Source organism: Gopherus evgoodei, chromosome 10 (genome assembly GCF_007399415.2).
Source record: "Gopherus evgoodei ecotype Sinaloan lineage chromosome 10, rGopEvg1_v1.p, whole genome shotgun sequence".
Classification (NCBI taxonomy): Eukaryota; Metazoa; Chordata; order Testudines; family Testudinidae; genus Gopherus; species Gopherus evgoodei.
In genome coordinates this window covers 59,498,639-59,570,727 of record NC_044331.1, presented here as the reverse complement: position 1 = coordinate 59,570,727, position 72,089 = coordinate 59,498,639, and the positions used below count along the sequence as shown (strand labels likewise).

Here is a 72,089-nt window from a genome sequence, read left to right as displayed (position 1 = left end):
TGTACTAGTACACCATTATAAGATCTAAGGAACATTTTCAGTGTGCTTTCTATGCCACTCTTCTCAATTTAGTTTGCTATCGAATAGTGATGACATTATTGTCATCAAGATTGAAGTTCCTCACAAATGCGTTTCCAAACAATATTTTTTCATAGCAGCTGTGAAAGTGAGAAAAGAGTTGAACCAAAATATATGAGGAGAATGGGCTGTTTCAAATATGTCCTGTACTTCTAAGCAGGACTGGCGCTAGGTGTTTGAGTGCCCTAGGCAGATGGCAATTTCGCCGCCCCGCGCACTGGTCCCGCGGCTCCGCTGGAGCTGCCACATTGGTGCCTGCGGAGGGTCCAGTGCTCCATGGCTCCGGTAGAGCTGCCGCAGTGATGCCTGCAGGGTGGTCCACCGGAGCCGCGCGAGCAGCTGAATGTCCGCAGGCACGACTGCGGCAGCTCCACCGGAGCCGCGGAGCACCGGACCGTCCGCAGGCACCACTGCGGCAGCTCCACCGGAGCCACCTGCCGCCCCCTCCGGCAAAAAGGCGCCCCCATTTATTCTGGCGCCCTAGGCGATGCCTAGGCTGCCTAAATGGTAGCACCAGCCCTGCTTCTAAGGGCTGATAAGCTCACATTCATGAAAGTCTATTTAAAATGAGATGACTATTCGTTTCATCCTTTTGTCCTTGATATTTCACTCCATTCCATATCAGTTCTGACAATGTGAACAGAACTTTATCCTGACATTTTGTTTTTTAAATTAATGATTCTTATATTATCATATCATCTGACACTCTTTTTCATTCTTCTTTGAATGTGTTTTCAACATCTGGTGGAGCTGGTTGTAGCTGCCAGAACTTTTTAAATTCAGTAATAAAATCAGGTGCCAAGGAAGTAAAATCAGCAACTGTTAATTTTCATTTCCTTCTCTTGATTTCTGCTTTCCTAAATTATTTTCAAATGAATGTCAACTCTGCTCACATGATTAGAAGGATTCTGGCTGTCTCACCTGCAGAAATTAAAACCTACTTTCCATTAACATCTAAATTGAATACAATTTGATTTGGTTGCTTGTTGGCTGGAGTCAAACAACATCATACTGCTGAAGTGCATTTTTCTAAGGAAAACTGTCTTTTTCCCCAGCACTGACGGGACAAAATAGCATTAACCTGGGCTCTGATTCATCCCTATTTAGCAAAGCACTTAAGCATGCATTTAATTTTAAGTCAAATTGACTGCAATGAGACTTAAGCACATGCTTAACACTAAGTGCTTTGCTGAATAGGGATGGATTTATGCACCTGCTTAATTATTTTGCTGAATTAAGGCCTTGAGGTTCAAAGGCAATTGTACTGGACTTACTCCTTATTACCAGTCATAACTGCTTTCAAAGAATGAGATTCCTTAAACCTTTGTACTTTTTACTTCTCTGTGTGTGTGTGTATATATATTTTAGAGTCAGACTGCAGAAGAATTCATTTCTAAGGACAAGCAGCTATCTAATGCTTTCACCAGAGATAGAGCAGTGACAGAGAAGCCGCTCTGATCCTTTCGGACATGTGCCAGTTCAGTGTGGTCTCGTAGTTAGAGTAAGTATTTTTGAAATCTGGGTTATGTTTCCACTCTGCCACTGACTCACTATATGGCTTTGGATAATATTAGATTCTCTGTTCTTCTGAGGTATAACTAATGTTGGTATAGCACTATGGGAAGCTGGGATGAACTGAATTCTGCGAGTTCCAACCATCACTGTATATTACTAAATATTACTGTGAGAATGTGCTGTTTCCTCCAGAGATAGAAAGGGAACTCAGGGGACAAACAAAACAAGGACTCATCAGCTGGAGAAGAGAACGACTCATTCAGCAGCTGCCAGTTGCAAAATGGCAACTTTACAGCTGTAGCTGTTTGGCTTTAACCAATTTAAAGGGCATCTCTCACAAAGGCATGCTGGAAAAAAATGTTTCTGTTAAAGGGCATCCTGACATTGGGAAGAGTGGTAGGGATCCAAACAATATAGGGAAGAGGATCCCAGGGAAATGGCTGGATTGGGATATATGCCACCAATATATCACAGTAGCTACATCATACTATGGTGCAAACATTACTCTAGTCGTGCTGGGATGCTGTTCTGGCACTATTTTTAGGAGATGGAACAGTGTGCCACTAATTCTGCTGGACCAACGCCAAGCACCTCCTTTCGTGCCCCAGTTTCAGACCATCCCTCTCAGTTGGTAGGTGCTGGAGGGGAACACTGCAATCAAGACTGAGCAAGAGAATCCAAAGGCTGGGGCTGCAAGGACCCCCAGATGGAATCAAGTATAAGGTCACCCTGACATTGGATCCAACTTGTAGGGAGTAGGAGCTGGGCACAGGTAGGGAGATGGGATAGGCTCTGCAGGGACTCATCTCCCTGGGGCTACCAAGGTTCTGGCACTTTTTTTGTTTTTGTTTTTGTTTTAAAAAAGGACTCTAGCACTGGGAGCAAACCGTAGTGGGGATGCATTTTCCTTACTGTCCCAATCAGTTTTTTCTCTCCTTCCTTTCATCTAATTTATCCATTGTGTCCTTGCTGCTGCATCCACATCCCCCAACTTCAGGTTTATTTTAAATCAAACATACAATGCATGACCCTAGTTTAGAACTGCATCTGTTGCAGTTGGACTTGACCTTCCTGTTTGTCACCAGTCTGACTTGCTCAATTGCAGAAATGGATTGGCCTAGATGTACGGGGAGACTTTGGCAAACCAGTAAAGTGCTTGAAACCACTATGGCTTATTGTTAAAGACGGCCTAGTCAGTAAGCTATAAATTGGCCATTCAACAGTCTCAGCTTGACCAAGGCAGGAGGGGAATGGGGAGTTTTGGGTGCCACAGAAAGGGAGCTTGACCCTGTGTCCTTCCTGTTAAGAACTGTGTTGAAGCTGCTGATATATTTTAGAAGAGCGGGATATATCCCAGGAATGTCCATTGGGGTCTCAAGGCTGCAAACTCTGGAAAAACCCACACCTGGTTAATCAATAATCAGAAGGAGCCTCTTGCTTTACCATTGGAACTGCTTGCTTAACAAGTTTCTATAAGGGGCATGTCATTCTATTACTAATGTATGAATACGGGGGAAAAGTTTGAGGTAAGGGGACTCTTCGGGACTGGTCTTTCCCTCTGGATGCATCTTGTGTTCCCCAGCGGCATACGGGTTGCCACTGTACCCCTCGAGAGCCACACTCAGCTTCGGTAATTATCGAGGGGTGGGGATGTGTTACTAACCTGTTGTGGACATGTGTAAGTGCTTGAAACTTAGTAAAGTTTAGCTTTAAGTGAAAGCACTCTTGTGTTGCCCTGTTTGTGCCAACCATCTATCAGTCGGATGGCTGTCTCCCCTGATTTATTTCCTGAAACCACCTCGCACAGAGTAAAAGTTACCAAGAGCTTTGGGTTACAAGAACCTTGGGTAACAGAATTTTGAGGCCCCAGCGAGGAGTGGTAGAGAGGAAGGAGACGGATGGTACAAACAGTTTGTAGTTTGCCCACTGCAATAGGAGGTAAAAGACGGTGGGGTGGGGTTGCTCCCTACAAGTTCCTGTGTTGCAGTTCTCAAGTTACGAATGCATTCCATTACTGGGACTCAGAATTCAGGCTGATTGCCTGCTCGAGTGGAGAAATTACGTCCAGAGACAGGGAACCAACTCCAAGACACAGCCCCAAATATCAGAGCTGCCAGATCTTAATACTTTGCCAATGACACTGTGCAGAAACTGGAGTCCCCTAGATGGACCTGATTCTGACTGGCCATCAGGAAAAGTTCATCTGTCTTATTGGAAGTGGTGAGCACTGTATGTGTAGCATTTGCAGGCTGTTTTTGGTGATTGTTAAGAAATAGAAGTTACATAGAATATTACTGTGTAAGGCTCTGTCACTCGTAAAGGACCCCATAAACCGGCAAAAAAATTAAGCCCTGAGTCCAAAGCAAAAGGAGTGTTTGCTCTGAGTCCATAGGGAAAGGGTACTTGCCCGGAGCCCATGAAGGAATAGAGTCTGGAGCCCATGGAGGGGTAAAGTTAGGTGCTTTTTGCCTGGAGCCCTAGGAACTGGGAAAAGGTGGGTACCCTATTGTGTGGAGGTAACAAATCTGAACTGATAAGAGTCTAACAGGGTAAACAACAGCAAAGAACCTGTGCCTTCTGTCAGAAAGGGTTGCTACCTATCTGGCAGAATGACTACCCCAGAGCAACAAGAGAGAAAGGGAACAAAGAAAAGGGACCAGGAGCGGTGGGGGCTAGTTGAGGAGCCCACCCTCCTTGCTAAATGGTTAGTGGGACAAAGCCTGTGCCCATGGGAAAGGGCAGTTCAACGAGGAAAGCAGGATCAGGCCCAGACAAGCAGGCAGGCAACAGGTAAAGAGATTGGAAAACAGGTTGGGAGCCCTGAGGGGCATAGTGGCAGGAGTAAGGAAAAAAGTAAGTAAGTACAGGCATGGGGAATTCAGATGCTGGAACAATACTTGGAATGGTGAAATCAGAGTTGATGAAGGTGTCATTTTGGGAAATAATAAAGTGAGTTAAGGAAAGAGAGTGAGAAGTTAACTCTTCAGAGGCTGGAGGGACTTAAGCAGTAGAACCTTGTAAAAATGTTAAAGAAAAGTGTCATAGAAAAAGAATTCTTGGTTTCTTTGCAGCCATTCTGAAGGAAAAATTGACCCTTTTCCAAAAGAATGTTTGTACATAAGCCAGGCAGAAAGACAATCTGCTTTTAATCATTTGACTGAACAATTTAGTCAAATTCACTAAAAGAACATAAGGGGTTTGTATTGGAACTTAACTGACCCCAAATGTATAGCAACCATAATCTATGTGTAAAACTAAAAGCAGTGTAAGGGACGTTAAACTGAAGAGTATGTAAGTATCTGTGTGTGTATAGGTATATTGTGTAAGTGTGTGGAGTGCTTGGGACCTAGGACGCCACTCCTGACTTGTAAAACTCTGTTTTGTAGATTTAAGATAAATTGGCTTTTGTTTTGTTTTGGTTTTAAAAACAGTAAAAAGCCATCTGAATCTTTCATTTGAAGGAGCAAAATGGAGAAACACTTTTTGCCAGACACAGGTCACAAGTGTTGCTTGGCTGGAGTATTTAGCATTTAACCCTTAAGGTACCCCGATGCTTTATAAAGTTCAATATCTTTTTGAAGACCAAAGTCCTGGCTGCAGCAGGGCAGTGAAACCCAGGAGAATGGGGAGAAATTCTGGATCATTTTTTTGTGGTAACAAACTAACGGATAAGAGCTGTTGTAAAAGAATAACAGATTAAAAAAGACAGTGCCCATCTGGTGCAACAGCAGGGGTGAGGGACACAAAAGAGAAGCAACATTAGAAACACTGAGCCTTAAGGTGGCTCTGAGTAATCAGACTGTCACTTTGATGAAAACTCTGTGTGAGCACAAAAGAAACAGTTACACCTTATGTACAAATCAATATGGCTAATATAGTGTTATAGAAGTTAAACTATGAAAGGAATGTGAATGTTTCCCAGGACATGTGCAGTGTATATTGTAGAAGAGGTAAAAGAAATGCAAACAAAGCATGCTACTTATCTAAAATCCTATAAGGGCTGTAAAGGGAGCCACAGTACGTTGTGTTTTCTTTTTCAGATAACTGTGTGTTTTGGAAGCAGGAGAAAGCCAAACTCTGATGGTGGAAGTTGATTGTGTCCCTTTTACGACAGGGTCTCTGAGATGCTGATGGCTTTGGATCCAAAAGCAAGCCAGAAAGCCTCTTTGAAAATGCAAATTACCTTACTCATAGAGGAAGGTGGAAAAAGGAGTCAAACCTAAAAATAAGAGAGGGACAGGTTAACCCTAAGTAGGAAAAATATTCTTTTTGTGTGTGTATGCAGTGCTAAAATCTGATGCTTTTAATAGATTTGATGTTAATATTAAACATTGGGATAAATTTAATGTTAATAAGTACCCCTGTAACAATGTATAGTGTGTATGATTTTTGGAAAAAACTTGTAAGGTCATATGGTAATGATCAGTGATGAGCTGCCAAAATATTAACATCCGGTTCCCTCCTTCTTACCCCATGAGGTGATCATGCCCCACTCGGGACTCCTGCCCCATCCATCCAACCCCCCATGTTCCTTGACAGCCACCCCCCGCCCCCGGACCACTGCCCCATCCACCCCCCTTCCCTGTCCGCTGACTGCCCCCTGCTGCCCCATCCAACCCCTGCTCCTTCCTGACTGCCCTTCCAGGACCCTTGCCCCAATTCAATCCCCCTGTTCCCTGCCCTCTGACCGCCTCGACACTAATCCACCCCCTCAACTCCCCTGCCCTCTATCCAACACCCCCTCCATGCTCCCTGACCCCTTACCGTGCTGCCTGGAGATGGAGGCCAGGCCGGGGCTGGGCTGGGCCACTCGGCCAGGGTTGGGACCGGAGCCAGGGCGCCCAGCTGGCCAGGGCTGGGTCGGAGTCGCACTGCCCGGCCAGCCGAGGTCGGGACTGGGCTGGAGCTGCGTCACCCGGCCGGCCACAGTCGGGACCAGGCCGGAGCCATGCTGCCCGGGGATGGTGTCGGGGGCCAGGCCAGAGCCATGTGGTGCCTGGAGCCCTCCTTGCACCCCCACTCCCCTGCCCCAGCTCACCTGCGGGAAGCCACTGCTTCCTTCTAAGCTCTCCCAGGCTTCCCGCGTGAACAGCTGATTCGCAGGAAGCTGGGGAGGGGGAGGAGAAGCCTTGGGAGCATTCAGGGGAAGAAGCAGAGGTGGAGTGAGGTGAGCTGGGGCTAGAGGAAGGGCAGGGAGCTGCTGCGGCTTTTGTTAAATTTAAAAGCCCTTTTCGAACCAGTTGTCCCTCCCGGGACAACCGATTCTAAAAGGGCTTCTAAATTAAACAGCCGTTTCCCACGAACTGGTGGGAACCGGTTCCAGCTCACCACTGGCAATGATGCTTCTCAGCTATTACCTGTGAATAAACTTAAAGCTTAGGACAGCAGGAAAAACATTAGAAACTTGGTCTGCTGTATAAGAAGGAAAACTGAGGTACATCACCTCATAAGTTTCATAACGGAACAGTGGGATAATTTCCCCATAACCCTTAAAAGGTAGGAGCCATTGAAACCTGGCCTGCCTATAGAACAAAAACACAGGAAGGTATGTGGGTAATTCTTTTGTTTTGCCTGTAATCAGCAGGGATATTTGTTTTAAAAAAATGGATATTTTAAGCAATAATCTGCCACCTCAAAAGGGGTAAAAACACGTTCTTTTTGTCTTTCAGAAAATCAGGAAAAGCTGGTACCAGCTGAAGAGCAACCCAGGATACCATGGATCTACTATTATGATGAAGATTGTGTTTTGTGTTTTACGTTTTGTCTTGTGGTGTTTGTCTCATTAGCAATGCTGTGTTACAAAACAAGAAAATAATACATTAGGCAGAAAAGGATGAGCAAGCATTTTAACTGTATTTACAAAAAAACAATGTTGCAGAAGGGCGAAGATCAAGAAAGGCCAGTCGGTTAACAGGGAAACATCCTTAGGTGGTAAAGGCACATTTAAAAGCAAAATATGCATGAGATACAAGGTGTATCTGTTGGTGGGAATAGAAGGATGGATATAAAAAGTTCATAGAATCATAGATCTTAAAGTATAAAGTGAAATTACCAAGGGAAAGACGGGTATGTAAAAACATTGGTTACTAAAAGAATAAGACTTGCCAATTATTACTTCTTAGTCAACTGCCAGCATGCAAGCCCAGCTGAATGCACATGGGTGTTGTATGACATTGGATGTAAGGAAAGAAAGGACCAGTGAAGATATAGCTGCCCTAATACTATCTCAATGTGAACTGCTGAAGGTTATTGTATTCTTCCTGGTAGCCAGGAGGGGTGGGTAGCCTAAAGAAAAGATTCCCAATAAATATATTGAACTGCTTTGGGTGGAACTGGATTAGAAGTTTTAGTGCTGAATGCTACTAACATAGAGGTATTGGCAAACAAATGAAGTTGTGTTATAAATGTTTCTATCATATTATAGCAATTCAGATATGATTATATCAGGGTTGTTTCTGAGGCTGTGGATGGCATTGCGTTCTGCACAACTTAGATATGGCGCAAGTGATGTTGTTTTTCCACGTCGGCAGAAGTATTCTATGTATAGGTCCAGACTGTCATTTCGACCCTCAGGAGAAGTCCATGTGGAGTTCTTCTTCTTGTGCTGTAGGTGGGAGGGTATCTGTGTATCAGTGCACTGTTCAGTGTTATCTTGAAAGTATTGTTTGAGTTGGAGACGGCGAAAGTAGGCTTCCAGATCACTGCAGAACTGTATCATGTTCGTGGGAATGGTGGGGCAAAAAGAGAGTCCCCGAGATAGGACAGACTCTTCTGCCGGGTTGAGTGTGTAGCTGGATAAATTGACAATATTGCTGGGTGAGTTAGGGGTAGCACTGTTGTGGCCCCATGTGGCAGGTAGGATTTTAGACAGCTTACGGTCTTTTTTCCTTTGTAGAGAGGTGAAGAGTGCAATGCAGGTCTCCTGTCTTATTTTAGAAAAGTCAGTTTGTGTGGAGGGTTGGTTATTTATGAAAGTCTCCAGGTTGGAGAGCTCTTTTTTGATGTTTTCCTCTTTGCTGTATAGGATGCTGATCACATGTTTCCCCAGTTTCTTTGATAGTGTATGGCATAATCTCTTACTGTGGTCTGTGCAGTATGTAGATAGCAATGGATTTTTCACCTTCAGTTCATTTGTTATGATGTCCATCTGTTTGCATTTGGAAAGGAAGCTGATATCTGTCTGTACTTGTGGAAGTTTCTTCATGAGGTTGATAGATTTCCATTCCATATGACTAAATGCAGTGCCTTGCATAGTGTCAAGTATCAGACGGGTAGCCGTGTTAGTCTGGATCTGTAAAAAGCAACAAAGAGTCCTGTGGCACCTTATAGACTAACAGATATATTGCAGCATGAGCTTTCATGGGTGCTCTTTAAATCCTGGCAAGTAGTGAGTGAGGCCGCTAATGGTGTCTATCTGGTACAACGAAGTCACACATACTGCTTTCATGAATCTACATTGCTTTACAGTTCTACCTTTTTGATTTTTGGCAATCTATCTTGCCTGAACTGGAAACAGCCTGAATGTAACTCTGAATTTCCAAGTTCCCAAATGTACGCTGGATGTCCAGAATAATACCATGATCTAAACTATGTTATATGAGAGACACATAGGCTTCCACATGCCCACTTTCTCCCAAGGCTCTGCTTTATCAGTCTAACTCAGGGGTAGGCAACCTATGGCATGCGTGCTGAAGGTGGCACGCAAGATGGGCACTCACACTGCCCAGGTCCTGGCCACCAGTCCGGGGGCCTCTGCATTTTAATTTAATTTTAAATGAAGCTTCATAAACATTTTGAAATCTTATTTACTTTACATACAACAATAATTTAGTTATATATTATAGGCTTATAGAAAGAGACCTTCTAAAAACGTTAAAATGTATGACTGGCACATGAAATCTTAAATTACAGTGAATAAATGAAGACTCGACATGCCACTTCTGAAAGGTTGCCAACCCCTGGCTAACTTATTCAATGCCCATAAGGAACTTGTATGTGAGTGCTAAATAAATAAGTTATATTTTCTTAGAATTCAGAGGGTTCATTATCAGGTTCTGATTCAGGTTCCTCTTTACAGAAATACAGTAAGTTATTACTGCAACAGGGTGCATGCTGTGCCCCATAGGATTCGGTCCCTAGGCCCCACTTCTTCAAGACTCAAGGATGCTCCAAGCTGGTGCAACACCCGTGCTCTTTATTTTGTGTCCATTCCCACCACCAGTTTCCCCCTATTTACATGGCTTGGCCTCACACAGGCCTGGCCAGCAACAGACTAGTAGTGCAGGGCTGGGCTCAGCCAGGCCTGGCTTTTCTCTCCTGGTCTCCACTGCCCTTCTTTCACTTCCTCTCAGCCTTTTAGCTCCTGCTAATGAGGCTGACAGGTGCGGGCAGTTCCCAGGCAAGCACTGGCTATTTACCCAGCCCCAATCCATTCCCTCGGATTGGGGGCTGGGGTGGTAGGAGCTGATTAAGGGCTTTCCTAGCCATGCCCTGTCACAATTGCATTTAAAAAAGTGATGGCTTTTATTCAAAAACAACAAAACCAGACATGATTTGAACCTTTTAGCCTGCCAAATACATGTTGATAATTTTCCACTTTCCCAGGCTCACAAAATATTTGAAAATGATGAGTTACCTCAAAAAGGTAAGATTTTGGGTTTAATTCAGATGAGCAACTCCACCTCAACACACCAAAACCTGTTGTTCCTGTTTAAACACCGGGTTCAAAGCTGTACAGTTTACTCTCAGACTCAGTGCTTTAAGCAGTAAGGATCTGCAACAGGTGCACCTGGATCAGTGCTGAACATGATTTCACTGTAAACATAGACAAGGATAAGACTGGAAACAGTTTCAAAGAAACCATGGTTAAAACCTGTTTCTGCATAGTCAAGTAGGATAGAAGCAATGTCAGCACAAACAGTGAAGAACTTGATCTAAGAAAAGCCTTGGTAGATTGAATGCACCCATACATAGCAGAGTTATAACATACTTCACAGTGCTTTATTAGACTCACCCAATTCGGAGACTTATGGACAGAAAGACAAAAGTGTAATACCAACATCTAACACATTTCTTCAGTCAAATACAATTACCACTGGGAAACTGTGACCTCTGAGGTCTGTCCAAACAGAGGAACAAAAGATCCCTAAACAAACTCAAGGACAACAATGGCTCCCAGTTTAATGCTCTATCAGAGTAATGCATGCCTACCCAATCACATGAGGTGGCGCAAACAGTGGTGGTAGATCCAGCTCAACAGCAAATAGGCCTCTGCAGAAGGAACAGGAAGTAGCCAGAAAGCTGTTAAGGTTCAAAGACCATTATTGACACATGACCAATAAGAGGCAGAGTAATTTTTTCACATATTGATGTGTTTAGGTCATGTCCTCTGACCGCCATCCCTATAGATATGTTTAACTGGCTGAAGTAATGTGTAATTATTACTGGTTGATCTCATGTCTGATTTCCATTTGATTTGTATAGTTTAAGAAAAGGAAGATGTAACAGCAGCCACTCGAGTCAATAAAAGCTAACCATTTCCATGCAATCTTTAGAACTGTCATGTAGCTCAGGCAGTTCTCAGTTGTGCTGCATGTTACACCTGTTAAACTCATTTTAACTTCCCACCTTCCCCTTTCAATTTCTTAATGTCCAGATGAAGATTTGCACAGCATGGCAAAATACATCAGCAAATCATTCCAACCTGCCTGGTGCCAAGAGGCTCCCGATGACAAATGATTATTTGCTTTCTATTTAAGATTGCTGCTTACATTCTATTATCCCGCTTCTTGTCTAGTGGCCAAACACATTTCATTACAGCCTGGGCAACAAACCATGCTGTACAAAAATTCAGCCATTTGGTTTCATGCCATCTCATGTCCACATTCTCTTTAGGTTCACCCTTGAGTTTCATACTAAAAGCTCAATGTAAATCTCAGTAGAAAGTGCATTGAATGTACACAAAACAAGAACGTCATGTAATTTCAACAGAAAACCTGAAATGGCTTCAGGTTCACTTGAAAAGTTCACAATGTTTAGACAAACCAGAATGAGTTGGAAGCTTTTAAAAAAAGCTTGAAAACAGGTAAATGGTTCACAGCATTTCTTGAACAGAGACTGTGGAGGGAGGAAAGATGGCTTTCAAGTCTTCTTTTTTGCTGAGTACTTCAAAATATCAATAGAGATGAATAAGCTGTTTGAGACCATGAGTATATCTACACTACGGGATTATTCCGACTTTACAGAAATAGGTATTTGGAAACAGATTGTATAAAATTGAGTGCACGTGGCCACACTAAGCACATTAATTCAGCGGTGTGCGTCCATGTACCAAGGCTAGTGTCGATTTCTGGAGCGTTGCACTGTGGGTAGCTATCCCATAGCTATCCCATAGTTCCCACAGTCTCCCCTGTCCATTGGAATTCTGGGTTGAGATCCCAATGCCTGATGGGGCCAAAAATTTGTCGCGGGTGGTTATGGGTAAATATAGTCAGTCAATCCTCCCTCCTTGAAAGCAATGACAGACAATCATTTTGCGCCCTTTTCCCTGAATTGCCCAGGCAGACACCATAGCATGGCAACCCTGGAGACCATTCTAGGGGGTGCCCCTGCAACAATCCCACCTGATGCTTCCCTCTTTCCCCCACCCCTCCTGGGGTACCATGGCAGTTATCCCCCCATTTGTGTGATGAAGTAATAAAGAATGCAGGAATAAGAAACAACACTGACTTTATGGCCTCTGCAAGCAGAGATCAAAGGCAGGAGGGGAGGGCGGTTGGCTTACAGTGAAGTAGAGTGAATCACTATTCTGCACTTGCTCAGCCTATAGCTGAAAATGGGAATCTATGATAAGAACTAGGATAGAAGCGCAGGCAGGACTGAATCTCCATTTGTGTGTGGGCCTTTGGTTGACACTGGTAAAATACAAAATGTCCCAGGATATGTATGTTAGGGGACAGTTCTAAACGGCAGCTTAACTTTTTTATTTGCAGCAAAATGTAGAGGTCTAAGTATCTGATTGTGAGCCCCAGTAGCAGGGAGTAGGCTGGGATAGGCGCGACTGCGCGGTGCTGCTGACTGGAGACAGTAGCCTGAGACAGAAGCCTCCAGCTGCCATGATATTCCAGGCAGGACTGAATCTCCATTAGACAAAACTTAAAGAAGAGAATGACCTGGAGTAATTCCCATTTTTGCCCAGGCGCCCCTGGCCGACCTCACCGAGACCAGCCAGGAGCACCCACAGGATGACGATGATGGATACCAGTCCTACTGTACCGTCTGCTGTCGGCAAGGCACAGCAAGGCAAGGGGATGCTGCTGTGTAGTGCTGCAGTACTGTGTCTGCCAGCAGCATCCAATAGACATATGGTGACATTGAAAAAAGGCAAGAAACGATTTTTCCCCCTTTGCTTTCGGGGGGTGAGGGTGGGCCTCACAACATATACCCTGAATCACCTGCAACAATGTTTTTGACCCTTCAGGCTTTGGGAGCTCAGCCCAGAATTCAAATGGTTTTTGGAGAGTACAGGAACTGTGGGATAGCTACAGTTGTCAGTCGCCCCTTCCTCCATGAGGGTCCATTTGATTTTTTGGCTTTCTGGTACACTTGTCTCAGTTCCTTAAGTTTCATGCAGCACTGTGTTGAGTCCTTGTTGTGGCCTCTGTCCATCATGGCCTTGGAGATTTTTTCAAATGTTTTGGCATTTTGTCTTTTGCAAAGGAGTTCTGGTAGAACAGATTCATCTCCCCATAAAGATGTCAGATTCATTATCTCCCATACAGTCCATGCTTGAGCTCTTTTTTGATTCTGGGACTGCGTGGACACCTGTGCTGATCAGCGTTCCATGCTGAGCAAACAAGAGACAAAATTCAAAAGTTCACGGGGCTTTTCCTGTCTACCTGGTCAGTGCATCTGAGTTCAGATTGCTGTCCAGAGTGGTCACAATGGTGCACTGTGGGATAGCTCCCGGAGGCCAATACCATCGAATTGCGGCCACACTAACCCTAATTCAAAATGGCGATGTCGATTTCAGCATTACTCACCTCATTGGGGAGGAGTACAGAAATTGATTTTAAGAGCCCTTTATATCAAAGTAAAGGGCTTTGTTGTATGGATGGGTGCAGGGTTAATTCGATATAATGCTGCTAAATTCGAGATAAACTCGTAGTGTAGACCAGGCCCATAAGGTACAGTCACAGATAATTGAATCAAAGTGATGTTAATGCAGAAGAAAGTTTGACAGAGCTGTGGATCTGACATAAGTTACACTGCTCTACAGCCAAAATGCTTCTGAAAAAAATGTAGTCCAACTTTACTAATTCTGGGTCACCGAGAACGAAAATGATGCTTAAAATTGTTGATTGGCTCTAGTTTTCAAGATATGCTATTGGGTCAGTATATACAATGCTTAACTTGGGAATGGCGGAGGATAAGTGAGTTATAAAGGGAAGGGATCTCAATTTAAACCAGAAATGACTAAAATACATCTTTGACTGGATCTATGAATAAATCTATGACTGGGTTTGGACAGTACTTGCTTTTGAGGCAAAACAATGAATGATGCAATCTGAAGCTGGTATTGCATCATACATGATATGAATTGCATCATGTTATTCCTAGAAGTCATGGATGATGCAATCATAGAGAAGCTTACATCACTCTGCTGAACAAATTGCCCTATATCAGCTCTAGAAATCATACAGTGTCGTGCTCTCTTATTTGTCAGTGTTTGATTTTGCAAAGGGACACATTTCTGTTTAGCCAAAGTGAGCAGAGATGCCTCATATCTGTGTGAACAGTGCAGATAACTTCTGCTATGTTTGTGGTGAAGTGACTTTTGCATCACAAAAGCGCAGTGTAACCACTATGGTTAAGAAAGCCTATCACCTTTCTTTTGGCTGCAAAATTGGAGATCAGGACAAGAGGTGGACCCCCACACATATGCTGCAACACTTGTGCAACAAATCTTGGCCAGTGGTTGAACAGGAAAAGGAAATCTCTGCCTTTTGCAGTGCCAATGATTTGGAGAGAGCCAACAGATCAGACCAGCAATTGTTACTTCTGCATGGTGCCTCCAGTTGGAAAAGGTGTGTCAAAGAAGAAAAAGTGGACTGTGCATTATCCAAACATTCCATCAGCTATACGCACAGTACCCCACGGAGAAGGACTGCCGGTTCCTGATGCACCAGAATCATTCTCACTTGAGTCAGACGAGGAAGAGGAAGAGGATGAAACTTCTGGTCCTGAACCATCAATGTCACAGGATCCACATTTTCTCCCATCCTCCTCCTCTGAACCACACCTCCTAACACAAGGTGAACTGAATGACCTTGTCAGGGATTTGGAACTACCCAAGAGTAAGGCAGAGCTGTTGAGCTCCAGACTACAGCAGTGGAATCTCCTGGCAGGCTATCAGGCAAATGGACAGTGACAAGAGATGCTCCATTTAATGAATACAAGAGACAAGCCAAGAAGCGCCGAGTAGACACTGAATAGGACTAAACTATGTACATAATAGTTTTTTGCCTTTTGTTTCATAATAAATTTTATGTATATAACCCTTTTGCTGATTTTTGAAGTGTTACATAAACAGGACAGGTGAAATATTATCATGTAAAGCAACCATAAACACATGTAAAGACCTAGGTTTACAATTTATGATTAAAACTCTATTATCTACACAATATACATAGACATAAAATGTAAAAACTTAAATATCTTAGAAACAGTAGCCAATCAGTTGTTTTAATTGTCATATTTGAATTCAGCACATCAAAATACATAATAAATATCACATTTTATCTCTGAAGCAGATGATTTCTCAAAAATTGTAGACCAGTGTTATTAGTTTATTAATATTTGATTAAATTCATACCACAAAATTATAATTAGTGCATGAGCATATGCGTAGAACAGCACAAATCCCATTCCAGAAACATTAAAGCTGTTTCATAGGTCAACAAAAGCCAGAAAATTTGTACTTAAGGCCAAATTAGAATGGTTTATTTACCTCAGTCCCATCTAGCAGAAGGTAGCAGGTTAATATTAGATCAGCAGTGAGTTAAGAATAAAATTTCTGCTTTCCTTTTTCCCTATCTCAGTTCATGTAAAAATCATATTATTGTCTTTTGACTTTTTAAGAATTGGTAAATCAGATAATTCTGTGATCAGTACATAGCACACCTTTATGTGGGATATAAGAAATTAATTATTATAATAATTTTAAATAGCATGCACAATATTACTATTCAGCTGCATCTCCCTATAGATTCGGCACTGGTACCAAACAGATTGAACTTCCCTATTGCTACCTAGTCTAGAACTAGAGGAATAAAAGCACCACATAGGCATAGAAATTGTTAACCATGCCTTGCACCAGAAGGAGCAATGGAGGTGAGTCCTCCTAGCAGCCCAGAGAGACTGCATGAAGCACAGCCAATCAGGGAGGCGTTGCAAGGAGTAACCAATCCAGGCCCAGCAGGCTCAAATAAAAGGGAGCTGCATGACAGCATAGGAGTAGTTGCTGGGAGCCAAGAGAGTAAAGACTGTGTCCCTGGAGGTTGGGGAAAACTGCAAGCACCTTGGACGGAACAGCTGCTAGCAGGTACCAGGGGAACAAGAGGGAGCTCCTGGCTGGATGTGGAGCTGAGCAGCTCAGTGCTCTGTAGTGAAGGTGAAGGAGGTGTTGGGGCCATGGGAAAATGGCCTGGTGAAATACAGCAGAATTGACAGAAGCTAGAGATGCAGCAGGAGGCTGCTATTTATAGGGTCCCTGGGTCAGGATCCAGAGTAGTAGGTAGGCCCAGATCCTCCCATCCTGCTCCTGGGGAAGTGACTGGACAATAAAACTGATATATGCACCCCTGGAAGGGGGAAATATGGAGGATGACCTAGCCAGAGGGCTGAGTCAGAAAAAGGATGCTGTGGTCAGGGCCGCCGAGAGCGGGTTCAGGCCCCGGTGAAAAAAAAATTTCGGGCCTCCCAGCAGGGCAAATGGGCTAAACGGGGCCAACGAAGCTGGGGAAGCCAGGCCCCAGTAATTTCTACCGGCTTCCCCCCATTCTTGTCGGCCCTGGCTGTGGTTCCTGAAGTGGAGAGAGGGAAAGTATGTGGAATCAGAGACAGAGTGATTGTGTGTAGACCGTGGATGAGGGAGTCTGCCTCAAGCTAATCCTTAGAGCTACCAGGAAGAGACACCAATCCAGCAGTGGCACCCCATGACAAGGAGTCTGCTATATTTAGGGAAGTGAAAAAGATGAACTTTCCATTGCTGCTAAAATGATCTAGCTTTACATTATTCCATCACTTTAATTGTTTGAACTTGTGGAACCATGTGATTACCTAACAGATTGATGATGCCATATGCTAGAATTAATGAGTCAGATTATTAAAGGGATTTAGGACCTAAATCCAATCAGTCAAAAGGAATGAAATAAATGGGAGTTAGATGCTAAATCCCTTTAAAAATCCAGTCTCATGTGGCTTAGTGGATAGGCCACTAAATTTGAAGTCAGAAGACTAAGGCCTGATCTACACTATGATTTTAGGTCAAATTTAGCAGCGTTACCTCGATTTAATCCTGGACCCCTTTTTTTCGACCTTTAAATTGATTTCTTTACTCCACCTCCGACGAGGGGATTAGCACTGAAATTGGTCTTGCCAGGTCAAATTTGGGGTAGTATGGATGCACTTTGACAATATTGGCCTCCGCGAGCTATCCCAGAGTGCACCATTGTGACCGCTCTGGACAGCACTCTCAACTCAGATGCCAGGTAGACAGGAAAAGGCCCGTGAACTTTTGATTTTCATTTCCTGTTTGGCCAGCGTGGCGAGCTGATCAGCACAGGTGACCATGCAGAGCTCATCAGCATGATGGGCACATTGCCCGGCCTATACTTTGTGAGAAGTCTATGTCTATGTCCTCATCACTCTCTCACCATGCTGCCATCGCCTCCTTGTCTGGTTTTGCTTTTGCAGATTCTAGTTCTGCGGTGAAAAAAGGCGCAAAACAATTGTCTGCCATTGCTCTGATGGAGGGAGGGGCGACTGATGACATGGCTTACAGGGAATTAAAATCAACAAAGGGGGTGGCTTTGCATCAAGGGGAAACACAAACAACTGTCACACAGAATGGCCTCCTCAAGGATTGAACTCAAAACCTTGGGTTTAGCAGGCCATTGATTTCACAAAACTAATCGGGTCAATTTCTTGTTTTGATCCGCTCTATCTTTTACATCTCAGGCCGGAAGCAGATGGTGCAGTAGGACTGCTAGCCATCGTCATCTCCTGGGTGCTCAGCAGAAGATGGGAATGACCTGGCTGAGTCACTCCCACGTCTGCCCAGGCGCCCTGACCAAGCTCACCAAGGTCAGCTAAAAGAGCACCCAGAAATATGACAATGATAGCTACCAATAATAATGCACCATCTGCTGCCAAAAGGCAATGAGCTGATGCTGTGTAGCAATGTAGTCCCACATCTGCCAGCACCCACGAGATGTACTGTGACAGTGAGCTGAGCAGGCTCCATGCTTGCCGTGGTATGGCATCTGCACCTGTAACCCAGGAAAAAAGGCACAAAATGATTGTCTGCCGTTGCTTTCACAGAGGGAGGGAGGGAGAGGGGTGCCTGATGCCATGTATCCAGATCCACCCAAGACACTGTTCTTGCCCCATCTGGCATTGGGATCTCAACCCAGAATTCCAATGGGTGGTGAAGACTGCAGGAACTGTGGGATAGCTACCCACAGCTACCCACAGTTCAACCTTCCAGAAGTCGACACTAGCCTTGGTACTGCGGATGCAGTTCGTCTACTTAATGCACTTAGAGCATTTTGTGTGGGCACACGCACAATCGACTGTATAAAAACAATTTCTAAAAAACTGACTTCTATAAATTCAACCTAATTTTGTAGTGTAGACATACCCTAAGGTTCTGTTCTTGATTCTGCCATTGACTTGCAGTGACCTATGTCACCTCTGCACTTTTCTCCAGTCCTGCACCTCTCTCATTTAGACTGTAAACGCTGCAGACCAGCAACTGTTTCTCACTTTGTGTTTGTACAGGGCATGCCACAATGATGCTTCATTCTTAGTTGTGGCTTTTAAGTACTACTGTTATACAAATTATTTCTGTTGATGATAACAATGCTTTTCCTTCTAAGTATTTTCTCTATCAGGTATTTCTTCAGGATGCTTCTGATAGCGACATATTTTTCATTTGGCTCTGTCCTGGTTCTTAAAATTGGCCATTTCATGCTACGATGCTATAACTGAATCAAAACAGCTGTGGAAGACTTTAATGCAGATTTCTTTTTGGCTCAAAGGACTGCTGCTCACCTGCAAACATGGGGATTAACTAGATGGCACAAGAGCACCCTTACTTCATGTTTTGCTAGAAGAGTGTGCCTATTGGATTAAAGTCTTTGTTAGACAGAAATTTGGGAACAAAAAGTGTTAACTATGCAGCACGGCAGCTCTGTCCTAATGATAGTACAGCAGAACCCCATTTATCCGAGCCGCCATTACCTGGCCTCTCCATGTTAATGACACAACCAACACACTCAGGCATATTGGAAATTGATGTAACTTCCATGGCAACACTACTGTAACCGTCATGTCTTTGCAGCCTTACAAAATGATCAAGACCACTAAGCAAAAGCGTGTACTACTGTTAGTGGATTCTAAAATAGAGATTATTAATAAAATAAAGTCACTGGCAAAAATAGCTCAAGATTCTAACTTTGGAAAAAACACAGTCTTGCCAACTTGTCATATTTTTTCCAGCTTTTAAAAACCTGAGCGCTGCGGTATATAGTACCGTATTTTAATTTGATACTTTGTGCATATTACATATTGGTGATGTTAGTTGTTACCATTAGTACTGCTGTTGAAACTTACAATCAGTTCTGCATTTTTAAAAACTGGTATTAATAGTAATGGTTTGCATAGGCTGTAAATAAAGAAAGGGGCATGTTTTAATGCTTTTTTGGGAGGGGTCAGCCAGTTTAAAAGCAACTGTGCATCTTTAAAATATACTCTTGGCCCATTATCCTGATTATTTGAATTTTTGATTATCTGATCTGGCCCTGGTCCTAATTAGATCAGATAAACAGGGTTCTACAATATAATTACAAAAATAGAGAGGCAAATCTACTACACTAACAAAAAATATAGGGCTGGGCAAAACCAACTTAAATATAATAAGTCACCTTTCCTGCCTCTCTGTTAACTTATATAAAACTTACCCACTGCTACCCACTTTTCAGGTAGACAAAATCATTTCTTATAGTCCCTTTTAGTTATCTGGGTTCCAGCCCAGATGAGAAGTTGAAATGGTGAGAGCAGGGCTGGTTTATGATATTTCTAGATAAACCCAAGAAAGAAGTACAGGACTTATTATGAAACATCCAGTTCTCAGGGGACTTGCATCCCAATTTTGCAGACCCAAGAGTTTCAGACAAGCACCTTAGTTTTGGGATGCTTAATTGCACTGAGTTGAAGCTTAGAACCTTTCTGAGCCTTGTCAATAACAGCTAGTGTAGGAGAAATCAAGCAAAAACCAGTCCCTAACTATACAATGTACTAAAGGTTTATTACACGGTTTTATTAAAAGTGCTTCTATTCCCTATACAAAGGATTTCACAGGGGCTGCTTCAGGGAAAGAAGATTAAAAAATATCAGACTTTTTTCTTTAAAAAAATCAATTTGGCAAAAAATTAATGATGTGCCTGGAACTATCATCACCAGAAGTTATATCAACATCTGTACAGCAGCAGGACTTAGGTTTTTTTTTTTTAAGAGAGAAATAAAAGGACATCTCTGAAAAAAAGTTTATCTCTAAGGGATTCTCTTCCCAGTTTTCCATGAATGAAGCAAAGGGCAAGTGATCTATTTTATAAGCAGGTCAGCAATGGTCGCTATGAGCTGACTTATCAAGGCTGCCTTACACATCTGGATGCAGGAATTAGACATCCACTAATCGGAACTGGGCAATAAATACTTCCTGGTGGCTTTGCAAAATTCAGCCTTGCTATACATTTGGTGCATAGCACATGGTAGTTTTGATTTTGGACCGTTTCTGGTAGGGGAAGATCTCTAATGTTTAGTATAGTCCTCAGTCCACACATCCACTAAGCAATGTTCTTGGGCTCTATACAAGCTTCCATGGTCCAATGGGTGCTAAATGAGTTTGGTGTTCTCAAGCAGCATCTCTTAGCCCTATCAAGGTTTGGCTTTTTTCTTTCAAGGGATGGACTGAAGTTGTTGGCAGAGATGGTGCTGGGACCCAAATCCAACTTCTAACAAGGGAGCTTTCAAAGAAAAGTAGTATACTGGGATATAGTATTCATGCTTATTTTGTCAATAACTGGACTACCATCCCCTTCACCTCCAGCAAATCACTCCTCTCCCAGGACAATAACAAAGTTTAAGAAGGACAGATGTGCTTATAGAGGACTTGTTCTAATATTTTTAACATCTACATTTCAATTGGAAAAATGAATTCCTTGTGTGCTGCATTTTTCCCTAGATACTGTACTCCAAGATACTGCACTAAATTACAGTGATTCATTATTCCTATTAAAACAAACAATAACCTCAAATTGCTCAGCAAACCAAACAATTGCAAACAATAAATTTAAACAGTAAAACAGGGAGCACATTGGGTAAATGTTATTTCCCTGAACAAGAAAAGCTTTCGGCAAAGTGCTTAACTTGAATACAACAAAAGGCAATTTAATTTAGTAATACAGCTGGATGAAAAATGGAGACCTCTGGTTTAATAAGAAGGGGGGGGAAAGACAAGCATATATCATCCAAAAGGATAATTATGAGAAACTATTTTGTATGATCCAGCTAAATCAAAGCTTTAATGCTTTCTTACTCCTGTCAAAGGAGGAAGATTTAATGCCTTAAAAATGGGGATTTTGCAGACTTCATTGCCAAGAAAAAATGATTTGTCTCTTGATAAATTACTATTGGGCTTTCTACTTGAAAAAAAAATACACTTACATTGAAATAAATGCCAAGGAATGGCTAGAGAATTTATATTATTCACTTCTATCTGTCATCGGATTGGCTGAAAAGCAACAGTGCTATTAAAAATGTCTTCTAGCTTCTAGACATAATGCCACAAAGGGTCCATGAAAGCCTTTTGTGAATGGGATGGATACATGTATAAAAATAATAGTAAGCAATGCTTCCCCTTCCCCTCCCTCCTAGCATACAAAGTTTAAAAAAATGTTTGGGGCTTAGGAGCCGCTAATTCCATTGAAAACTTCACCTCCTGTGAGGGGATGGAGGGGCAGCAATAGCTCATTCATTTTCCTAAGGATTTTCAAGTGCTCTTAAATAAAATTCTACTGCGGGGGGGGGGGGAAGACTCATTGAAGTGTTTTTAGAGTGCTGTTTGCTTGAGAGCTGAGCTGCAGTGAGAGCTCTTTCACCCCTGTGAGTCCAAGAAAAGGAGCTCCCTTCTGATTGCGGCTGTTTGGCTGGGAACATGCCCTTTGTCTCAAGCCTTTACAATAATGAGCCATACAGAACTAGCAAAGGACAGGAAATTGAGACTTATGCAAACACAGAAGCTAACAGACATTGAGAAAACAAGTAACATTCAGAGGAGCCGGTAATTGCAGCAGGTGGTAGAGGCAGAATTGACTCGGGCACTGTTGACACAGATACTGCATCACCCTAACTACATTGACCTAAGTGCTGTGCCTCTCACAGGAATACTTACATTGCAGGAGCAAGGTTGTAGTGTAGACCAAGCCTAAGTATCTACAGTATATTGTTGATCCCGATGATATCAGTTGCCCAGTACACTGACCTAAAAACTCCACCTCCATCAGAGTAGTAGCGCTTAGGCTGATGAAGTTAGGGTGATGCAGTGTATGAGTAGACACTGTTACTTCACCTTTTGGCTGTTGGTCCCACATAGGGATCACATCTGGAGCCCCTCCCCCCAGCTTGGGCCATCACCCAGGGCAGGGGGGATCCAGCTGTCAGTGCCTATCTATCTCCTAGAACTGGAAGGGACCCTGAAAGGTCATTGAGTCCAGCCCCCTGCCTTCTCTAGCAGGACCAAGTACTGGTTTTGCTCCAGATCCCTAAGTGGCCCCCTCAAAGATTAAACTCACAACCCTGGGTTTAGCAGGCCAATGCTCAAACCACTGAGCTATCCCTCCTCAAAGCAGTGCCCCACACAATTAAATCGGTGGAAGCGCTCCCAGTGAGGACGCACACCATTGATAGAGGGAGTAGACATGAACCATCCCAGTAATTAATTTAGGTAGATTTAATTTTTCAATGTAGACAGTGCCTTACAGTTAGGTCAGCGTAAGCTGCCTTATGTCAACCTAACTCTGTAGTGTAGATCAAGCCTCAGGACTACAAGACAAGGAGTTCCAGTAGGACTCCAAAATCTCAGGACTTTTGGCATTTTCTTAGTGATAAATGCTGTTGTGGCAATTCTGACAGTGGTAGTGAATAAGGGAGGCAGGGCATACAATGATCATACACCGTGCAAAGAAGATAACTGAGGTTAGGGATGGGCAGGAAAGGGTTTACTCATTTTTTCAAGATTTAGAAAATATGTTCCATCTCAAATCAGAATGAAAAGTCAATCTCAGATGCTTGTGACCCAAAAATCTCTCCTCTTCCCCCTCCCCCTGCCAAATTTCAGATCAGGTCAACCAAAATGTTTCATTTTGATCTTTGACCATTCTTAATTTAATGGGGTTTTTTTACTAAAATTAGATTAAATGTCTAAACAAAAAAATGTTTTGAACCAGAAAACTGGATTTTTTTTGAAAATGTGAAACAAAATGTTTTGACTATTTCATTTAAAAAATGTGTTGCCGCCAAACCTTTCCTGAGAGAAGTTTTGGTTTTGATGAATTAGCCTCGTCTGACTGAAAAATGTTTTGTTGAAAAATTCCTGACCAGATCTAATTAAGATTTCAGTGTAAAGGTAAACACATGCAAGTTAGATAGTAGGACTGAGGTCTTTGAAATGAGCTTGTGTGCTATTTACATTAGCCCCCAGTTTGTCATGAATCTTTTTGTAATAGGAACCAGCTAAAAATAGCACGAGAATCCACTCCCTACAAGTTCTAGTTCAATTCAGTTGTCTGTAATTTCATGCTATTGACATTTCTAAAAGATTATCAGATTTTTACCTGTCAGATCTCATAGATTCATAGATTCTTGGACTGGAAGGGACCTCGAGAGGTCATCGAGTCCAGTCCCTTGCCCTCCTGGCAGGACCAAATACTGTCTAGACCATCGCTGATAGACATTTATCTAATCTACTCTTAAATATCTCCAGAGATGGAGATTCCACGACCTCCCTAAGCAATGTATTCCAGTGTTTAACCACCCTGACAGTTAAGAACTTTTCCCTAATGTCCAACCTAAACCTCCCTTGCTGCAGTTTAAGCCCATTGCTTCTTGTTCTATCCTTAGAGGCTAAGATGAACAAGTTTTCTCTCTTCTCCTTGTGACACTGAAAACTGCTATCATGTCCCCTCTCAGTCTTCTCTTTTCCAAACTAAACAAACCCAATTCTTTCAGCCTTTTTCCACAGGTCATGTTCTCTAGACCTTTAATCATTCTTGTTGCTCTTCTTTGGACCCTCTCCAATTTCTCCACATCTTTCTTGAAATGCGGTGCCCAGAACTGGACACAATACTCCAGCTGAGGCCTAACTAGCACAGAGTAGAGCAGAAGAATGACTTCTCGTGTATTGCTCAAACATACCTGTTAATGCATCCCAGAATAATATTAACTTTTTTTGCAACAGCATCACACTGACTCATACTTAACTTGTGGTCCACTATAACCTCTAGATCCCTTTCTGCTGTACTCCTTCCTAGACAGTCTCTTCCCATTCTATATGTGTGAAACTGATTGTTCCTTCCAAAGTGGAGCACTTTGCATTTGTCTTTATTAAACTTCATCTTGTTTACCTCAGACAATTTCTCCAATTTGTCCAGATCATTTTGAATTATGACCCTACCCTCCAGAGCAGTTGCAATCCCTCCCAGTTTGGTATCATCTGCAAACTTAATAAATGTACTTTCTATGCCAATATCTAAATTGTTGATGAAGATATTAACAGAGCCAGTCCCAAGACAGATTCATACGGAACCCCACTTGTCATACCTTTCCAGCAGGATTGGGAACCATTAACCATGTCTGTTGTTGCTGATGAAATTTAAATTTACATATATCCTGGGGACTGAGCCAGTTTAACACCATATAGCAAATTTTCACAGAAAACAGAATAATATCCCCATGGGACCATAACAAACTTTCCCTATATTGAATTTCCATTAATATCAGAGATAGAATTCATGTCTGAAACAAGCACAGACTATGCAGTAGTGATCCACAAGCATTGATAAGAGTTGTGCAAATCCAAGAAGATAATTTTTCTTTGGATATATGGACGGTATGAAATACAGACCATAAGGGAAGACATAAGAAAGAGATGGCATATAAGTTACAGGAATAATTTTAAAAGAGATGAAATATTTTCCTCTAAATAAAATATTACTTAGATTGCAAGCTCTTTGGAGCACATACTTTTTGTTCCATGTTTGTATCATGTTTAGCACAAAAGGGTCCTGGTTCACAACTAGGGCTCTTCGGAGTTGTTTACAGAAAACAAATTAATAAAATAATGAATGGCCAGTTCTATAGACAAGATGATAAAGTTTGTCATCCCACCCCCACAAAAAGGGAATCCATCAACATCTGTTTGTTGTTCTAAAAATCTATAAAAATAAAGAATAAAAAGCCTAGTATTTTCTTTCCTTAACCTCTCTTAGATGGAGGCTGATCACCAACCTGTTGATGTCAATGGGAGTTTTGCTGCTGATTACAAAGAGAGGCATGAGCAGGTTCAGAGGGCTTGGTTTTCCATGGCTTTGTATCTTGTATCGGCATTTATATGTCTGTAAAGGAACTGTAAATGCCATTGAATCAGAACATTAGAGCTTTGCACATGACCACACCAGTGTAGAATTGGGCCTATGCTCTACACAGTTTCCCTCTTCCTGATAATTCAGATAATTTCACCGAATAGTTGCTATCTGCTCCAGCGCAACAGAAGACAGCAAATTCTCTGGGTTATACACTGCAGTTCAGAAAACACACTACCAGTTAGGGTCTAGTGAGCAGCAGATAGTATCCATGCCTCTCTAGTCAGTTCAGAACATCACTATAATTCCCAAAATATATGAACCATTACAATTCTGATCTCATTCTTTTGACAAGGACTGAGCTATGCTGAACAGAAAATGGCACAATTTGAATCTATGCTTGTGACAAGGGTTTCTCTGAGAATATTTCTCTGTTACAGCGACACAATAACACCACCTCGAGTAGCACTGAGCCATGATCAATGCACTGAGGTCAATGCAGCACAAATAAAGACACTGTATTACTTACTTTGACCCTGAAAGTCCTTCAGCTGATGTTCCACAATGCCTGATACTGACCACTCTGGTTACAATTGTGAACTCCACTGCCCAGGGGTCATGAAGATTGGAAGGCCCCCATCCCCTTTAAAGGCAATTTCAAATTTTTGAAATGTGTTTTTCTTGGTTGACCAGCCTGACAAGTGCACCTAGCAGTTCTCTATTGTTGTGCAACTGCCTGCTGGACCATGCTGGCAACACACTTCAGATGCAGCCCAGCTTGGAAGAGACAGGGGATATTGGATCTCCTGGGCCTGTGGTGAGAAGAGGCTCTGCAAGTACAGCTGTGGATCAGCCATAGAAACATGGACATCTATGAGCAGATTGCCTGAGGAATGCAGAAGGAGGGGTACAACAGGGACCAGCAGCAGTGCCATATGAAAGCGAAGGAAATGCATCAGGCATATCAGAAGGGCGGGGAGGCCAAAAGTCAACCAGTCCTCAGCCACAGATCTGCCACTTTTACAAAGAGCTACATGCCATACGTGGCAGTGACCCTACTACCACTCTGCAGGCCACTGTGGATACCTCAGAGGAGCCCAAGTCACTTCCCAAAAGACAGTGTGCTGGACAGTGAGAGGTTGCACCTTGGAATACCTACCTGTTGTGTGCTGCACTGTGCATCAACACAAGCACTCCTGTAAGGTACGCACAGCGCCGGCACAAGGAGCTAAGTATATATGCACAGAAGCGATATACTTACTGCAGTGTCTTTATGCTGATGTGACTTGTGTCGATCAAAGTTTGTAGTGTAGCCTTAGTGATCCAATTGAAATGCATCATTTCATGTGTCATAAAGGCTTAAAGAGGTTCTTTACTGATGAAAAAGGAAGCTATGAAATAAGCTTATGCTCTCAAATTGAGTTTGTTTAAAAAAAAATTAAATATCCCTATGGAAAATTTAGTTTCAATTGGCAATGAGTCTATTGTCAATTTATTCCTGCATCTACTGGTCTTATAGTAGAAACCAGCAGGAACTAGTTGATAACTATATGGAGCACAGTTGAAGAATTCTAATGGCCTTAAAAATCTATGAGTCTATGAACTATCTTGGCTGGCAGTCCAAAGTGAGTCCACATCCCTGTCAATCTTTTGTCTAGTTGAAAAGAGACGGGACTTGTATACTACTACACAGTTCTCAGCACTACTTCTACTCTGTATCAATTATTGACCAATTAAAGACATCTTGTCACATTATCTTTTTATAGTTTGTCCACATGTCTGGATGTGGGCTATTACTCTTTTCAAGAAGGGTTGGAACATAGGGGTTTTCTATTCTGTACTCCTTTGCTTCTGAAGTCCTAAGTAGCATTAGCAATCAAAAGTCTTGCTGAGGACTGCTGAAATCACATTGTTGCTTCCTATTTTATGTGCTTTCAGTGTAAACTGTTGATCTCGTATTTAAAGTCCAACAGTATATGGTACATCCCAGGTATCTCTGCACCATCAGAAAAAATCAGGTATGATATATGTGCATTAGCAATCCATATTTGACTAGATGGGGTTGCAGTGGGTTTTCAGTGCAAGGTTCTTGAACCTGCTACTTTAAAGAGCCTATTTGTGAAGTTTAATAATTACATTCTGGGATGAAGTCTAGGGGCCAGATCCTCAGCTGGTATAAATCCACTGACTTCAGAGGAGCTACACATGACTACAGAACTGGTTAATCCATCTTTATCATTTGCAAATACACCTGATAAACTATGATGAGCACATTTGAATAGCAAATTTAAAAAACTGCCATGTCATGCATGTTCATAGAAAATATCTCTTGCTTTAAGAAACTCTCAATCTGTCCCAGCAGGCACTTAAGCAAATGAATTCAACAAGATCAGGCTACAGAAAGAACACATGACAATGACCACAAAAAAGGGGCTTAACATGTACCATACTTTAGTGGAGCTACCATTTTCAAACAATGATAGCACTAAGTTTTTCAAGCATGTCTCTACAACATGCAAAGAAGGCCTATTTTAAAGCAATTCTAGACCTGTTAGCTGAAAGTACACTGCTGATTCTCAGCCTTGTGTTTCAGACCATAATTTTTCTCCTTCTGTTCCTAGGGCAAATGAAAAGCTCTCTCTCTTTTATCAAAGTCTTTCTGATGCAGAGCTCCTACCTTCTGAACTTCAGGCTAGCTGTGTGTCTAGGAAAATTATATGCAATAGGCAGTGACAGCCATGTAGTCTCGTGTTTAAGTGCTAGTGAACATACATGTACAGATAATTCTGCTTTATAACTTGAACATTTATGCATACTTTTAAAGGGCTCGTGGGTTGTGAAATAGGAAAATATTTTGAAGGGACTAGTTAATATGGTCTGCATTTGGCATATTAAAAGTCTTTAAAACAATGCAGTATTAAGCACATCTGCTAATGCTAACCCTTGTGTTACTCTAAAATAGATCACTTTGCTGGAACCTGCAGATGCTGTTTTATTTTGTTGGGCTGTGCTTTTGTTTCTGATTAATAGATTGGTAGCACTTTTTGACCTCTATTGAAAGTGCAAATAGTACATAATTAAATAGACAAAAAATCATGGTGCTTGAGAATGCCAGCTTTGTCATGTATCACAGCAATGGCTTGTCTAGTTACTCTGGTGTTTTATGGCCTTGAAATGAGCATGCAAAATGGCAGTATTTAAGATGCCCCATATGAATTGTGTAATGAAAGTTTTTCTAAGCAATGCGCTTCTGTGCATTTTTTTTTTAAAGGCTGCAGGTAGTTTGGAAAGGATGATTTTAAACTATCAGACTGAGAAATATTTCTAAAGAACTGGGCTTTTTCTCTTTTTTGAGGAGAAAGAAAAAAATCTGTGCCTCACTCAAGGCTGCAGCTCTTGACAATGTGTGCTTCCTTATTGCTCTTATGCTGTAAGTAGCTCTGGTTTTATACTTTGATCTGAAGAGCTACTTGTCCTCTTTAGACCTCTTTGGTTTATAGCTGCCATGTCATATTGCTTACACTGTGATCAGAGATATATATCTCTTTCCTTTCCTAAATGATATTGTTGTCACATAATTTACTTTCTCTGTTGCTCTGACTAGAAAGGCTGGAAGGCCTGTCCTTGTTGTGTTTATGGAATGCATGGTCCGGCTTTGAATAACGCTTGTAGGTTTGATCTGTAGCTTCCATTAACTATCCATTTTGAAATAAATACACTGTAGCATTGCTGCCTAAAAATACTGCCAGGTCCTATTTTTGAATGCATAGCTTCTATTCCTCAGTAGCATTTATTTCCTTTTAACCATCATCTTTTTCCTGTCTCAGCAGTTTTAGGAGTCTTTTATGGGTCATTCAACTTTTGCTACTTGCTGTGGATGACTGTAGTCAAGTTGGAGGATGTGATGCAGTATTCAATTTGCCAGTGTTATCTCATTTAAAGTAGCATTATGAGAGAGAAGATTATTAATGTGTAATATCTCATTTACAGAATTAAAAAGGATTATTAATACAATGACTGTCTCCTTTTAAACAGCCTTGTGACCATTTGTGGACTGTAATATAACAAGAGAAGGTCACTAGAAAGAAATGCAGGCTCTAATTCTTCTGTCTTTCCACGACCCAAGGAAATGCATGGCCATGCTTGTCCAGTCATGCACTATTTGTAGCCTTATTTGCACCAATGTGATTGGAGATCCCAGTTTTTATTTCATTAGAGAGACACCATGATCCAAGAAAGGGGCTGGGTGCCAAGAATTCAGAGGTTCACATTGTGAAATTGAATTAGATACTGTTTGTCAGAACCTTAGAAGATACTGAACACTTATTTCCAAGACCCAAATGAAGGCAATTCCTCCAGTACATTAAATTACAAATGATCAGTGTCCCAAGCCTCAAATGAATGAGGACATACTGGGCCAGATCCACAGCTGGTATAGGTGGGCAGAGCTGTATTGACATCATTAGAGCTATGTTGATTACACCACTGGTTGTGGTATGTATATATCTATGCATCCACAAGCAAATTGCTAGCCAGACAAATGGGTATGTATTTGTGTGTGTCACACATGCACGTACACACTGTAGTTGCCAACTCATTAATGAGAGATACATCACTAAAACCCTGTATGTGTCTCATAATATCATTGAATCTGTCAGCATGAAAAATGTCTTTCAACTTGCTATAAAAAAAATTCTGGCAACAGTCTGCTGGTGCATTATCACATGTTATATGGGTATCATATGATACTTTATGTATGTTTCAGGAAAGCTATACTTTTATGACAACTGCATGTTTGTTTATATTACCCAATTAGTTTATACTGCTAATAAGCCTTCATTTTCAACTATTTGTTACAGCAAACTTTCTGTTGCAAATGCCTGTCTAAGAGCCAGATTCTGTTGCTTTACTCAGATTAAATAGAACCTTATCCCTCAGGTAGTCCCATTGATCTCAGTAAAGTCCCACTAAGCAATAAAATAATGCTTAGTGCAAGCAAGATTATCAGATTCCGGCCCTAAGAAAGCAGATATTTTTCTCCTTTTCACAATCTGTTTGAAATGGAAAACACCACAATCCTGACATGTCTGCTTTCATTGTTATTTTAAATGATATACACACAGCATCTTAAAAGAAGAAATTATATGCTCCATGGCTGCCACATTTCACAGTTAGAAATAGATTTAAAAACTGTTTTCAAGTAACAAATTGACAATCTTACCCCTACTCCAAACTTACACATTCCTTATAAGCAGAACCAGAGAAGGAGACTACAAAATTTGATTTACTATAATCCATTGCTTACAGAATTTGTGGTAGTGTGTGGGCTTTTTTTTTTCTTAATCACTCACTGGAGAGAATTCCCGCAGCCCTCCCCCCCACCCCCCGCATTTCCTACTAAGCTACCAAATAGAAGTCAGATGTGTGAGGATAAGTTGCTACAGTAAATGCATAGGTTAAATATGCTTCTATGCCCCTGAATAGCTTCTCTACTTCTAAGTTATCGGATACAGCCACACAAACAAATGCATGCTTTCAGCACGGATTTATCACCTTTAACATCCTTGAGGGAGAAAGATGGACTGTCAGGTGCAGCAATATAAAACCTCTACAGTAGCAGTCATATCTGGGAGGGATCACTTTAGCTTTTGGATACTTAGGACTGTCTGTAGATACTTCTGAAAATAAATGTGGGGAATGAAGGGATCCATTTCAATGGAGGGTGAGGATGTTTCTAAAAGACCAATATCCAGATGACCTAGTGACCATAAATTGCCTTATCCTTGGACTCGTGAGGTTGTTCTTGTTTACCATATTTTGGGCCTGTAGGCCACTATCACAACTGGAACCTCACTGTGGTAGGCACCACACAGATAGGATTACTGCCATCTTGGGCATGACTGGGATTTGAACTGGAGAAATCCAGAGCAAAAGCAGGAACCTCTGAAGTTTGAGCGAAGATAAAAAAATTACATAATTCCTTATGCAAAGTAGGTACCTAGTGCTCTGTAATCCATTACACCTGGATTATCCCGCCTCATCTTGCAAGTATGGTGCCGCCTCCTTTTAATCTCCCTCTCTCTAACTTGTCATTTTAGGGCTGACAGGGGTATCTGCTTAAAGAGCTGATTGCCTCTCTAACTCTCCAGAGTCACACCTCTGCTCCAAGAAGCAGGAAATTCCTCTAGCATTCTCCTCTGTCTCCCAGAAGAATGTTTTTCTGCCTTCCACTCCTTGGTGACCCACTGGTAGGGAGATGATTGTGAGAACAAGAGTCTGCAGGAAATTGTCTGAGGAGAAAACATGGCAGTATAGCAGACCCAGCCAAGATCTAGGCAGGTCAAAAGTGTTACATCCAAACTGTTTTTGACAGAAAAATAGAATTTAAAAAAAAAATCACAAAGGGTCTGATTTCTTTTTCTTTTTTTTTTTTTCATTGTTTTGTTTTCAGATGTCTATTTTTTCAATTTGGAAATGCTGCCATAGTGCCCCATGGGAAATATAGTTCATTTGCCTCATGTCCCCATTGTCCTCTATGGGCCAGGCAGATGGAGTACTACTCCCATGTGCACTCCTTCCACTCTCCCAGAGGGGGACTGCGGTGCATCATGGGAGACAGTCTGAACAGGGAGCACAAGCTATAGAGAGAGTTCCAAACAACAAGTCCCATGAGGAACAGAAGCAGCATTTCCAAATTGAAATATTTTGATATCTGAACTTCTGTCAAAAATCAAAATTTTCCAGAGTAAATTTAGATGGAAATGACGGGGGAGGGGTGTCTGTTTTTTGTCAAATTTCTGTGGGCAAATTTTATTTTCCTCAACCATCTTCACTAAAATCAAAGGGTCTCCTGCTCACAGCCCAGATGCAGACCAGCACATCACCTCCCCAATCTACAGCATATAGATTGGATAATCCAGCTGTAGTGAATCAGACTACCATGTGCCCACAAGGGAGAAAGGATTCTGCTCTCTGGCTGAGACATGTGACAGATTCATATTGTGTGTGTGGACAGGACACAGAAGGTGAGTCATAAAGCTGTGAGACTGTCATGGAGGTCACAGAAGTCACAGATTCTGTAACTTTCCGGGACCTCTGAGTTCTGCAGTGGCCAGTGCAGTCTCAGGCCACTGTGTTCCTCTCCCGCAGCAGCACAAGTTTGGCTGTGGGAGGGGGCTCGGGTGGGGGTTGGAGCATAGGAGGGGGTGAGGGCTCTGGGCAGCACTTACCTTGGGGGTGCCCCCTGGAAGCGGCGACATCCCTTGGCTGCTAGGCGAAGGCATGGACAGGGGGCTCTACGTGCTTCATCAGTCTGCAGGCACAGCTTCACATCTCTGATTGGCCACGGTTCCTGGCCAATGGGAGCTGTGGATTTAGCACTTGAGGCAGAGGCAGCTCACAGAGCTGCCTAGATGCGCCTCCATCTAGAAGTTGAGGGAGGGGGAATGTTGTCACTTCTGGGGAGGCACAGAGCCAGGTAGAGAGCCTGCTAACCCCCCATCCCCAGCATCCATGGTGCCCCCAGACAGCCAACACCCTCCCGTGCTACCCCTCAAGCACCCAGGACACCTCCAGGCTACCCCCACCCCTGATTTAATCAGGGGTATATAGTACAAGTCATGGATAGATCCCAGGCTGTGAATTTTTGTTTACTGCCTGTGACCTGTCGATGACTTTCTTTGCTATACTAAAAATACCAGTGACAAAATGTAGCCTTACTCATAATACATCCTGAGGACAGAGTTATACAAACATAGTGAGAGACAGTCCTTACCCACAGAGAAACAAGAAGTGCAAGGCAGGAAGTATCATCTTTATTTTAAAGATGAGGAACTGAAGCACAGATTGTTATTTGGACAGAGTCACACAGGAAGTCTATGGCAGAGGCAAAAACTGAGTTAACATCTCCCCAGTCCCAGCTCTGTGCTTTAACCACCCCACAATCCTCCTCTCTGTAATGCATAAAAATAGCTCCTGCATTTACTGCTCTTTATTTTCTCTGTACATATTTAAAGAGTTCAGTTATAAAAGTGCTTTTATAATGGTAATGTAATGGATGTTATTTTCAGTTTGAAATTTATTATCTTTTAGAGTATTATTCATTCTTTAATAAACCATTTTATCAAATGTAGGCTGTAAAGATCTAATATGTAATGAGTTTGAATAGTTTCTCTAAATTTAGTGTTATTCTCAGGAAAGGAAAGGCTGATTATATAAGAAGAAAGCATCTAATCTCTCACTCTCTTCATCCTCCTCTATTCTCCCACCTTCTCTCTTCCTTTATATTTGCACTGATAGGACTGAAATCATTAAAAAAAAAAACACCACCCCTCAGGGGAACTAGGAATTGAAACAATTAATATAATTAGTAACGACAATGTTATACTTTGAGACATTCTAAATTAATAACCACTATATTATATAACTGATAGTTGCAGCAGAATTAGAACAGAACAGCAGCTCTGGGGGAGAAAAATAAAAAGACTAAGAAGCAGTTTCATCCAGTTGCAGCGGACCCTTAAATGTGATTTTCTTGCCTCTCTCTTTAAGCACAGAAGTTAAAGGAGCTCACAGTATTTGTGGTTAAAGTTGTCACACACAGTAATGGCACTATCAGAGATAATTCACCAGCACTAATGCATCTCATTGCAAGTTCTTAGGACTGATAATAAGTGAGTTTGGTGAAAGAATTTAGAACATTTCTGGGAACTCACAAGCAGAGTATAAATTTTGTTATATAGCTTCAGGTTTCAGTACTATCCTAAAATTTGGGCCAGGTTCAATACCTAACCTGGGGTGAGTTGTGAGGTAAGTTGGAAAAATTTATCATTTCACACACAAATTCTGTGACATTCTGGTTTTCATATTTCAACCTGAAACCAAGTAAAACTTCATGGCTTAACTCTGCAATTCTGGGTTCTTTCCAACTCAAAGCCAAGCAAAAGGGCATGAGCACAGTAACACTGGAAGATAGATTTTCATGGGTTGCTCTGGACTGAAACAACTGTGTTTTGTGTAACTAAAATCCCCAGATGTCTGTCATTTCACCTGCAGTAAACTCAACCCATCATGACATCTTGTCAGCGAGACTATATGAGACTTCTTGTGTGAATGAATTGTCACAAAAATGTAAAATTAACACAAGTTTACTTGTAATATATATAGTTCAATATAAAGGAGCCATCCTATAAGTGAATTGGTTATATTAGCGAAATAGTCATAAGAATAAACAATAATAATGCTTACATAGCAATATTACTTTAGAAAGAGCTTTGTTTTCAAAGCCACGTGCAAACATTAATAGAGATTCATCTCATTGAGTTAAGGAAAGTGCGGTTCTCTCTGAATGAAAAGATAGAATTAAAAAAACCTAAGATGAAGGAATTTCTACCTTTTATGACACCAATGATTCAGGCAAAGATATTGACATGGTCAAGTATCATTAACATTTTAATTCACACATAACCACCAATGTGTCTTATTCTGTGAATAGTTCAGGTTTGGATAAAGATTTTGATAGCCACTGACTAAGATAAGTCAAAACCTATCACACAGTTGAAGCAGAACAGCAAGGTTAAAATATTATTCATCTTGACTCCTATATGGTTCAGTGATGAATTCCTCTCCTGGCAGGTGAAATACTAAGCAGTAACTGTTAGGCAGTAATCATGGGGTTGGGCAGAGGTGAAAGTAAGCTGGTCCGGTATGATGTACCGGTAAGACTGCCAGTACACAGCAAACCGTACTGGCAGGGACACTGATGGGGCGGAGAGGCAGCCCAAGTTCCTGGCTCTTTAAATTGCCGCCAGAGCCCTGGGGCTCCCAGTCGCTGCCACAGCTACTCTGGGACTTGGATCACAATTTAAAGTGGCCAGGGCTCTGGCCACTGTTGCAGTAGCAGCAGCAGCTGCTGCCAGGAGCCTTGGGGCTCCATCAGTGATTTTAAGGGCCTGGGACTCTCGGCCTCCATTACCGCACCAGTGGCCAGAGTCCTGGGCCCTTTAAAGTGCTGCCTGAACCCCAGGCAGCACAGGCCAGGCATTGCTGAAGAGCTGGCAGGGGGAATCTGGCCCCAGCCCTGCCCCTTCACATCGAGGGCCTGCCTGTTCTGCATCCCAGCTGCCCTGTTTACCAGTAAGTCTCAAGTTACTTTTACCCCTGGTAGGAGTGTATTGAGAAGCCAGAACCCAAGTTAAGGGGTTGTAACATGTTGCTCTCCAAATTCCAGTAGAAGCTCTCTTTGCCTCTTGTTTGTAACGTAAATGATAAGAACAGTGCAAGCAGAGTAAGATAACTATCTGGGTAAAATCAGACGATGAAACACCCTGGAATGAGAAAAACAATGCCATTACATCAGGAGTGATCTTCCTGCCATACCTCAGGTTATTTTGACAATGAGAAAGATGATTGGAAGTTTCCATATGGCCATGAGCTTCTGGAAGATTACCACATTCTGTACTTGCACTTTCTTTGTTTGGGGGTCAAGAAGGTGGGTAACAGGATTTTTTATTAAGAAACATCTTATATGCCCTATCACCATAATATCTCAGCATGTTAAGCACATATTGCCAATATCTCTTAATGTACATAAGGACATTATAGGGATGTAGGACAATGGGATGATAGGTTTGGAACTCACTGAATTTTATTCAGAACCATAACTAAGAGCAACCAAGAGAGATCCTTCATAACATTCATTTATCTATAGGTATATTCTGAGGGCATGCCAGTCACCTTCCACTCTGAAGTTGCAAGGGGGTCTCCAGCTGGTAGCCTGTTATTTCTTAGGGTTGTCTGGCTGGCCTGCTCCCACCATTTTCTCTCTTTAAGAGATCAGCTGGGGGGAATATTGAAAGGCAAGAGAGCCATTCTCCCTGCAGAAAAGAGACCATGTGCCCTGTGAGCTTAATTAATCTTCCCATTCTTTTATCTGAGTAGGAAATGGAGACCTCCTTCCCTTTCCCTAGGTTTCTTCTCTTCTCTCCAGAGAAGGGAGCTGGCCGGGAATTTTTGCTCACATTACTCAAAATTTAGGGAGATGTAATAGGTTTTTCTCACCCTCTCCCTCAAATCCAAGAAAGAGAATCCAGCTTCTTCTTCCCTTGATGCTGGAGGACATGGGGAAAGACAATCATCTCAGTGGGCAACTTTCTCCCTTTCACCTACATATCTATGAGGAAGGGATGCATCAGGCTGGGCTTGAAGCAAAAATCCAACTTAGAGAAAGGTATTGGAAGGGGCATATTGACAGTTACTTGGTCAGACATATGAATGGCTGACACTTGGCAAAGAAGTCCTTTTTTCAGTGTCTATAGGAGGCATAAGAAAGGGAGGAACTATGCACAGTTTTGAACTAAAGAGGGGAACTTAGTGTGGTGATGCATATGGGATTGAAGGGTGACAAAACCACAGATAAGAAAGGGAAAGGTGATCTTGCCAGTTGTGCTGTGGACGGTCACGAGGTGTGACACCTCCAGTAATGGATGGATGTTACCTGTGGTGATGGAGAATATCAGAAGGGGACTGGGCTTGAGTGGAAATAAAATAAAGTCCACTTTAGTCATACTAAATATCTTTCGGGGGTAGTGAGCCAACTAAAGGAGATGTTGGCCTTTGATATAAGGGCCCTTGCAGCTGTCAGATAATCAGTCACTCTGCTCTGCCTCCTCAAGTGTCAGTGCAGCCATGGAGCAGGAGTGCTAGTGCCCTGTTCATTACATACAAGAGGTCTGCAGCTGAACTCACCATGTGTTTGATGCTTGCACTTGGAGAGACCTCGTGATGAATAAACACTGAATCAAACGGAACAGTCCCATCTGATGTGTCTATATTTTGCTAAATTACAATTTTCCTCCCCAGGGACCTTCCCTGCTAGACTCTCATCTAGGGACATGTGTTGTCCAGGTTCAGAGTCAAACTCTGTTTGGCCCACCCGCTGCTCAAAACCCCCACAGCTTGCACCCCACCTGCTGTTCTGTGATTTTATATATCCCAGTGGTGGTGGATGATTGAACATCAGGAGGGAGAGAGAACATTATATAAAACTGCAGGCAGAAAAGGTTTGCCAATTATTTTTCTTCTTGTGACTTTTAGGAGATACAGATTCCTTTTGGCACTTCCTCTTGTTTTGTGCCTATAAAATAAGTTTAATGGCTGAATTTTCTTTAAGATAATCAGAGGCTGTATAATTTATGCATTTGAATAGCATTGTAGCCAGATGTAATTTTGCTTGAAGTTGTAGCGTTACAGTTAGTAACGACTCTGCTGGCTGTGTTTTGTAGAATTTGCAATTTATTTAACAGTTGACTGAGCACTGACCCCATATAATATCACCATAATCGAAGTGTAGTTTAAAAAAAAATCTGTGCCTTCTGTGGAAGGCATGAGTTTAAAGTGGACAAGGGGATGAAAACAGTCATCTCTGAAGATGTCATGTAAGGAACATGGTCTTTTAAAGTTTATAGCATGGGCTCACTCTCCAGTGAAAGATTTGGCTGAATTAATATTTGAAATACTATCTCAGTAATAGCTCTGGCTCAAGGGATTTGTTTGTCACTCTTTGCCTTCATCCAGCTAAGATGTGCTTTCTTGACTTTTTTAAAAGAGCTGATTATTCTTTGATCCTGCTGATTGGGTATGTGAAAATATACACACTGCTTTCTGTGCCTCCAATGAGTAAGGGAATAGAAGAAATAAAGGTCAGTTCCACTTCCCTTAGGCTTCCTTTGTCAACTCACTGTTGCTGCACCAAGCAGAGGAACTGAACAATGCAAAATAGGGTCCCAGCCTTACAGTGTGCATTGTGACATCATTAAAAAGATATGCCCATGCCAGTACTCATTAGGCAAGCCCTGTGTGGAAGTCTGGAAAATTTAATCAAAAATTGTTTAATGCTTTCAAAAAGGGAATGCTTTGTTTAAAGTTTGTTAGCCTCTAGCTTCATATCTACATATAGGCAAAGCAACTTCCACTAAATATGCTCACAAGAAGGCCTGGGATATCCAGCTAACCCACATTTCCACTGAGTGATGTTTAACATATTGTATTATTCATTAACACTCTCTCAACTGCTACAGATGATTTATGGTGATAGAGAAATACCATGTCATCAGCATAAAACAATGATATATGGGGATAAAGAAATAGTGCTATCAGCATAAAAAAACCAGGGAGTTATTTGAACCACTGAAGTTAACATGAGAAGGAGCAGATCCAGAATTTGCTGCAAGTTCAGCTGACTGTCTTTATAGTTGGACTCTGATACATTCATGTAATAAACCTACTTTGTCCTCCTAAATGAAAGGGTGGATGGGTTTCTGATACTTTTTTTGTTCAAGGCCCGTATACAAACCAACACTCATCTTCTATTACATGTTTGAGCCATTGTCGTGCATCAAAAGCATTCTAAATAATGCAGTGAAGATGCTAGTCTTTTAAATTCCCCCATATTATTAGTAAACACTAACTCTATTCTTTACCCAATTAGATTAGAAGCTTTCACAATGCACAGCTCATTGTGTACTTTTCTCTAATTTATGTACCATATGTGGTATAGTAAGGTATGATGAAAGATTTCCTATCAAAGCACTCAAAAGGCTGAACTAATTTATCAGATGGTTGTCATTTAGACCACTAATCTAATGGGAGTAAGTGTTTTTTCCCTACTGTAAAAAAACAAAGTCCAAACAAAGCATTGAGGTGATAACTCTGCATTCCGACAACGTGGAAGATTCTCAAAAGCATTGCACTGTGGCTCAATCTCATTGTAGGTTTCATACAATATGAAATATGAATCCAACCTAGCTCAGCCCTTCTAAGTCTTTAGATCCCAGGCTTCTTATTGTGTCTCAAATGAGGGTGTAGAAGGTTATGTCTTGAGGTCACTCCCTTGGGGTGAAGGCAGGCACTTTACTTACCTCATATCTCGTTCCTGGGCAAAAGTAGTCTCCTGATCTAGTCCTGGGTGTATGAGGTATAGCTCTAGCTGTACCTCTTAGCAGGTCTGCCCCCTTCAGGGGGAGGGAGATAATAAAACAGTTCCCTTGCCTGTGAGGGGCTGGGCCCGCTCCCTCACACAAAAGAGGGAAAACGGTCTTTTAGATGCTACAGAAAGACTTGTCTCCCTCCATCCTGCATGGCTATTGGCAGAGAGCTAGTCCTGGTGATTTCAACTGCCCCTCTCTCCCCACCCTCATAACAACAAACAACAAACTTAGCTTCTTTCCTCAGAGAGCTCGGGTTGGCAGTGCTCTCAACCTGTTCCTCAACAAGTAACCTAGCACCTGCTCTGCTATTTTGAGTGCTTCCCTTTTAAGGGCCTGCCCATATCTGACAATCCACACAGGCTAGGACTGTAGTTACCACAGAAATTCTTTATCCTTTGCTTGATTGGTGGAGTGGAGATTATCTGCCCCACTACAAATGGGAAGGATTGTTTTGGAAGACAGAAAACTGATTTTCTGCAATAAAGGAAAATCTTACTGCCAGACTGTTTTTTTTTTCCCATTCAGTGAAAACATGAAATTTTGCTGGCTCTGCCAATTGTATGCAAATATTGACACACAATTCTAATTACGGCAGAGAGACATGTGACCATAAAATGGAAGTACACCTCTACCCCGATATAACGCAACCTCATATAACACAAATTTGGATATAATGCGGTAAAGCAGTACTTCGGTGGGGCAGGGCTGCACACTCCGGAGGATCAAAGCAAGTTTGATATAACGCAGTTTCACCTATAACGCGGTACGATTTTTTGGCTCCCGAGGACAGCGTTATATCGGGGTAGAGGTGTATTCATTTCATCCACCATTGTGTTTTATTCTGAACTGGCTCTTGGAATAAGGGAAATGATACTATGCACATAATTAAGGACTGATGTCATCCAAGAAGAAAAAAACTTCCTTATTCATTTCCCAGATGAGTAAAGTGTCAGAGTATGTTTTCAGAGCTTTTCCAGCAAGAGATGAGAGACTCATGAATGGGCTTTTAGTCCTTAAAGAATATAATGATGATGAGTGCAGATGTCACATACAAATGCATTAAGATGGGTTGCCTTATGTTAGTGGTGACTTGGAGGTTTGTTGCAGTTTGAATAATCCAAGCCTCTTAAATTGGCTGTTTTGCCAACTTCTGTCCCTGGGAGCAGGATTGAGCCCAAAATGGAGCATAGCTTAAGGCGGCTGGAGGGCTTGTGAATTTCACTCATGATGATTTGAGTCAAGCTGCTCAAGAGGCTGAAAAAAGTCTAAAGGGAAAGCATATATATTTGCAAATTCATATGAAACCCTTATCTGTTTAAAACCAAATAAAAGGGCTAATGAAGCAAGTGTTCATGTGGTCAAAATAACAGGAGTTAGACAAAAAAGAATAATGAAACAGAAGGTTATGGGCAGAACAGGTTGTACAGTGGTTTATTGCACTAGGGTGCCCTTTCTCCTCAGGGCTCAATCTTCAAGGGGCAGAACATTCTAGCCATGACCTAGCAAAAAATTAAAGCAATGACTAATCCTATTGGCTTCAATGGAACTACTAACATATTTAAAAGTTAAGTGTTTGCTTAAACACTTTCCTGGACTAGGGTCATAGCGCTCAGTAAAACTGGGCAAGAAATGTTTTTCTCATCCTGTGAATAATTTTCAGATTTCAAATATTTTTCCCAAATCAAATTGGGACAAAAAGTTGAAATATCAAATGTTTTGCAAACTTAAAATCCAAAAATAAAAATAAAATCACCATTCGTTTGTTTGGATACTTTTGAAACATTTCTACAACTGTTTTGACAAATCCTCACTTTCTGATTTTTTTTTTTTTGTCAAAAATGTCCCTGATCAACTTTAGTGCTCAGCACCTTGCAGATGTCAATTTGAGTCCTGAGCTGGCTCACATTTTAAAACAGGCTTGCTGGATTTATCCAAAGCACTCATTTGTGCCCATCACAACACAACTATTTGGCACAACCTGAAACAACTGCAGGCTTAACAAAAGACAAATGCATGAATGGAATAAATTCACAAACCTTCTAAAGGGCTGTAAAGTGTCTAGGTTCAGGTGAGGTAATCTGAACTACATAGAGCTCTTGAGGCTGGAGATTAGTGCTATTTTTTTTTCTTCAGATCCAGGAAGACATATTGCAGGAGTAGGGTTTTAGATTTTTTTTAAGTAAATTTATTGTGCCTGAATAAAGATGCAATAGGACACTGTCATGGTATAATTCCCCAATCTGAACCTTAGAGTCCAAAAGTTGGGGTACCAGCATGAATTCCTCTAAGCTTAATTACCTGCTTAGATCTGATACGCTGCCAGCACCCAAAAAATTATAGTGTTTTTGGGCACTCTGTCCCCCCAAAAACCTTCCCTGGGGACCCCAAGACCCAAATTCCTTGAGTCTTACAACAAAGGGGAATAAACCATTTCCCCTCCTTCTCTCCCCCTCCCAGGAGTTCCCTCCCTGGGCTATCCTGGAGAGATAGACAGATTCAAGCTTCGTGAATCTAAACAAAGGGATTTCCCCTTTTCCCCCTCCCTTCTTTCTCCCTGTCTCCCACCACTCTCCCGGTAAGTACAGACTCAATTCCCTTGAGCCTCAACAAGGGGAAAAAATCAAACAGGTCTTAAAAAGCAAAACTTTTAATAAAAAGAAAAAAGTAAAAGTTGTCTTTGTAATTTAGATGGTAAAAGTTACAGGGTCTTTCAGTTTATAGACACCAGAGAGAGGCCTCCCCCCAGCAAAATACAATTTAAAATACTTCCAGCAAACTACACATTTGCAAATACAGAAACAATCAAAAGACTATATCCGCCTTTCTACTTAATACTCACTATTCTGAATATATAAGAGACTGTAGCAGGGAGATTGGCAAGAAACCTGGCTGCACATTTAGTCCCTTTCAGGACCCAGACAGAACAAAGCAAAACCCCAAAACCACAAACAAAGGCTTCCCTCCACTGAGATTTGAAAGTATCTTGTTTCCTGATTGGTCCTCTGGTCAGGTGTTTTTGGTTCCCTGTTTGTTAACCCTTTACAGGTAAAAGAGACATTAACCCTTAACTATCTGTTTATGACAGACACAAAAGACAGAGGCTGGGATTTCCAAAGGGAAAGGATTTATGCATTCAAATCTCATTGAAATTCAACAAGAGTTGGACACCTTAAATTCCTTTAAAAGCCCCAGTTAGAAAGAACAATGAGATGCCAAGCATGATAATCATTATAGTAGTGAGAAATAGAAATTATCAAAGGCACAAAGGGCAGCTGAGGCACACAACACCCATTAAAAGTCTCTCCCATAACCTCCCCATCTTTATATTCTCCGTTAAGCAAAAGAAAACCATAAACAAAAGAAAGTTTCCAGAAAATTCTTCCTTTGGGGCTAGATCATGTCATCTAAATTGGGCATGCCCTCCTCCTCCTATCCCATAAGGAGGTGGTGAGGATTAACTTTGTGCAGAGATTTAATGAAGAAATAATATTAAGGTCACCACAAATTTAAATGGTGGTAGAGGAATTTGTGGGAGCGATGGAAGGCTAAAGGTTTTTTTCTATGTAAAACAATTAATACACAGCAATAGACCTCAGATTTCCCTTCGGACATACCACAGAACAAGCGTAACTGCCACATCATGTTAAAAATATGCCTTAGAGTAAAAAAGATAATAGTTAAAAGGCATGCTGAGCTATTGTGATCACCTGTGCCAAACAGGATTCAACCTCATCAATATTTGGGTTGGAGACTTAAATACTGTGGTGAAAGATAGTTTCCAAAATAAACCTAGCTGCTGTAGAAAATGACATGGGTAATTCAGTAGTTAGCAATCATCTCTTCCCCAGCATATGACCAGAGGATGACGTTAGAATTGACATCTTTCAAATAAGATGACCCATCATGGCTCTTATGATGCATGGTCCTTATTCTACATTTTGTTAATGTAGCTGGAAAAGCTGGAATACTTTACATCTGTTCAAAACTTGATATAAGTATTGACATAAGTTCCCCACAAATTTGCAAACTATATTACCTGAATCACCTCTCACACAGTCATCTCTGCTTTTGTGGCCTATGCTGGGAAACTTCTAGAGAAGAGCTGTAATAATACCTACACATCACAAATGACTAATTCCTCTCAATATGCCTATGCTATATAGCAAGCAAGTATTACAATCATCATTTTATAGCATGTTAGATACAGGAATGGAGATTAATCCAAGACCATAGTGTTATGGGGCCAGATCCTCAGCTGGTAATTTGAAGTCAGATGATGTTCATTGAAGTCAATGGAGCTATGTCAATGTAAACTAGTTAAGGAGCTGGTCCATGACTTTCACTAGAGGCAGGTGTATCACAACGTATTGTGATTCTATACACCTAAAGGACGCAAGATGCTATCGTCATTTAGAACCCTCTGTAGGGGTCCAAAGAAGTGAAGAGAATTTCTGATCCCTGACAACCCCTGATAAGTTGTTCCAGTGGCTAATTACCCTCACTTGTGAATTAGGAATGCTGGGTTCTATTCCCAGCTATGCCACTCATACCCAGTGAGGCAAAATTCAAAGTTATTGCTATTGGGGGGAGGGATAGCTCAGTGGTTTGAGCATTGGCCTGCTAAACCCAGGGTTGTAAGCTCAATCCTTGAGGGGGCTACTTAGGGATCTGGGGCAAAAACTGGTCCTGCTAGTGAAGGCAGGGGGCTGGACTCAATGACCTTTCAAGGTCCCTTCCAGTTCTAAGATATTGGTATATCTCCAATTATTACCTTTATCCTAAATTTGTAGACAGTGGTCTAGAGCAGGGGTTCTCAACCTTTTTCCATATCATGATGCCCCCAGTTCTCCTCTTGTGTAGCTGGACTCTAGCTGCGCCTTCCCCACCCCCTACCATTTAGCAATATGGGAAAGGTAGAATAGAGATAATTCCCTGATACTTGCTCTTGACCCTCATGTTTTAGAGAATATCTTCCTTACAATTCTCACTTGAGGATGAAGTTGTCCCCCATGCAGCAGCCTGCACAAAGCTTATTTTGAGGGCTAAAGTGAGAATGAAGCAATGCATACCCAGTGTTCTTGTTACACATTGTCCTTGTGCTGGTTCACTGCACAGGGGAGAATTTCAGCACAATGAAAGCCATAGGATGATATTCTCTGATTCCATACAGGGCTCTATCTTCATTCAGCTACTTTGTGTACACAAGTTCATTGCATAGATAAGTCGCATTTGGAAACTGACTTTTAACCAGATTAAAAATGCATCTTTTGTTCCTCAGTCACAAGAGAATTAATTCGTTTCCATGCCATTCCCCTTTAAAATGTCAATATGCCAATGAAATTGGTTTTATTCCCCCACAAAACTATCTGACCTGCAATTTTGATTTATAGGATTATTGTATTTTTTTAGTGTGAGGAGAGCCATCTACTTCAATACTAATTTTATATTTATTTTCATTGAACTATATTTGCACATTATGCTCTTAAGTACTCTAGAGTCTAAGTACAGGGCTTACCTATCCGATGTCTTTGTTCCTGATTATTTGTCGTTCCTTCCCATTAATCTTCAAACTCAAATATCTTGATTTCAATACTACCAGATGAGTCATTCAGAGGGATAATGGAAAAGAATGGTTCCAATGGCAATTCATGCAGCCCTCCTTCATAAATCTCTTCCCAACTTTAAAAGCTTCCATTTATGGCTACAATATATTTTGACCTTTATGCCGTTTCTATGGCTCTCTCAGCAGTCATTAGCAAGCTGACTGGCCTGTGATTTTTGTCTGTTGAATTCTGAGAGAGTCTTGCTACCTCAGTCAGTTCACAGGGAATGATGAATTTTGTAACATGCCCTCCCTATTTTTAAAGTGGAATCATCATGATTATGACTTCTGTGTTATCAGTGAATATGTAAATACTACAGACTAAAGGCCAGATTGTGATTGGCTCATGCACGAAAGGCGTAGGAAGGGCAAAATGATCCTTCCTTCTCTAGCACTCCCTGTGCAGGGATTGGCAATTGCCCTCACAGGTCTTAACATCTCAAGAAGGGGCAGTAAGGAAGCAGGGCCAAGACAATGACTAGCAGAATAGGGCAGTCACAAGCAGGAGCACACCTTGCACCTGCCTAAGGAGTGGTGCAGTAACTGCTTTCCAAGTAGCACCATGAAACTTATTGCCTCCTTGAGCTCCCCATACTCAAGGCTCTGTGTGATTTTGGAATCCTTGTACACATGAAGCACAGGGGCTGCAGACTGAAATACATTTTCAAAACTGTCTTCCCTCCATAATGGGAAAAGTCCAGACATCCAAAGTAAAGTCAATGTATCAAGGACCTTTCAACTGAGTTAAACGAGTGATGTCTGAATACAGGAGATAACAGGAGTTCAAGACCCCGGAGATAGATTCTTCTATCCCAGGGGTGGGCAAACGTTTTGGCCTGAGACCCACATCTGAATATGTAAATTGTATGGCATGTATGAATATGTAAATTGAATGCTCATGAAATTGGGGGTTGGGGTGCGGGAGTGGGTGAAGGCTCTGGCTGGGGGTGTGGGCTGTGGGGTGGGGCTGGAGATGAGGAGTTGGGGGTTCAGGATGGTGCTCCGGGCTGGGACTAAGGGGTTCGGCGGGTGGGAGGAGGATCAGGGCTGGGGCAGGGGATTGGGGCACAGGAGGGGGTCAAGGGTGAAGGCTCCGGGAGGTGCTTACCTCAAGCAGCTCCCAGAAGCAGCTGCATGTACCCCCTCCAGCTCCTGGATGGAGGCATGGCAAGGTAGCTCTGTGTGCTGCCCTGTCAGCGGGTGCTGCCCCTGCAGCTCCCATTGGCAGCAGTTCCCGGCCAATGGGAGCTGTGGGAGCAGCGCTTGGGGCAGGAGGCAGAACCCCCTAGCTGCCTCTACATGTAGGAGCTGGAGAGGGGACATGTTGCTGCATCCAGGAGCCACACAGAGCCGGGCAAGCCTCCAACCCTGCTCCCCGGCTGGAGCGCCGAAGCAGGGCAAGCCCCGGACCCTGCTCCCTTAAAGGAGCTTGAGGGCTGGATTAAAATGTCTGGAGAGCTGAATGCAGCCCCCGGGCCATACTTTGCCCACCCCTGTTCTAGCCTTATTAAAAAGGTGACAATGGGGCCTAAAAATTAGACAGTCTGCTACTACCGTGACCTTCATCTCCCACCTTCACTGAGAAAGAGAAGCTCGCTATCCTAAGCCTATCGCCATAGGAACGCAGGGAAGGTAATCAAGTTAACTGCTTTCTGTTCTTTGCTGCATTCCTACTAAAGCCGAGTGAATATTGCAAAACATTTTCTGTAAATATTTATTTATTTACATTGATTCATTTGCTTTGACAGTGATCATGCCCTATGGATTGACTGGCAGGGATGTTAATGGGACTAGTGAAGTGTGTGGACAGCAAATTATGGATTCTCACCAAGAATACATGATTTTAAGGCATATACCCATCCAGTCAGGGAACAGAGAACATACCATGTATCCTCCTGCGTCCAATCAAAATTAACCAATACTATTCAGATGTCAAATACCCACAAGAAACTGCTTGTACCAAGTGTACAGACCATGACTGATTTGTAAAAAACTACTTGGTAAATTGTTTTGAACAATAAATTAAGCTGCGAACTATTTGCCCAGGTTTAGTACAAATTGTGGGAGTAGGCCCAATGATTGTTTATTGTATTATAAGTTATAGTATTTTCCTCTGAAAAAAAGATGTTTTTATAAAGGAAGAGGATAGGCACAAGACTGGAGGGAGCAGGGGGGGGAGGGGTGGGGGAGGGGAGGCGCTGAATCATCTTCTTTTCTTATTTGGGAAAGGCACCATTTTTTCTTTACTCTTCCCATCACAACTCCTGACTCTCATCCCTCAATCGATTTTTCATATGAAACTTTTTTTTAATAGCAATTTGGTGGTTATATCTCAAAGAGTTCAGAGATTTACTTAACTATCTAAGCCTCTTGAATCTCCAAAACTGAGCTGCACATATCATGGGAATAGAGTTTCTTGTGAGATTTCAGGCACTTTTGCTTCCAGCTGAAATAGTCACATAAAGTTAAAATCTAGGTACAGGGGAGAGGGAAGGAGAAGTAATCTGAACTTTTCCAAAGCTCAAAAATGAATGAGTTTGAGTCTGGTTTGAGTTTTGGGTGTAGAGGTCAATGTTAGGTTCTATTTCATCCCAAGTATTTTTTTTCCAAAGCTCTTATTTTTCAGTAACATAAAATTTGCTACATCCACATGCAGAAACTAAGAAGTACGTGTGAATGAAATATAGAGGAACAAACAGTATGAAGCTGTTTTTGCATTAATAAAAAGAAAGGAAGCATGGAGTTATTTAAAGTACAAGCTGATTCAGTTGCCCTTTAAAATATGACATTTATTTAAATTCCCCTTTGCTAGATCAGTGTTAATAAATTGAGGCTTTTGGCGCAATGTTAGAATTGTTTGTTTGTTTAATAAGTAAATTAAGTATTAGCTACCTGCAATTGGATGAAACTAGACATCAGACAGAATGTTTTCCATCTCAAGGTTTGTTTTGGATGCTATAAACTTAAGTAATAAATGCTAAATCAAAAACTTTTTCACCTGAAATATTGCATCTCAATAGCTGGTGCTGTGCAAATACTAATAAGGTTTTTATTGTTCCGTTGTGGAGCATTTTTCATTAAAGCTGTTTAGTAGTGAGTCTGGCCATCCTCACTGCTAATCTGTGAAAGCAGAGTGAGTTCAATGGTGAGTCACCATCATGGTAGCAAGTGCAGTAGTATATCATGACCACAAATGATCACTTTAACAGCAATCATGCACCAAGTGCTAGGAAGAATATCTCCTTCCCATTAAAAAACCCATGAACTTGTTTCCATAACAGAACCTGTCTGGTTGCCTTGAAAATGCTGGTATTTCAGATTTGAATTTCTTTGTAAATCTCATTTTGCTGGACTAAGGTTTTGAATTGCCATTACTTCTTTTTAGAACTGGGTAACTACCAAAGAAACCCAAAGCTCCAGGAGTATTCACTCTTACCTAACAATCAATTTCTTCTGGCTGTGCCCCTTAGGTGTTCTCCTTCCACAAATATTAAAGCAATTGAGTTTTTCTTGCTCAAATAATTCACCCCTATGTAGCAGGCCAGCAAAAGCCCTCTGCACCAAGCCCCACTTACACCCTCAGAATAGTGCTCAAGTGGTACACCGGCCAGTTTTACCCAGAATGTAAATTTAAAGTTCATGGACTCAAGTATTTGCACGGAGGTGACTATTTTAGGTAGGATATGACCCTCCCTGATGACATAACATGAAGTAGGATTTCCAAAACTCTTTGCTGATGTGCTAGAAAAGAGACCATTAAAAGATTTTACTGTACCATTTGCAATTAATTTAGGACCACTCAGGAACACTGTGTGGTGGTGCAGTTAGAAAATTACAGATCAGCTAATGCAATAAGGCACTTAGTGTACTTGGTGTAAACTGAGACAATACTTATTAGCTCAGCAAGGAGGCAGGTTTTCATATCCCTCACTAGAGCTCAGAGGCAACTGAGCACACCAGACCTGGTACTGTCTTCACCTTGCATAACTGGCACCGACAGGAACTCAGCTCCATCATAAACCTCACCACTATTTGTACTACATGCAAGGCACATTTTTTTGACCTTGCAGTCTATAACAAACACATAGCAACATATGTATGTGTTTTTAAAAAAAAACACACACCCCTACCAAAACAAGACATTCCCCTGCATAAGCTTCTCCCTCTGGAAAGAAGCTGAGAGAGGAAATCACATGTGACAGATGTTAGTCACATTACTTAAAGAACTACTGGAAGGCCGTGAGATACTACAGTGATTAACGAAGTATGAGAACCTAGATGGAATAGAATAGCACATGGACTGTGGATCCATGATGGAAGAAAGTTAAAGTTGGAGTCTGCACTGAGCTTATGTTAGCCTCATTTTTCAGAAATGTGAAAGTCCCATGTGACTGCAAAGAAAAATGTTTACAATTTTCTCAAAGACTTCTGATCCTGCTTGTCTTTTCAGACCTTAATCCCTCCTCAGAATCATGACAGATGCTCATCCAACCAGGGAACAGAAGCAACACCATGTGGCTAATATGACCAATCATATCTAACAAACAGCTTAAATTATTTAAAAAAACAACAACAATGGAGTATGGAATATTCAGTGAACTGTACACAAGAAAAAATATTATGGCAAATACAGATAAAGGGTAAATTCAATGACACTGCAATCCTCTTGCAGACATTCCAAAAGCAGAAAGAGAGTAAGCTTATCCAATTAATTACTCACTCTGAATTATTAGTTTATTTCTGTATTGCTCAAGTCTAGCTACAGGGATTATGTGGCGAGCTACAGTAAACTGAGGCCTGGTCTGCACTAGGAAATTAGATTGGTATAACTATGTCACTCAGAATGTGAAAAATCCACACACCTGAGCAATGTAGCTAACCTGATCTAACCCTGGGTGTAGACAGCTCTAGGTTGATGGAAGAATTCTCCCATTGTCCCATCTACTGCCTCTTGGGGAGGTAGATTACCTGTGCTGATGGGAAAACCTGTCCCGTCAGCATAGGTAGCATCTTCAGTGAAGTACTACAGTGTCGCAATGGCAGCGGTGCCGCTGTTGTGGTTTATTTGTACACAAGTGCTTAGTTTTCAAATGAACAGCATTGTAGATACAGTACAGGTAACTGAATGGGAACCAGGGAAAGTCATGATTGCAGTCAGAGTGACGGGGCATACCAATATTGTTTCTGGTTTACACAGTTATGGATAAGAATACATCAAAAAGCGGAAGGTGTTTAGAAGAATTTAAATACAGGAAAGTGGCAAGCAACCGAACTGAAAGCAAGAGCAACCAGAAATATGGGAGAAAGCAAGGAAAGGGGATACAAATGGAAAATTCAGAAGAAAAAAAAACCACATACAGAAAGGAGAATTTCAAACAAGAATTATATTATATTATATTCATTTTAGCTTGAAGTTAGTAGATGAGAAGAGTCCTAAGGCTTTGGAATAGTTTAATTTTCATGCTAGTCTGGCTGACATTTTCTTTCGAACACCAGATTAAATAACAACACAGCTAGCAGTATTTTTGCTATAAATGCTTTGGGGAACAGACCAGATAAGCTTCAGTGTTTAAATACTTTTTCCCTATGCAAATAATTGCTAGTAAATGCTATCAAGATATACATATTACTGGAAAAATGAAAATACACAATTTGTTGACTCCTGAAATTTATTTTTAACTTCTCTCCTTGCTGCCAGGACTTGACATGTCAGGCCTGAAGTTTTATCATACGCAGTGACATTTAGAAAGTTCTCCAAACAGAGATAGAAGAGGACATGAAAAAAATGTTTGTTACTTGCATCAGAGTAGTGCCTTGAGTCCCCAACTTAGATCAGGACCCTCTAGTGCTAGGCACCAATACTGTTACAAGTCTTGTGATATTTGATGTTTTATTAAATACTCAGTTCCTAAAGGCAACAAATTATATGAGAATCTCAATTCAGATTTTAAAACAATATGTTTACAGCCCTCATAACTGTGAAGTAAAGTTTGAAAATGTGACCCAAGTGCACTATGAAGGCTCAAAAACATAAAAAAAACAAAAACAAAGAATCCCATAATTATATATATATTTTTAAAATCTTATGCTTTTTAAGATAATGTTATGATTTTTTGGGTTCCTGATTTTTAAGTTAGCAATACTGCTGCATATATGCAGAGTAAGAAATAATCCCTTGTCCAAAGAGCTTGCAGTCTAAACAGACATGACAAAGAATGGGAGTGGAAACAGAAGCATTGGGAGATGAAGTGACTTATCCGTGTCACACAGGAGGTTTGAGGCAGAGCTGGGAATTAAAACTATGTCTCCCAAGTTCAAATTCAGTAGCTTAATCACAAGATCATCCTCCCTTAGAAAGTTAAAAAATTGAAAACATCTTTAAAAACCTTTGAAATCATGAGTTTTCTATATATTTTTTAATGGAGTGGTTCCTTTCACCTCCATCTTTTATTGGTCATTGATCTACTTCTAGTTTTTTACTTGTGGATGAATCTCAGAGTCTTCTTGAGAGAAATTATACATGAACTTTTGCATGTCTCACAGCTCTTTGAAATGCCTGCACCAAACCTAGGGTCTGGTCTTCAAATGAGTACTGCATGGGCATCATCCAGGATCTCTGATGTCAAATGGGCTCTGCTTGGGTCTAGGGTTCTACTTCAGGAAAGGAGACCTAAACTTTATTAGTGTTTCCCAACTTCCATCTCAATTTTGGAGAAGTTTGACACTTTTATTTATTTATTAATTTAACAGCTGTAAATGTTTGATAGCTCTGATGTAGAACAATTGTTACAATATTGGATGCGCAAAAAATTGCAGACAGGACAATTTAAACTGAAGCTCGCAACATTAATGTTCAAGATTCGAATATTCAAAAGTGAGCCGTGAAACCAGAATAAAAAATGTAATTTGAGGCCTTTGGTAAATGTCATGTGGGGTAAACATGCCCTGGATTATTATTGAAAGAGTCAAAGAATGAGATCTCCAGTAGATCAGTTCAGCTCTGACTAATTACTAAAGGCACCAGTTCATTATGCTACTGTAACTGTATCTAATTCCGTTTTTCTCTGCATTTAAGCTAGGATGTCTTTTTTGTTCCTTACTACACTGACTGCCTCTGTTCCTGTAATGGAGAAGATGTTGTGAGGATGTTTTTCAGCCTTTTCAATTCACAGTGACATAAGTATAACAAAGCACATAAGCATGTGCTTAATTTTAAGCTCATTCCTATTCGGTGAAGATATTAACTTCATTCAGAATTAAGCATATACTCAGGTGTTTTTATGAATATAGATGAAATTGAGCATGTGCCTAAAATTCTGCATATGATTAAGAGCTATTCTGAAGTGAGGCCTAGATGACTTTCCCAACCCCATTAGGTAGTCAGTGTCAGGTTCAAGATTAAAATTCAGAAATTCTTGGCTGTTTGTCCCATGTTCAAACTATCAGACATGCCTCCTCCTCCCTGATTTACTTTGTAAATGTTATGAACAAAGTGATAAGAGAATTGTCCTTGCCTGATACGTTTTCATATGGAATAAGTGAAATCAGGATGTCTTTAAAAGAAATATCTATATCTATCTATGTAACTAGATATAGATAGATAGATATGGATAGATAGAGATGAAATGTGTATGTCTCAGGGTATGTCTACATGGCAAGCAGCAGCCCACAGCAGCGAATCTCAGAGTCTACAGGCTTGCGCTTGCACTACAATGCTAAGAATAACTGTGTAGACATTCATGTTCACACTCTGAAGCTCACCTCTCCCCCTAGGCTTCAGTGCCCAAGCTGAGGGTAGAGGTACTCACACAATCCTATACAGCCATCAAAATCTACTCAGGCATTCCATGAGCATCAGCAAGCATTTATTAATAGCAATATATACTCAAGCTATTATGTGGCATTACATGAAACTCAGGTTCTATCACAGGATATTTCTTGTTCATATCTGATTTCCCAGAAGTTCATAGAGTCATAAACTTGCAGGACTTGAAGGGACCTCAAGAGGTCATCTAGTCCAGGCCCCTGCACTGACGGCAGGATTAAGCATTAGCTAGACAATCCCTGACAGGTGTTTGTCTAACTTGCTCTGAAAAATTTCCAATGATGGCGATTCCACAACCTCTCTAGGCAATTTATTGTAGTGTTTAACTACCCTGACAGCTGGACGTTTTTCCTAATGTCCAACCTAAACCGCCCTTGATGCAATTTAAGCCCATTGTTTCTTGTCCTATCCTCAGAGGTTAAGAACAATTTTTTCCCTCCTCCTTGTAACAATCTTTTATGTACTTGAAAATTGTTGTGTCCCTTCTCAGTCTCGAGCTAGTTTAATGGCTATATGTAATACCTTGCTATACACAGCAAACAAAAGTTCAGCTCTACTTGCATAGTACAAACGTGAAAAACCATCTACACTGTCGATAACAAGGGGGTAGTTAGTATTAGTGCACTATTTCTTACTGGGGTTTACTTTCAGGTCTGAACTCGCTTCCTCTTCTAGTCCTCCCAACCAGTGCCCCAACCTGAGCACCTCAGTTAAGCATAGGAGGATGCCACAGGTGCAAAGATGAGGAATCAAGAAGCAGGAGCAGAGGTGTTTCATACCATTACTCTACTTAGCTCCATACCTCCAGTAAACCAAACCCAATCCCTCAATCCACGGCATGTGAGGAGGTTAGGATCGAAGTGGATCTGTGTAGTGTTGAATGCTCTGACCTCTCCCTCACTTCCCAATAGCTCTTCCTCAGGGCTGTTTCAGGAGTTTCTGTGTTCCATGGCACTCTGTAGGTAGAGTCCTGAAGGGCCCCACCCCATGGACCCATTGCAGAAATGCAGTGGTTCTGCTGTGCTGGTCACCTTCTACCCTGCCGCACATTGGTGTACCTTGCTCACTCCTTACACTAAATGTACAGACACTGATGTAAAGGCCTGTGCCCTTTACTGCTTCTCTTTGATATAATAAAACAGTTTCAAATCATCTGCCTCCTCCCGCAATTGGTGTCAGGGAAGGAGATCTGTACTTCAGGTGCAATATCCCCATTTTGGCCAGCCATAGTTCTGGCTAAGGTCTTTCATGTAAGAAAGGCCAACACTGGACATTTCTAATATAAAAAAAACTACACAGGAATTTATTGCCATATTCATGAGATGCCTTCTCTACGTCACAGAGAAACAGCACAGGACATAAGTCCATGTCTTGCGTTTGCTTTGCCATTCACTTTTAAAAGGTTTTCCATGGATGAATTGAGCTTGGTTAGAAATTCATGAAGGTATTGATTACAGTATATTAAATCAAGAAGATTTCACCATTCAACCTTCAGCTCCCCCTTCAGTGTGATGGGCAGAGCTTAATTTTGCAAAGAGAGGAACAATTCAGATGATGAAAGAATGCCTTTTCCTTATGGTGCAAAACAAAAAAAAGAGGCAGAAAACTGGTGAAGCTGAGAGCTGTATCAAAAAACAGGGAAATTTTCAAGTTCAGTTGTGTTCATTGGATGACTGTTTGGCCTCTGCGAAATGCATTAATGGTCTAAGTCCAAATGTCATTCACTTGGGACAGTAATTATTTTATAACCTGCTGAGATATTAGTGGCCCTGTCTATCACTGAAAAAACATTAAAATGCATTTCAAAACATCAAGAGCCACCTTTTAAAAATGGAATCGCTCCAACAGACGGTGGGTCCTGGGAATAGGAAAAGCAGGAGGGAGTAAAGTTTAAGATTTTTCTTTTAAACGGAGAGAAATTGACCAAGATGACTTTCAAGGGGTGAGTTCCACAGCTGAGAGCCCATCCTGGTAATAACAGGATTTTCTGGTGATGTAGGACTCAGTGGAAGGATCCTAAAGGTGTTAGCAGAGGGTGGGGTCTCTGGAAATGCAGCAACTCTCACCTTTGAGAACTAAATCAGAACCAAAATGTTAGACAGAGTTCACTAAATGTCTGAATGGGACCACTCTCAGCTTAGATATCAGCTCATGATTTGCTGGCTCAGAGTCTTACAACCAGTGGAAATAACCTACCTTGCTATCCTCATTTGGTTTCAATTAGAGTTTTTCTCCCCATTTGGTTTAGAAAATAGCTTCTCCAGGTGAATTATATACATCAAAATGGTCACTGTGTCTATTTGCAGCAAGTGGCCAATCCTTTTTCTTTGAGAACATAGACTTTTTAGAGTACGTTGTAGTAGATTCACACCTACTGGATAAGTTGCCCAGCAAGCATGTAGAATCAAAGAATCATAGAAACATAGCATTGAAAGGGTCTACTATGGTCGTCTATCTAACCCCCTGCCAAGATGCAGGATTTGTTGTGTCTAAACCATTCCAGGCAGATGGCTATCCAGCCTCCTTTTGAAAACCTCTAGTGAAGGAACTTCCATGACTTTCCTTGGCAGTGTGTTCCATTATCCTACATTTCGTGCAGTTAGGAAGTTGTAGAGGATGTGGAACCATTTCAAGGACTAATAAGCAGGTATGCACTAAAATATCAATGAGTATTACCCCCTAGTTTTGGCACGCGTGCATGCACACACACACACACACACACACTTCTTTAGTTGCAACACGATTTCAGCTTCCCTTCTGAGCTGCAACGGAGTAAGGAGAACACAGTGGGGAGGCGTTGAGGCTTAGAAAATAACTGCAAGTATAGGTCAGAATTAGAAACCTACTGACTGCAAGTGCCCTGGAGCCTGCTGTACCTGAATTTGGCAAAGATTTTGATTTATGTCGCCTCCCATTAATATCAGTGCTACTTAACCCTGAAAGAGTGCCAGAGTTAGAAATGGAGCTGACACAACTAGGTTTTAATGGTCTCCAGCAACAATGTTTACTGCTCCAAGGTAAAAGGTGAAGAAAATATGTTGTCCTTCCATATACCATTTTAGCAGATCTAGGTAAAAAGCCTTTTGACACATGGCCCTTTATAAAGAAATTGAATAAAAGTGTAATCTGCTGGATATATGTTAGCACACACTGCTACTTGCAAAAGTATATTATCCCTTCTTTTCCTCCCTGATTCATGCACTTGAATCAATGACATTTCTCTCACTGCAGCAAATTGTTTATTGGAGTTGTAAAGCTTGGAAAGCCAGTGGCATTTGCTTGGCAATATAGCTATTGTTCATAAACCCAAATGCATCCATGCAACTCGTGAGGAACAGTATAAAAACAAAAACCCCCATGCACCCCTTCCCATGCACACTGAAAATTTTGCCAGCAGACTCAGTGGCAAGAAAACAGCTAGTCAAAGCAAGAAACTAACAAAACTGTAGAGAGGAAAGGCAAGGCTTCAAATCAGATTGGTGTGACATGAAGTTAACTTTTTTCAGGGGCAAGGAAAGAGGAAGAGCATGATCTGAGGCCAAATCTAGACACTCAAAAATCCAGGTGAGTTCAGAGAATATCACCCCTTTGATTCAAATCTAGCTAATCATATGGCCCACCTCACTATAACATTTTCACACAACTAGGTGCTTGAGGATCAAAACATGATATAGACCAAGAAAAATTTACCAACTGCCAAATGATTAAAAAACTTCACTTTAAAGGGGTATACTTTTTCTGCAGATAACAGAACGAGAGAGAACAGAGCAAAATGAGGGAAGAATGAAGGAGTGAGGGAATTGTGAAATCAAACTAGCACCAAAGAAACCGTGCAGTCACAAATAATTCAGCATTTCCACATTAACTTTAACACAGCAAGCTTGAAGCTAGTCAGGCTGGTGAACTGGGAGAACTTTTAAATAGAAAAAGAAGCAAGCTTGCTCTACACATGTTGGTTTTCCTGAGATCATGCAACCTCTAGCTATTCCTATTTTTAGCTGCAAAATAATCTGTGTACCAGCTATCTCTTAGGTCTCTTTTCCTCTCCAAGACAGTTTTCAAATTACAGATACATGCCAGGAGACAATCTTTGAATTTGGTTAATTTATAAATTACCTTGAAGCAGGTTTTTCCCCAGTGAATTTAAAACATTATCTAAAATTTCATGTTTTAACCACAGCTGTCAAGTGAGTAATTTCCCTGCCTGGAAATATCCATAATGTGAAGTGCTAACCCTGAAGGAAAAACAAAACAAAACAAAACAAAGCCTCCGTCCCTATAGAAAGAGAGAGACAGAGAACTACAGAGAGGTTTGGTGCCACTATATTCTGCTCCTTCAAAAGTATGTGTGTTACTGTCCTAAAACAGTGACTATCATGTTTATGGTAGCACCTACAGCACCCAAGTGGAATCAGAACCTCATCAGAACCCCATCATGCTAAGTCTTTTCCTTGAAGAGCGTACAATCTAAAGAGAGAATACAAACAATTGGTAGTAGATTGGAAGTATTACTATCACCCCCATTTTACAGAGGGGGAACTTGGGCTCAGAGAGTGACTTGCTTGTCCAACGACACACCTGGCACACGCCGCAGAGCCAGAACTGAACCTAGGTGTTCTGAGTCCCAGCCTGTCACTTAACCATAAGACCTTCTCATTCCTCATCTTGCTTAGTATCTCATGTCCCCGTCTGGAGCCTTGTATTGGACATTATCCCCCTTGAAAAGGTCTCTCTCTCTTCCTTTTTTTTTAAACCAAAGGTTTGAAGCCTTTTCAAGACAACAGACAAAGGAGAGAAAGGCCCCTGTGTGCTTTGTTATGCACATCCTCCTTCCTTCCTTTATGGAAGGCAGAATGATAATATAGCAGCAATTACTCGTCGCTGCCTTGCGCCACATTTCTGCAGGCTGCTCTGCGTGCAAGCTGTGTAACGAAGGCTCTAAGAATGCATGGTCAATTCGTCATTCTTCTGCTGTTACTTTTGTTAATTCCACTGACAATAACTTATGCCTGAAAAGACAGTCTTGCTAAAATCACCATGCGCAATCAATACAAAAATTACATTAGAACAGTGTTAAGGCTCTGACTTTAGTTCCCATACATGGTGGCATTACAGCTACATAGAAGGGTGACAAGAACAATTTATTGGCTGACTGTGAATAACGCAAATGTCTTGTAAATACTGGAGATGAGAGTGTTTGGGGTTTAACGAAACCTTGGACAATAAATTATTTCATTTGGGGTTTGTGAAACATTTCCCCCTTAATTTAAACTATTTTTTTCAATAGAAATTTAATAATGAAAAATGTTTTTCCTAATTAAAGGAAGCCTCTTACATGCCAACAAAAATAGCAGTGTTTGAAAATAGTTTTTGCCCTGCTTTGAAGTCAGAGGTGGGCAAACTACAGACCGTTGGCCACATCGAGCCTGCAGGGCCATCCTGCCCTGCCCCTGAGCTCCCGGCTGGTCTTGGCCTCTCCCATGCTGTTTCCTCCTCCCCCGCAGCCTCAGCTCACCGTGCTGGCAGTGTGGCGACACGGCTGGCTCCAGCCGGGCGGCATATTTCAGGGTCAGATTTACCAGTGAACACAGGGTGCCCTGGCATGGGCCTCCCAACAACAGGAGGCTCCAGGGCTGGGCACTCGGGCAACTCGGCACCTGCTGCAGGGAGGTGAGGGGCTGCACTGCAGGGGCAGGAGAGCAGGCAGGTGGTGTGGGTGGCGGGAATGTGGGGTACGTGGTCAGAGGACTTAGGAGGAGCACTGGTCGGCTGCACAGCTGGCTGGAGAGAAGTGACGCGTTGAAGGGGAAACCGCTGCTTCTCTCTGGCTGTGTGGCTGCCCCTGCTCCTCTTGAGTCCTCCGCCCATGTTCACAGGGCTACATTCCGCAAGGGGCTTGGGGGCTGGTGGTGAATAGGGGAGGGTTTCCAGGAGGGCAGTTAGGGGCAGGAGATCCCAAAAGGGGGCAGTCAGGGGATGGGGTGGGGTTGGATGGGGGTGGGGTCCCAGGGGGTGGGGATCCCAGGAAGGGGTGGTCAGGAGATAAGGAGCAGGGGGGGTTGGATGGATCAGAGTATCTGAGGAGGGTAGTCAGGGGGCAGGAAGTGGCAGGGGCAGGCTGTTTGAGGAGGCACAGCCTTCCCTACTCAGCCCTCCATATCATTTTGCAACCCCGATGTGGCCCTCGGGCCAAAAAGTTTTTCCAGCCCTGTGCTAAGGGCTTGTCTGCACATGAAAATTAATCCACAATAATATAGAGTGTGAATTTAAAGTGGATTAGCTCCATATGTGGATGCGCTCATTACAGAATATCATTGCCTTATTCCAAATTAGTTTAATACACAATCACTATGTGGTGATAGATACATACCACCACCAGACTCTGGTTGTCGGCAGGAGGGATTGAACCTAGGACATTTGAAGCTTAGTTTATGAGCATCTACTGCATGAGCTAAAAGCCACATGGCCCTTAGCTAAGGCTACAGGGCAGACTCATTAATCTCTCTCTAAGTGGTCTCAGTGCCACTAGATGGGACAGAACACCACATCCAGAGGTGTGAGGGTTATAGATACACAACCAGACTTGTCCTAATTTAGAGCTCAGCCAGATTTATAGATTTAGAAAGGAACTCAACAATTTTGAAGTTCACATTCTGTTTGGCTCTGGCAAGACACGAGTACTTGCTGCTACATTACAAACAAAAATCCCTTGTAGTCTATATGGGGAGTTATTCCTGATTAACTATCCACAGCTGTCAAGTGAGTAATATCCCTGCCTGGAAATATCCATAATGCGGATGATTTAGTTGGGGTTGGTCCTGCTTTGTGCAGGGGGTTGGACTAGATGACCCCCTGAGGGCTTTTCCAACCCTAATCTTCTATGAACTACATTTACTGGCACACTTATTCTGAAATAAGAGTACCTTCTTTGGAATTAGCTTAATTTATCACTGAATGGGCTGGAAACATCAGTTACAAGATGGTAACTCACAGTGACTGCAGTGCTATGCTTGAGAATTGTAAGGACAACTCCTACCACGTTTATTCTTTGATCAAAAACCTCCCACAACTATGGGAAATGTGCCTTACAACTGGTATCACAGATATAGTCAGTGGTGCATAAACATTATAAAGGAAGATTTGTAAAATGACAACAAACAAACAATACCTGCAGGATTTTGTTCCTGGACAATCCAGAAATTTTGGCCAGTTTCATAGCAAAATATTCACAGATTGATTTTTGTTGGAATGAAATGTTGAATTTCAGAATGCAAACATAAAATAATTCAATGAATAACCATAATCCATGAGCCAGCCTGCAATAGCACTTTCCTTCTGAAGATCTCAAACCATTTGGACATGTTGATCAGTTAAATGAAACTCTTTTCTCCATTTCACAGCAAGGAAAACTGAGGCACTTTGTTGTTGGAACATATCCAAGTTCTACCATAAATTTCTGGCAATGCTGACATAATGCCACGGACTCCTTCCCAGTCCCATTCTCTAATCGTACTTCCCTTTCCCCCCCAACAAAGTGTTCTGTCTGGTATAGGCAGGCATTCACAAATCCAATTGTACTTCTACCACCATGTTTCAATTATTTTCAGTCTCTATACTGAATAGGTTCTGCATTTCAGGTTATTTTTGAAGCCAAAGTTAAGAAACCATTTTATATCTCATAGATGCTCATGGCAAATTCAATATTTCCCCTGCCTACATCTGCCGTCCCTTAGGACTCTCAACTCCTTTCTCTTGGTTTGGTTAAAATCTGTGCTTTTCTAACATGAATTCCTTGACTCCCCTGAAAAGGCTCAAAGCAAGAAAACACATCCAGTAACAACACCCATTGACAAGATGAACGCTATAATGTGTGCCTGGGGAGGCAGCTTCTGAAGCAGCAGATCTCTCTGAGGCTGTTCCATAGCTTTGAACACAGCGGTAAAGGAATAATAATCAGAAAGCAGGGATAAATGTCCTTACTGCAGGACAATACTGTACCTCTGCCTCCAAAGTGCTCAACAAAACAGGTCACTTCTAAATGCAAACATGCTTGTCAAGAACAAAACCATTTCCCCCACTGCCTTCATAAGTATACTCTCCATTACCTTACAAGATGTGTCTAAGGTGCTTACAAGAGACCCAAGCCACACCGTGGAAGCAGCTTACAGCCCACTTTATGTGGATCACCAGAGCTTGAACCTGTAGGGCTCTTAAGTAACAGCCTCACAATGCCAATCGTAACCTACCCACTGTGTGCAACACACAATTCACAGAGGTTGCACACCATGGGAAGTTCTGCCTTAAGTTATCCAGTGACAGTTATTTTAGTGATCCCTGATTGGCTCCTTTTTCCTATATAGGCATATAGAGCACACCAGGAAGTGTCCAGGCAACAATGTGTCTTCCTACTTCCCTGCCTCTGAACTTCTGGTATTGACCTTGGCTCCTACTTCGATCCTGACTCCTGATCAACCTGCGGAACCCCTCATACCTGGTATTAACCTTCAGCCTGATTCCTGACTCCAACACCAGCTCTGACCCCTGTCTTCAGTTCCTGGCTCCCAAGCTCCTACCACTAGTCCTGCCTATCTTCACCCAGGATCCTCACAAACCTGCAGATTCAGCTGACAGGATTGTAATTTCTCCACCTGCTCAAAGTAAACTAGAATGCATTGTGTCCACTCTCACTCCCTGTGGCTGTTATATATATGAGTGCAAGGACTAGCAGACACTCAAAAATAAAGTATCATTCAGCACAGGGTCTCAGACAGAATCACTGTTGCTTCTGCCTGCAAGCCAGGAAGGTGAGAGAGAACTGATACAGACCTGATGTGATTGCCAACACCTGCCTTGTCTCCTATCACCTGTTCCAAATTGGCCTCGATTCTGTTCTGAGTTGTGATTTCCATAACGGAAAGCTGTGACTGGGAAAGAGGTTTAGTGGCAATGGTCTGCTCTGCTAACTCCTCCAGCTGGTCTCCAACCCAGCATTTATGAAGAAATGTAAAGGGTTTGTGGGTGTATATAGGTGGTTTCCTCCCTCATTTTCCCATGACTGCTACTCTATTCTGTTCTATCCAGGTTCTCATACTGTGGCTGTCATTCAGGATTCCTCATTGCCTGCACTAATCAGATTCCTGTTTGGCTTTCGTCTCCAATGCCCAGAAAAAGGAAAGGCATTCTGTGATGGAAGGCAGGTTGAATTTAACAGAGTTGTCCCTCAGCCACACCCTCCAGCAGTGATGGATCCGAGAACTCAGAATCCTCCCCCTTGGACTGTCCTTTCCAGTCAGATCCCCAAGTGTACAGGCTTTCATGTTCATCTATATTTAAGCAGCTGCAGTGTAGCTGTGAGTATTAATTTTCATTATTGTATTTACTATTCTGTAAGGTGATGTGAGAGAAAGTTCTCTCTCACCTTTAGGATACATTACTGTCTCTGTGAAATTCTTGAGGTTAAAGTTTAGAAGTGCAGAACTTGTAACAAGCTAGTTACTGATGAAATAGGAAAGGTCCCCACTAACGGTACGTCTTTACTATTGGCCGTATCGGCAGGGAGCAATCCATTTCTCGGGGATCAATATATCGTGTCTCATCTAGACGCGATATATCGATCCCCGAACGCGCTCCTGTCGACTCCAGAACTCCACGAACTCGAACGGCGGTAGTGGGTCGACAGGGGGAGCCGCGGACGTCGATCCCGCGCAGTGAGGATGGTAGGTAACTCAATCTAAGATACTTTGACTTTAGCTATGTTATTCATGTAGCTGAAGTTGCATATCTTAGATCGAACCCTCCCCTAGTGTAGACCAGCCCTCTATCTTGCAAAAAAAATTGAATCTTTTTTTTTTCCAAATTGTAAAACAAAGTCTGCTTAGTTGCATTCAGCATCATTAACTAGAAAATAAAGCTATGGATTTTCCATAACCATGACCAGTCTTATTTTTTGTGTGAGAAATCACAGCGTGGAAATATTATTTATTTCCTCTTGTATACTCCATAAAAGTAACACTAAATAATTCTTTACTGTACATATTGGCTAGTATTGTTCTTTTCATTTTTACGAAATACCCAGCAAATGATGAAATTTTTTGTAAACCTTCCTCTCTTTAAAGTATTTCTGATTCAAATTAAAGTGACTCAGTGTTACAGGTGCATTTCCACTGCTCCCATATTCACATGTTTAGCAAAGCTGGTTGAATATTATTGCTTAAATACATTATTTCCAGATGTCTGAATACTGTATTTGACCAAACAATGGCAAAGAATATTTTCCGCCAAAACTCCACTGGCCCTATTATTTAAGCCTGTGGTTCTCAAACTTTTCTACCCCAGGACCCCTTTTCCCTTATTGGAGGCCCCCTGCCCATTTAGCAGCATAGGAAGGTCAGGGCGAACCTTCAAGCTATAACTGCCATGGCATGTACTATATTTCCCGTCAATGAGAGAGGGGAATTGATAAGAAGAGTAAGGAAAATAGAAATATACACAGTGATCTTGTAAAAACAAGTTTAAATATTTCTCCACATTCAGAAATGAATGGGTAAAAGAATAGAGCGGAGTAATCACAACCAGTAATGATGACAAGGCTTACTGTAACATATGTTAGAGATGCTTGCCCTTTTGTATATGATGTCCTGGCGTAAATGAAATGACATTCCAGTGGATTGGAGTATAAAAATCCCCATCTGAGAAGAGCTTAGAATACAGTACCTACATAATTACCGGGAGGTACAAATATATGAATAAAAGCTTGAAAACGATACCATAGTTGTCATTGAGGCAGCAGACGTATCCCCACAATGTTGCCCACATCCATTCTTTTGATTTCTGGATTATGATAATAAATAGTGGATAGGAGTCTCAAGAGCCTACTGGTGTAAACTGGAAGGGTGTCATTGACTTTGGTGAAACTGTGCTGATTTTTACCAACTGAGGATCTGGCCCAGTGCATTTAAGATAGTAAATTTCCAGGTACAAATTAGGGTCTAGATCCTGCAAACACTAAGGTCAGGTCTTCACCATACCCCCTAGCCAACACAGCTGTGCTGATAAACCCCCAATGTGGACCTAGCTATGCCAACAGAACAATTCTTCTGGCAGCAGAGCTAATGTCATTCTGGGAGGTGGGATTATTATACCAGGGATCGACAACCGTTGGCATGTGGCTCGCCAGGGTAAGCCCCCTGGCAGAACGGGCTGGTTTGTTTACTTGTCACATCCGCAGGTTTGGCCGATTGCGGTTCCCATTGGCCACGGTTCACTGTTCCAGGCCAATGGGGGCGACGGGAAACAGCGGCCAGCACATGCCTCGTCCTGGACCACTTTCTGCAGCCCCATTGGCCTGGTACAGCGAACCGTGGCCAGTGGGAGCCATGATTGGCCAAACCTTTGGACGTGGCAGATAAGCAAACCGGGTTGGCCCGCCAGGGGGCTTACCCTGACGAGCCGCAAGCCAAAGTTTGCCAATCCCTGTACTATACCGACAAAAAAATCCTTCCGTCAGCATATAACGCTTCTATATTAGGGGGTTCTGCCAGTAGAGCTAGTGTTATAGCTATACCAGCAAAGCATTTGCCATGTAGCAAGGCTTTACACATATGGTGTGACTTATTCACATGAATCATGCCATCAGTGTCAATGCAGTTACACGTAGGAGTAAAGGGAAATATGTCCGTACATGTTTTCAGGATCAAGACCTATAAGCAGCACATGTGACAATATTTGCAGTTAAAATTGCACTAGTGTTTTTACTTTGTCAAAATTTTACCTTCCAGCTGGAAATTTTGCATGCTTTTTTGCACCCTGGGAGTAGATTGTTTTGTAAGGTTTGAACATAAGTTTTTTAGCTGTGTTTGAGATTGAAGAAATATGTTTGCCATCTTTAAAGCCCTGTTTTAAACATTGCAACCTATTTTTAAAAGCTCTAGTATCTTAATGCGAAGTTGTAGGAACTTAACATCTTGATTTGTTTGAGTTACAGAGGTTTATAATGCTCTGTGGTTTTTGTTACATGATGGAGGGTTTTCCCCTAATGATTTACCAATAGTTTGTTTTGCACAGTACATGAATGTGTATGTAACTGAGTGGAAAATCTCATTCAGTGTTCTTAGGGTTAAATCCTGATCCCACTGAAGTCTATAGCAAAACTCCTATTAACTTTAATTGGGCCAGGATTTCACCCTCAGTATTTACTGCTTCTGTGCATGAGTGAGAGAGAAAACTGAATGACATTTCTTTTGTAATGTGAATGTGCAGCTGGAATATGATTTGTGACTTCGAGTACACAATGAGGCAAAACCTACCTCATTCCATCATATTGTGCAAGTCAAAGCATTCTACTGCTGTCTAACAAATAGTTCCACATGATGCAATTTTTTTGTTTTATTGTTTGTTTGTCTGTTTTTAAAGCTAAGAAAACCAGTAGAGCCCAGCTTCATTCCACTGACTATCAAGACATTTCTATTGTTTGCATTATGTGTATTTTTAGAACAATAATCAGAAGAAAAACATTTTAAAAAAGATTGCTGGGACAATAACTACACATTATACGGCTGTAAAAAAAAAACCAAGTATATAGAGTACGATTTTCAGAAATGACTTAGTAACTTGGGGTTTCTCAAATTTTTGGGTGCCCAGCTTGAAAGACCTGAAAGATGGCTAATTTTCAGAAAGGGTTGAGCACACAGCCCCTGGAATCCATTTTTCTTTACAGATCACTTTTAAAGAGGAGAGAAAAGAGATTTGCTGGGGTGGGGGAGTTCATTAATGAAACATTTGCTATTTCTTCTGTAATGTGTTAAAATATTTCTATCATGTAATTAAAGGGCTAGAAGATTTGTTTACTATAACACATATTTTACAGATTAGAAAGAGACTGCATATTTGATGGCCACCATCTTGGCTGACACACTGGGGACTGAACCAGAGACAATCAGAACTAAAAGCATGAGCTTCTACATCTTGAGTTAAAGAGCCCAATTTCTGTATCTTGGTGCTGTAGCTTCTCATGTCTTCAGCACAGAAGATGATGTGCAAAACAAACTCACCAGTGGGTTAAACATGTACTTGTAAGATATGCCTTTGTAGCAAGTATGCATTTGTACCATGTACAAAATAAAATTAAAAAAACTCTGATCCATAGTTGCCAATTCCATGGGTGCTCTCTGGCTGAACACCCACAGAAAAAAAATTAGTAGGTGATTAGCACCCACTGGCAGCCAGCTCCCTCCGTACCCTCCCCAGCACCTCCCATCTGCCAGCAGCCGTGCTGATCAACTCCTCCCCCTCCTTCCGAAGATCTCCCGCCCGCTGCAATCAGCTGTTTTGCAGAGTGCAGGAGGCTCTGGGAGGAAGGGGTAAGAGCAGGGATGGGGCATGCTCAGGGGAAGGGGTGGAACTGGTCAAGAAGAGGTGGGGTGGGGTAGAGCGGGGGGGTTGAGCACTCTCTGGGCCCAGAGGAAGCCAGTGCCTATGCTCTGATCTGTGTGTTTCATGCACTTTTTTACTTCCTTGATGGCTTATTACTGATAGTGGTGGAAAATACTGATAGTGTTGAGACAAGAACACTTCTTTAGCTTAATTTCCTCCTGTATCCCAATTCACTTGAATACTGTAAATGTCACTATTAAATTCTACCATCTGCATTTCTCCCATCATCCATCTAACCAAGTTAGAGCAGGCATACTGGGTACAGATAAATCCCCTCCAGCAGGGACTTTCACTGAAATCTGAAATTTTGAACCCCTTCTGGAGGTTCTAAAGCGCTTAGTTAACTTTTAATCAATTTTTTTTTCATTTTGGCACCGTCAGACCAGAAGGAGAAAGTCAAAATACCATGAGAACTTAGCTCTACTGTAATTCTGACCTGATTTAGAACAGAAATTGTCACATATCCCATTTTCATGAGATTTTTTTCATGCCAGTTTTGCAGGTTCAGAGGGTTGAGTAAGAATCCAAATTTTGGACTCATCTCAACACAACCCAAAACGTGAGACTTCTGCAGTTTTTCAACAAACATCTGTCAGGGATGGTCTAGGTTTACTTGGTCCTGCCTCAGCAGAAGAGGCTGGATTTGATGACTTCTCAGGGTACCTTCCACCCCTACATTTGTATGAGTCACCCATTACTACTTTTTTTTGTTGTTGTTAAAATTAGGTTTTCAATTTAGTAAGTGTTGTACTAAAATATAAACATTCTGTACAAATTGGTAACAATAAATCAGCCATAAAGACTATGTTAAACCCCTGAATATCCAAAATCAGAAGAAAAGAAACCTTGTATATTCATTGAAAGTTCTCAGACAGTGGAGCCCAGCCCTGGGCTATTGAAACCAAAGGGAGTTTTACCCTTGATTTCACAGGAAATCAGACCCTTGAACTTACACATGGCCAGAGACAGAGAGAGAATATCCATCACCAGTGCACCAAAAGGAGGGCAGAGGTAAAACGGATATTATAAATTTAATCAGTTCAAAAATTGCATTGAGTAAACCCTGCAGCAATTGAGAAGAGAGGGACTTAGCTCTTGGCATTGTAAGACAGACTGAGACAAATCTTAACAAATCTTGGCACCTATCACTATTTATGACATTTTTGGTATATGGCGACTCAGCATTTCTGAGCCAGTGGAACTTTCTTTGCAGTTTTTATCTGTTGCCTGTCTCCCTGCATCACTGTCACGGAGCCACAAAGCAACACATTTCATCTAGCAGAGCCAAACATGTTAAGTTAAAGCTAATACTTCTTAGGAGGTCTCCATTTTCACATCAAATCTAGGGATGCACCCCAGATAACTTTAGAAGCCCCAGTTTTCTTTGTGCATGGCTCAGTTGAAGAAATAGACTCAACCTATATGGTTTTGTATAAAAACTGAACCATAAATAAATGGAGATGTACCCTTATATCCAATAATAGCAATAACCTCTGTAAAATGAGGAAATCACTGATTTATTCGATATAATGCAACCCTCTCCAGCACCCCTTTGGAAACTGGGGGAGCAGTTTTCAGTTTTACAGCATTGGTGTGAACAAACAACCCACCTTTCCCTCTATTTTTTCACTCTGAAACAACATATCACAAGCTGAAACCTCTGTAAAGCCATAACGACTTTAGTAGCAATGAACGCTGCTGCCCTCAGAACTATTATCCACCATGCATTTCCCCCTCCCTTTTTTTTTTCTTTTTTTACTCCAAAGGCAAAGGCAGTAAATTGATAAAGAGAGAAGAAATGGTTGTAAGATCCCCTCCAGACATTAACAGCAGGGAAGCTTTCGGAGCTAAATGGCCTGTTTGCTCTTCTATAGTCTCTCATTACTCCACAGTCTAAAAAATGCAAATAAATAAATAAATAAATAAATAAATAAAAAGGGTATTTTGATTAAATAAAAATTCTTGGTGGATATTTTTACACTGCTGAGTCTATATGGTAGTGCTGAGGCTTCAGTGTGTTAGACCCATAAATGCAAATTGAAGCAATTACATAAACATGGGAGCAGAGCTGAGAGGTTTTTAATCCAAACAAGCTCAGTCACTTGATTAAAGTTCTTGAGTAATTTACCTTTATTTTTTTTTATAGCCAGAGAAACTGACACTTCATTTGATAACTTTTTAGTGGGAGACAGAACATTTTATTTCATGTGTGTGTGCTGTTCTGCGTGTGTGTGTGTGTGTGTGTATGTATATAATTTAAGGTATATGTAGCTGTGTGTGTCGTTGTGTGCATATGGATAATGGGACTGATTCAAAGACAATTACATAAATGAAAGTGTTTCTACTGACTTCAGAGGGCTTTGGATCACTCATATATGTAAATCCAAGATTAACTTTTTGTCATTTCTCTCTCTAGGGTCTACAGTCCTGGGGCCTGATTAACTTCTCACAGGATAAGACTAACTGCTTTTGATTAGTTCCCCTTCCCACTTCATACTTATTTATATCCTGTAAGGGAAGTTTCATTAAATTCCACAGACTTGGAGTAATCAGACAATGCATGGTGGACGCACAATTATTGTTCATATATACACAGAGACATTTTAGGGACAAGTATGTTTGTAAATGTCAGAGCAGTGGCAGAACACCTGAACAAAATCCCTTGATCCATTTTCAGAGGATGGGAGAGCAAACATATTAGATTCCTCCCAGATTGCATTCCCACACAGCTTAGACAAGGGTTATGTGGCTGAAGTTTGAAAGCTGACACTTGGAATTGCCAAGCCCCTTGTCAAAAGTCCTCCTCTTGACTGGTACATATTTGGGGCCATGTGAAAATTATATGTTGGGCAGGTACCGTAAAATATTTTTCATTGAGTTGGTACATACACACTAAGAGATAAAGCCAATCCCTTCCTTCCTGGCTGTGGAGGACTAGATGGAAGCAGCCAGTTTGGTTCTGCTGGGCAAGATCTGAGCCAGGATGTGAAGAGGGTTCATGCAAATTGTACTCTCGCTGGCATACTGACAAATCTAGCTTTAAACAAGCTCCCTGTGCAGTGCTACTTGGCACCTATATAAGGCCTGATCCAAAGCCCATTGGAGTCAATGGAAAGATTCTGTTGCCTTCAGTGGACTTTGCTTTGAAGAGGAAAAGCATGAATCTGCAAGTAACTGAAGAACAGCCTCTCTTTATAATACTTTATTTCTATTCTGTATCCTGAATGGATCCAGGAAGTACAGAAATGTAAGAAATGAAAAAATGCAAGAGGAAGCATGCCCAATTTCTTTGAAATCCCAGTAAGGATCCAGTTCTCAACCAGTTCAAGTTAAGATTGAAAATTCATTCTCCTGCACTGGCAGCAGGATAAACAAGCTAATACAATGGGTCTTTGCTATCGCTGACACCATTGGTTCTGTGATAAACCCTTCGTAGTTTAGTAGACTTTTACATTATTTCACTGACGTCTCTGCTCCTCACACAATTTATGGAAATACAGCTATATGGAAAAGCATTTAGAAAAGGAAAATTCAGCACTTGTACATGCAATATGTCCCACACTGCCCGATGCTTATCCATGAGTTACATAATTTGTGCATGCTGATGTGAATGCCCTTTGTGGTTAACGGCCACTGTCCTGTGCATTGCCTTAGTTCTGGGGTTGGAATTATACTGCACACTTTTTTCCATAACAGGACTCAGTGGGCAAGATCTGGAAATTAGACTGAGCAGTTATGGTGGACCCTCTCCTGTTACTTTGAAAGCAATTAGATGGCCATTCAGCTTCTTTTCACTGCCCATAAATGGTCTGTTCATTCACATCTGAGTTTCTTCATCTCACCCTTGTAGCACCGCACAGAATTAAATGAGTACAAGATTCACTGTCACACTCAGTGGCCCTTAAAAACAGGCACTGTCTCCTCCTACCCACTTTACAGCTCCAGCAACAGTCAGGAATTATTAGTGTTTGATGATCTTTTGTTTCAAGACTTCAATCTTTTCTACTTTGAAATTGAAATTCCTTAGCCTGCGAGGAAGCCAGGCTCTGACAGCTGACTTACTGAACTTTCTTAAGCTGCAACAGCCAAGGAAGTAAATCCACAAGCTCTGCCTCTTACAGCAATAGCATTTATAAAAAATCATGTAGAAAAAAAAAATAGTGGCAGGAGCAAGTTCTAGTAGAACTACGCTGCTGCATTGCTCTTGTTTAATTAATCATCATAATCACCACCATTTATTTATGAACCACTCCAGTTCCTTAAGTGAGCTGATTCACCAAAGCACTCGCATGTCTTTCTTTGGTTCAAGAATGCCAAAAAAATGGCAGTACAATCTGAGGACTAAGTACATTTTAGCCTCTGGGCTCCAGGATGTTAATACCTAGAATTATTGAGTTACTTCTCTTCTCACAACCTCCAGTGGTCAGTTCAAGTAGCTGTTCAGTGCTCAGTTCCTGTTCCCAAAGCAGGACACTGAAAAGTCTTGACTTGATATTTAAAAAGTTCTGAATTTGATGAAGAGTTTTGACAACACAGATCATATTCCTCCAGTTTCAAATCTCATCTGTCTCTGTCAGTAGTTATGCACACTGAAAGAAGGCAGTAAAGACACCAAACAAAAGCCTCTTAAAAGACATGCATAGAATTTCTCGGGTCCCATAGACTGGGGCTCATTTACGTTCACAAAAAAGTTGCCATTTAGCTATCTACATTGTACACGATTGAAGACTTGAGGTGTTAGTATTTATAAACACTGGGAATCTTTAACAGCACACCCAGAAGTACTTTACCTCTCATGGAAAATTTCATTGGCATTAGCACCACTCAGATTTTCCCTAATGCCAGTTACCAGTATTACAAGGAATAATATTGCTATATCAGCAAAGCCTGTATCCACATCGATCAGGTACCAGTGGACCCATTTCATGTAATGGAATAAAAGGGAAGTAAACGTATCACAGTATTATAAGTACAGGAAACCACTATCAAGGAAAAATGAACTAAAAGAGTATAAATAAAGAGTCTCAAGCAGTATTTTTTTTCCAAAACACTCAACATTGATCTAACTCCTTCCACTGAGTCAAGGATAAAACTCCAATTAACTTATATGGGAGCAGAGTTGGGCCAATACTGACTGGCTTTGAAAATACTGCCTGCCATAGTTAACCTGGTGAGCTGTGCTTTATTATAGTAACTCCCTTATTCTTCATCCTTGTTATATAATTGGAACTGTTCCTATGTAAATGGTTAGGATTAATATTTTAAATTATTCTTCTTCAAACTGATCTTCCTGAGTGCCAGCTGGCGTTAAATAAATGAAGGACACAAACAGAGCTCATTGGAAACTTTTCAATGAAATGTTTTCTTGTTGCTAAATACTGTTTCATGGAAACAAAAAGCATTTTGTGAAATGGTACAGATTTTGATAGGCTGAGTGGACTTTTTGGATCAGAGAGCGAGAGAGAGATTGAAAATTTGACCTTTTTCAAAATCTGAAAATGGACATTTCTACACCATTCCATTTTATGAAAACATTCAAAAGGGCTTACTTTTTGGTCCAATTCAAAACAAAAACAAAATTTTGAAATCTTGAAAGATGTACTGAAACAGAATTGTCATTCTCCAGCCACTGGAGACAGAGCATAGGTGCTGAAACACAGTGACTAAACCAGTGCACACCATTGCTGGGAGAATAACCATTTTCCATTAGAAATCAAAGCGGATCACAGAAA

The 72,089-nt window shown here is 41.6% G+C and overlaps 1 long non-coding RNA gene across 1 annotated transcript; it reads right to left on the bottom strand.

Moving 5' to 3' along the window:
* Window positions 1-17,264: 17,264 nt before the first annotated feature.
* LOC115659150 lies at window positions 17,265-20,550 on the bottom strand. The gene is made up of 3 exons (XR_004002456.1): window positions 20,540-20,550; window positions 19,800-19,810; window positions 17,265-17,351 (listed from the first exon to the last, which is right to left on the bottom strand). It is a non-coding gene; the product is annotated as an uncharacterized LOC115659150 (long non-coding RNA).
* Window positions 20,551-72,089: the final 51,539 nt, after the last annotated feature.